This window comes from Miscanthus floridulus, chromosome 15 (genome assembly GCF_019320115.1).
Source record: "Miscanthus floridulus cultivar M001 chromosome 15, ASM1932011v1, whole genome shotgun sequence".
Lineage (NCBI taxonomy): Eukaryota > Viridiplantae > Streptophyta > Magnoliopsida > Poales > Poaceae > Miscanthus > Miscanthus floridulus.
In genome coordinates this window covers 78,003,833-78,064,850 of record NC_089594.1, presented here as the reverse complement: position 1 = coordinate 78,064,850, position 61,018 = coordinate 78,003,833, and the positions used below count along the sequence as shown (strand labels likewise).

The 61,018-nt window shown below is 45.4% G+C and overlaps 3 protein-coding genes and 2 non-coding genes across 6 annotated transcripts; 2 read left to right on the top strand and 3 right to left on the bottom strand.

Moving 5' to 3' along the window:
* Positions 1–15,335: 15,335 nt before the first annotated feature.
* On the bottom strand, positions 15,336–15,422 carry TRNAM-CAU (transfer RNA methionine (anticodon CAU)). Its single transcript is given in 2 exon segments — positions 15,336–15,371; positions 15,385–15,422. It is a non-coding gene; the product is annotated as a tRNA-Met (tRNA).
* A 478-nt stretch (positions 15,423–15,900) lies between these two features.
* LOC136509650 (CASP-like protein 1B1) lies at positions 15,901–18,482 on the top strand. The gene is made up of 3 exons (XM_066504394.1): positions 15,901–16,220; positions 16,350–16,464; positions 17,905–18,482. The coding sequence occupies exons 1-3, from the start codon at positions 15,934–15,936 to the stop codon at positions 18,130–18,132; spliced, it is 630 nt and encodes a 209-aa protein (XP_066360491.1). The 5' UTR covers positions 15,901–15,933; the 3' UTR covers positions 18,133–18,482.
* Positions 18,483–20,266: 1,784 nt separating this feature from the next.
* Positions 20,267–25,433, bottom strand: LOC136508836 (NAC domain-containing protein 21/22-like). The gene is made up of 3 exons (XM_066503618.1): positions 25,028–25,433; positions 21,971–22,245; positions 20,267–21,025 (listed from the first exon to the last, which is right to left on the bottom strand). The coding sequence occupies exons 1-3, from the start codon at positions 25,212–25,214 to the stop codon at positions 20,513–20,515; spliced, it is 975 nt and encodes a 324-aa protein (XP_066359715.1). The 5' UTR covers positions 25,215–25,433; the 3' UTR covers positions 20,267–20,512.
* TRNAV-AAC (transfer RNA valine (anticodon AAC)) lies at positions 23,241–23,314 on the top strand. The gene has a single exon. It is a non-coding gene; the product is annotated as a tRNA-Val (tRNA).
* Positions 25,434–35,871: 10,438 nt separating the features above from the next.
* Positions 35,872–41,229, bottom strand: LOC136508964 (uncharacterized). 2 transcript variants are annotated; one of them, XM_066503738.1, is made up of 11 exons: positions 41,042–41,229; positions 40,858–40,953; positions 40,696–40,779; positions 40,312–40,386; positions 40,110–40,190; positions 39,409–39,536; positions 39,088–39,321; positions 38,778–38,952; positions 38,140–38,223; positions 37,064–37,411; positions 35,872–36,243 (listed from the first exon to the last, which is right to left on the bottom strand). In XM_066503738.1, exons 1-11 carry the CDS (start codon positions 41,183–41,185, stop codon positions 36,040–36,042), a joined length of 1,653 nt encoding a protein of 550 aa, XP_066359835.1. In that variant the 5' UTR covers positions 41,186–41,229; the 3' UTR covers positions 35,872–36,039. The 2 variants fall into 2 exon arrangements, with proteins under 2 accessions (XP_066359835.1, XP_066359836.1); XM_066503739.1 differs by having other exon boundaries at positions 40,858–40,948; positions 41,042–41,169.
* Between the last annotated feature and the right edge of the window lie 19,789 nt (positions 41,230–61,018).

Below are 61,018 nucleotides of genomic sequence, written 5' to 3'. Positions count from 1 at the left end.
TCTCACTACATTGGCGTCGACCTCTCGGCCATCAGTGATGGCTATGTCTTGCCTAATGATGATGAGGAGGCTGACGCGGCGGTCACAAAGCTGATGGAGGCGGCGGAAGGCCCTGGCACGGCGCTGGCGACGCTCTTCAAAGAGGAGGTGGTCCCTCCCCTACCATCTGCCGATGCTGGAGGCCCTGAGCCTTGACCTGGGCCCAAGGGGCCATGTAAAAATAGAGTAGGAATTATCTTTGTACCATAACGCTTGTGGCTGTCAAGGCCTTTCTTTTTGAAGTATTTGTGTTTCTTAGTTGTTTTTCTCGTGTTTCTGAGCCTCTGCTCTCTATTGCTTCTGATCAGATTTCTTTTGCAAAACTCCTCCTTGGAGCCTAAGCCATCCCTTGGGCGAGAGGTAGTGAGGGAGTACCATAGCCCGGAGGCGTAGGTCGTCTCCCAACTCTACCGGCCTCTTGCTTAGGAAACAGACTTTGGTCTGAGGGGTTTTTTACAACCGATTCGTCAGAGCATGCTGGAGACTTGGCGTAGGAATTTTTTCAAAAAATGACTGAAGAATGGTGCGTGGGACTTAGGGGGAGTCCCCCATCTAGCCCCCGAGGGAGGCTTGGTTCTGCTGAGGTAGAGCCGAGTCTCCCTTACCGTGTTATCGTATTGTCGAGACCCACGACGGGCTCGGGGGGGGGGGGGCGTTTCTCGAAAGATTAGACCAACTAAAGAACGCTTTTTAATTGTATTCCGAGAAACAATATATACAATGCTTGAAAATTTAAGGATAAAAGCGACATAGTTGTTCTATGTTCCAAGCGTTGGTGAAGATTTTGCCCTTCTCGTTGGCCAGCTTGTAGGTCCCGGGCTTCAGTACTTGGGCGATGATGTACGGTCCTTCCCATGGCGGGGTCAGCTTTTGGTGGCCCTTGTTGCTCTGTGCTAGCCTCAACACTAGGTCGCCTACCTTCAAGTCTCGGCCTCGGACGCACCGAGCCTGATAGCGCCGTAGGGTCTACTGGTATTTAGCCGAGTGTAGTAACGCGACATCTTGAGCTTCCTCCAGTTGATCGATGGCGTTCTCTCGGGTGGTGCGGTTACTTTGTTCGTTATAGGCTTGTAGCCTTGGGGAACCATATTCTAGGTCAGTGGGGAGGATGGCCTCGGCCCCATAGACTAGGAAGAAAGGCGTGAACCCCATGGCTCGGCTTGGAGTGTTTCTCAGGCTCCATATGACTAATGGGAGTTCGGCGAGCCATTTCTTGCCAAACTTTTTCAACCGGTTGTAAATTCTTGGCTTGAGGCCTTGTAGGATCATGCCATTGGCACGTTCTACTTGGCCGTTGGTCCTTGGGTGTCCAACGGCTGACTAGGCCACACGAATGTGGTGGTCGTCGCAAAACATCAGGAACTTTTTGCCGGTGAACTGTGTCTCGTTGTCGGTGATGATGGTGTTGGGAACCCCAAACATGTGGATAATGTCAGTGAAGAACAGCACTGCCTGCTCGGATTTGATTTGATTGATCGGACGAGCCTCGATCCATTTGGAGAACTTGTCGATTAATACCAGTAGATGGGTGTAGCCTCCGGGGGCCTTTTGTAGAGGCCCGACCATGTCGAGCCCCCATACGCAAACGGCCACGTGATGGGGATGGTTTGGAGGGCTAGGGGCGGGAGATGTGTTTGTCGAGCATAGTACTGACATCCTTCGCAGGAGTGTACTAGCTTGGTGGCATCGGCGACCACCGTCGGCCAGTAAAACCCTTGGCGGAAAGCATTTCCTACGAGCGTCCGAGGCGCTGCATGGTGCCCGCAGGCGCCTGCGTGCAAGTCCCAAAGCAGGGCTCGGCCCGCCTCGGCAGTGATACATCGTTGGAGGACACCTAAGGGACTTCGCTTGTACAATTCATCATTGTAGAGGATGTAAGTCTTGGCTCGGCGCGCAAGCCATCGGGCTTTGGTCCTATCACTAGGAAGCTCTCCCTGATCAAGCCAATCGAGGAACGGGATTCGCCAATCCGCATCCTGGTAGGTCTGCGGAGGCTCGGTGTTGACTTCCATGACCTCAGGCTTGGTCGAGGGGGTCTCGGCAGTAGAGGGGGCGTCGAGCCTCGCCGTGGTTTCCACAGGTGGGTCCTCCTCTGTTTCCAAGGTGTAGTCAATGGAAGGTTTGTGGAGGTCTCTGGCAAAGACGTTCGGGGGGACCGGGGCCCATGCCGAGGCCATCTTTGCCAGTTCATCGGCGGCCTCGTTGTACTTCCACGCGACGTGGTTTAGTTCGAGACCATCAAACTTGTCTTCTAGGCGACGTACCAACTTGCAGTAAGCCTCCATTTTCGGGTCGAGGCAATTTGACTCCTTCATGACTTGATCGACGACGAGCCGCGAGTCGCCCTAGACGTTGAGACGCCGTGCCCCAAGTTCGATGGCGACTTGTAAGCCATTGACGAGGGCCTCGTACTCGGCCACGTTGTTGGAGGCAACGAAGTGGAGCCGCACCATGTAGCGCATGTGTACTCTGAGGGGCGAGATGAAGAACAGACCCGCACCTACCCCGGTCTTCATCAGGGATCCATCGAAGTACATGGTCTAGCACTCCGTCTGAATTTGAGCAGGTGGTAATTGGGTGTCGGTCCACTCAGCCACGAAATCGGCCAAGACCTGAGACTTGATCACTTTCCAAGGCGCAAAAGTCAAGGTTTCCCCCATAAGCTCGACGACCCACTTGGCTATCCTACCTGAGGCCTCCCGGTTATGAACTATCTCCCCCAAGGGGAAAGATGATACCACAGTCACTAGGTGAGACTCAAAGTAGTGACACAGTTTGCGCCGGGCCAGGACTACGGCGTAGACTAGCTTCTGGATATGGGGGTAGCGTGTCTTGGTCTCGGAGAGCACCTTGCTGATGAAGTAAATAGGCCATTGGGTGGGCAGAGCATGCCCCTCTTCCTGCCTCTCTACTACTACGGCAGCGCTGACCACTTGGGTCGTTGCGGCGATGTAGAGTAAGAGGGCCTCATCCCTGGCTGGGGGTACCAGGATGGGAGGATTCGTGAGCAGCACTTTGAGTCTGTCGAGGGCTTCTTCGGCCTTGGGGGTCCAAGAGAAACGCTCGGATTTTCTCAGGAGTCGATACAGAGGCAAGCCTTTTTCGCCGAGGCGCGAGATGAAGCGGCTCAGGGCCGCAAGGCATCCCATGACCCTCTGTACCCCTTGAGGTCTCTGATTGGTCCCATGCTGGTTATGGCCGAGACCTTCTCTGGGTTGGCTTCGATGCCGCGTTCCGAGACTATGAATCCCAAGAGCATGCCTCGGGGGACCCCGAACACACACTTCTTGGGATTGAGCTTGATGCCCTTCTCTCTAAGGCATTTGAAGGCTATCCTCAAGTCGTCGATGAGATCCCCAGTGAAGGGTCGAGATGGCGACTAGAGGGGGGTGAATAGTCTTTTCTAAAACTTAATCGCATCGGCTAACCGATACAAGTGCGGAATTAAAACTATCGGTCTAGACAAGACTATACCCCACTATATATGTTCACTAGCACCTTGCAAAGATAACAATTATGCAACAAAGGTGCTGGGCTAGCTAGAGCTCTCCTAAACAATTCTAGGAGCAAGGTTACACAAACCTATGCCACTAGTACTTTAAGCAATGAGGGAGCTCCTACACATGCTAGTAAGCAAAAGCACAAAGCTAACGATGCTTACTAGCAATGCTCAATAACAAGGCAACCAATGCCTAATTAGAGTGCGCAAATACTTAGCTACACAAACTAAGCAATGTGACTAACAAGGTTACTAAAACCAAATTAGCCACGCAAGGAAGCTACTTCTATGCTACACAAGCAAGAAGGTAATTAGCAAGCTACACAAGCTATCTAATTACAAGAGCAACTACACAAGCTTAATATGTATAAAAGTAATTGCAAGCTTGTGTAATGGGGATGCAAACCAATGGGAAGAACAAGGTTGACACGATGATTTTTCTCCCAAGGTTCACGTGTTTGCCAACACGCTAGTCCCCGTTGTGTCAACCGCTCACTTGGTGGTTTGGCGGCTAATTAGCATCACCCGCTAAGCCCGCACATCAGGCGCCGCAAGAACCTACCCCTTGAGTGAGGGTAGCTCAATGACACGCTTTACTAGAGTTGCTCTTCGTGGCTCCCACGGAGCGAGCACAATGCCCCTCACAAGCACTTCTCCAGAGCGCCGCACAAGCTTCTTGCGCGCTTCGACGGAGACCACCACCAAGCCGTCTAGGAGGTGGCAACCTCCAAGAGTAACAAGCACCACCGGCTTGCAACTCGATCACCTAGTGCCACTCGATGCAACCTCATGATGCAATCGCACTAGAATCGCTCACTCACACAATCGAATGATCACTATCAAGTATATGTGTGATGGAGGGCTCCCAAGCATTCACAAGCATGGACACTAAGTCCCTTGAGGTGCTCCACACTAGCCATGGCTGAAGGCCACTTCTATTTATAGCCCCAAGGGCTAAACTAGCTGTTACCCCTTCACTAGGCAACGGTCGGGCCGACCGGACGCTCCGGTCATGTTGACCAAACACTAGACCTCAGCGTCCGGTCGCCCACAGACGGCCACGTGTCCCGACTCCAACGATCACTTGACCTGACCGGATGTAGCAGCTTCAACTGACCAGACGCTGGACCCTCAGCGTCCGGTCGTTTCCAGTAAGCTCCCGAGCATGACTGGACGTGTCCGGTCGAACGCGATCGGACGCAGCCCCAGCGTTCGGTCACACTCCAGCTTCTACGTCACCGTATGTCAGCCTGACCGGACGTAGCCAGCCAGTGTCCGGTGCTTTCAGACCCAGCGTTCGGTCAGTTGACCGACGCCAGCGTCTTCGTGACCAACTCATTTTCACTTCTAACTTCTTCACCCTTGCTCCAATGTGCCAACCACAAGAATTTGCATCCGGCGCAATAGAAAATAGGCATTCCATTTTCCTGAAAGCGTCGACACCACCTCCTTTGTAAATGTGCCAACACCACCAAGTGTACACCACCATGTGTATGTGTGTTAGCATTTTCACAATCATTTCCCAAAGGATGTTAGCCACTCAACTTGCCACGCCACTTGATCCTAGCGACAATGCAAAGTTAGATCACTCGAGTGGCACTAGATGACCGATATGCAAACAAGTTTGCCCCTCTTGATAGTACGGCCATCTATCCTAAACCCGGTCATAAACTTCTCTACACACCTATGACCGGTAAAATGAAATGCCCTAGGTTATACCTTTGCCTTGCGCATTCCATTCCATCTCCTTCAATGTCGATGCAACACATGCACCAACACGATCAACAATGATATGATCCACTTGATATCATCACATGATCATATTGGTTCATCGATCTTGACTCTACTTGCTCTTCACCGTTGCCATCGTCCATCGGTGCCAAGTCTTGCTCAAGCTTCACCGCCACACGGTCCATCACTCCAAAGCCTTCGACTTACCCTTCACGCTTGCAACCGGTCCATCAAGCCAAGTCTTGTCTTGATCTTCTCCACCTTGATCACATGACTCAATGTCATGTCTCATGTGCATTTAAGCTCCTTCATCATCACATGTGTGAGCTTTGCAACATCTCCAAGCCATTTTCACCTTCATGGTATATGTTGCTCATACACATGTACCTGTGGACTAATCACTTGTGTATCTCACATAAACACAATTAGTCCACCTAAGTTGTCACTCAATTACCAAAACCAAACAAGGACCTTTCACCCGGCCTTTCTGGTCTTGACCACGATGTCGTCCACATAGGCCTCGACGGTCCGCCCAATGTGGTCACCAAAGACCTGGGTCATGCACCGCTGGTATGTGGCCCCTATGTTTCTGAGGCCGAAAGGCATAGTCATGTAGCAGTACATGCTGAATGGGGTGATGAAAGAAGTCACAAGCTGGTCAGACTCTTTCATCTTGATTTGATGGTAACCAGAATACGCATCAAGGAAAGACAGGGTCTCGCACCCCACAATGGAGTCAATGATCTGATCGATTCGGGGTAGTGGGAAGGGGACTTTTGGACAAGCTTTGTTCAAACCTATGTAGTCTACACACATCCTCCATTTCCCACTTTTCTTCTTAACCAACATGGGGTTAGCCAGCCACTCCAGGTGGGATACCTCCTTGATGAACCTAGCCACCAAGAGTTTCTGCACCTCCTCACCGATGGCCCTATGCTTTTCCTCATCGAAGCGGCGTAGTCGTTGCCTCACCGGTCTAGAGCCGGCTCAGATGTCCAAGGCGTGCTCGGCGACCTCCCTTGGTATGCCTGGCATGTCCGAGGGACTCCATGCGAATATGTCAGCATTCAGTCGATGAGCATGGCTTCCTATTTGATGTCGAGGGTGGCGCTGATCCTCAGTGCCTGGTCGTTGGGGCAGGCGGGGTTGACTGGGACGAGCTTGATGGCCTCCACGAGCTCGAACGCCCCTACGCGACGCTTGGAGTTAGGCGTCTCGCCACTGAGTTGGTCGAGGTGGGTGATAAGGGTCTCGGTCTCCGCAAGAGCCTCGGCGTACTCGATGCACTCGATGTTGCAGTCGTATGCATGTTCGTACATGGACTCAATCGTGATGATACCGCTGGGGCCTAGCATCTTGAGCTTGAGGTAGGTATAGTTGGGGATTGCCATGAACTTGGCGTAGCACGGCCGCCCCAGGATGGCGTGGTAGGTTCCCCCGAACCCGACCACCTCGAAGGTAAGGACTTCCTTACGGTAGTTGGAGGGGGTGCCGAAGCAGACGGGAAGGTCGATGCGCCCGAGGGGTCGCGTACGCTTCCCTGGCACGATGCCGTGGAAGGGTGCGACGTCGCCTCGGAGCCTTGACCGGTCGATCACCAAGAGCTCCAGGGTGTTGACGTATAGGATATTGAGGCCGCTACCTCCGTTCATCAACACCTTGGAGATTCGGGTGTTGTCGATGATCGGGTCGACAACCAGTGGGGACATGGTCGGGGTGGTCATCTCGATCAAAGGTGATCACCTCCTAAGACCAGTCGAGGTACCGGGGGGTGGCCACCTTGACCGAGAAGACCTCTCGGCGTTCCCTCTTCCGTTGCCGCACCGTAAGGCACGCCGAGGGTCCGCCGAAGATCATGAAGGCGTTGTGTACCTCGGGGAACCCGTCGTCCTTGTCATCATCCCAATCGTCGGCGCCCTTCTGCTTGGCGTCGTCATCGAGGAGCCCGAGCCTGGCGTAGTAACATCGCAGCATGGAGCAATCCTTAAGGGCATGCTTGACCGGGCCTTGGTGGTAAGGGCAGGGTTTCTTAAGCATGTTGTAACACCTCGGGTGTTTAAATGTTAAAATCTGACATGTCATCATATGCATTGCAAAGCATTTGGCATTTGGTGAAAACTTTGATGTGCATTTACTAAAACAAGTTTACATTTGTGTAATGAGTGTTGAATTGTATTGTTTGACTCAAGTTCAAAGTTTGACTGGGTTTTGAATTTTTCGAGAAAACCCCGCGTTTCAACATGTAAACCCTACCCTGAAAATCCATTTCAAAATCTAAGCATATTTTGGGGTTGGGCCCAAAAGCAAAAGTGTAGAGCTTGGCAAGTTATACAAAGTTTGTTTTTGGAGTTTTTCAAGTTGTTTAGAAAATTTTTGAGTAAATCAAAAAGGCGTAATTCGGTAAATTTCCCTATTCAAATTCAAAAGTTCATTTCAAAATCTAGACCGAATTAGGAGATGGTTATAAAAGCAAAGTTGTAGAACTTTTGATTTTGAACAACTTTTATTTTTGGAGATTTTTGAGTTGTTATGAAAATTTGAGAGTAATTTGTGAAATTTGGCGAATGGCAAACTTGTAATTTCTGTGAACAGTACTCACCGCTCAGGCTACACCGGCGGCGATCTTCGGCTTGCTTCCAGTCGCGCGCGTGGCCGTCTGGGCGTCGCGTTGGCACGCTGAAGGCTACGTCGTGGCTTCCTTGCACTTCCTTGGCTGCCCTATAAAGCTCTGGAGCCGCCGTCGTTCTTCTTTCTTCGCTCTCTGTTTTTCCCGTCGCCGCTGCTCCATCTCCGGCGAGCCCGTGCCGTCGTTGTCGTGCTCCACCGTCGCTGTTAAGCTAGTCCCAGCTCTGCCTGAACCTTGCGCGTCCATCTGACCCACCAATTTGGCTTGTCTTCACCGGGAACTCGAGTTTCATCGCCTTCTTCCTCGCGGCCGGTAACCTCACCGTCGCATGCGCATCTTCGTGGCCAGAGTCCATCGGTGAGCCGTTGCCCTTGCTTGATGTCCCTTTAGCTTCGTCTCGATGCCGTAGTGCTCATTTCACTATTGTTTGGCCGTTTTATCCACTGCAGTCGCCGGCACACCATCACCGACGATCCTTGCTCCGCCGCCGCTGCTGTTCACGTCGACCCGTGTCTACGTTACTTCTCCGGCCTTAATTCTTGCTTGAACGTGTTCGTGGTGAGCTACTGGACCTTCCCATGCCCTCTGTTTCCCCGTTTTCGGCTTCATTTCGCCAGCGTAACGTCGCCGAGCCACCGCATCCGCCACGGCCGACGCCAAGCTCGTAACTCGTAGTAATTCGTCTAGCTAGTGCCTTCAGTCGATGCGCCGTGATGATGTGGTCATTTTGGTACCTTGACCGTCGCCTTTGGGCTCACCGTCGGTGAGTTTGCGCCGGTAAGCGCCGTCGTCGTCGTAGTCAACACGCGGGAGGTAGAAGATGACAAGTGGGGTCCGATGTCAGTGACTCAGCGTTCAAATGGATTTTTCTATTTTCAGATTTGAATGAATAGTGTATGTTTTTGTTATTTTTGTGTAGATTTATTTAGAGCTCCAAAAATTATGAAAATTTTTGTGTGACTTCTCTGAGATGTATAGTATTTAAGAAAAATATGAAATAATGTTTTTCAGTAAGTTTTAAATGTGATAAAAATTGCTCAATTTATTCATAAATGGATTTCCAGGATTTTTCTAGGCTTATTTATTTATCCAAAAATTATGAAATTTGTTTTGCCACTTAGTTAACATGTAATGAACATGTACTAAAATTTTGGGCTCAATTAGAATAAGTTGATTTATTTCATAATTTTGAATTAAATAATTAATTCATAAAAGCAAATAGTAACCTTTAGTGATTTAGGTTTTGTTTGAAATTTTGGATTGAGTGATGACCTTGGGTCATTTGTTGTTAATGATCCTTGGCAGTTGATGTATGTGTTTACGAAAAAGAATTAGTTTGTTTGACTTGCAACTGTACCGCGAAGGAAAGTTGTATTCAAATTATTAATTTTTCATCCCTCATCGAGCATCATGTTTCGAATTCTGCATCATATTAAACATGGCATTGTTATTACGTATAGTGAACGAAGGTGAAAACGTGGTAGTTAATCAAGCTGTTGAAGAGGTTAATCCGTCTGTTGAGGTCGGGTCAAATACTTGTGTAACGTCGCAGGAATCGGACTTTTCCGTCAACGAAGGCAAGCCCCGGATGCATACAACCCTACCTTGTGTTTTATAAATTAATTTCGCTTTTGCTTTCCGTTACTGCATTAAGTGATTAGGAGTTAAGTAAAAGCCTAATTGTTGCATTACCACCCTTGTTATTCCATATTTACCATATTACCAGTTTTAAACTTGTATATGCCTAGTTTTGCTTAGCCATGCGTAGAACGATGAAGGTCAGGTAACTACCTGCCACCTGCAAGTTACAAATGGAACACTGGTTAACTATGTTAACATGTGATATGGGAATGTGGAGTAATAAATCTAGATCGGGCGGACTCGGTGAGTGTGAGCCACAAGACATGGAGGTCTTGTGAGCGGGTTCTTTCCGCCTGTGTCGATTAAGGCACGTCCGTTGTTGAATTGCATGAGGTGAGAATTTGTAGTACTAACCACATACTCCGGTAAGCCTGAACTTGGCAATTCTATTACGAGAATGGCTACTCGCGCACTGGGAGTGGAGAGATGGCGGGAATAGCGTGTACCCACGTGGCCATGGGCCGGAATGGTGGAGTACTGTGTTCTCGGGTGGCGCGGACCCGTTCTTGTTTTAGAGGATCCGAGGGTAGGTTGGTATATGTAGGTCGGGGACCTGCATATGTCGTGTGGTCTGGAATCCCCAGCTGGGTTTTAATCGGTTCGAATCGTCGTTGCTCCTCGGTTATGGAGACTCAACTCACTGTTCATCATCGTAGAATTAATAACCAGAACTTAAATAAGGCTTGTGAAGATGTTGGATATGAAGTTTCATGATCTCAGTGCGGATCGTGTTAGCTTTGTATATAATTCTAGAGAAGTTTTCTATATAAAGAATGTTGTTAAAAGAGCTTTTACGCAAAAGAACTTTGATCATTGTTAAAGCTATACCTTGAATTCTTGAGCCTGCATTACTGAGTTTATCAGTTAAGATTTCGGATAAGTCTTGTTGAGTACCTTTGTACTCAGGGTTCGTTGACCCCTTGTTGCAGGTGAGCCTCATGAGCAGATCTGTTTTGGATCGTGCTGCATGACTATCGTTCGTTCTGATGATGAGAATTAAATGTGTGATCCTTGGGCAGGATGTTTATTTTGTGTGTTAAGTATATGTTAGTTATGCCACTCTACTACTACTATGGTTTGTAATAATTATGGAACTTAGTTTGTAAGGTTTGAAACAACTGTTTGTAAACTATGTTATTGTAAGACTTCCGCTGTTTTTACTCTGGTTTTGATATTTGAATAAATGTTGTAATACTGCATTGACTCTGTAACGTGATCCTGCTCGGAAATCGTGGATGATTCGGGGTTCCCCGAGGACACCCGACAGTCTTTTTAAGTTATTGGAAACATATGCATAAATGTCAAAGGTCGTCGGACAGTGATAGGTGCATGTGGGCCCTATAACTTAAGAGGTTCTGCCACACATGTCGTCAAAAGGCCTAGGGCCTTTGAAGCCTCGGGGATTCTTGCGTTCTGCGGCCGCGACCAGATCAGCCTCTAGGACCTCCTGCTTCCCCAGGCGCCCCTTTTTCTTTCTCTTGGGGAGATGGGAGGCTAAGGCCTCGGGGGCCTCGTCCCTCCGCTTACCTTTTGGTGTCACTGTCGGGGAAGATGGCTCCAATAGCCTCTTCACCCGAGGTGAAGTTGGTGGCGATGTCGAGGAGCGCGGCAGCTGAGCACGGCATGTTCCGACCTTACTCTCGAACCAAGTCTCGATAGGTGGTGTCGGAGAGGAAAGCCTGGACGATCTCTGAGTCGCCAATGCTGGGCAACTCGGTGCACTGTTTGGAGAAGCGCCGGATGAAGTCTTGGAGAGACTTATTTAGTTTTTGGTGACAGCTCTTAAGATCCCAGGAGTTCCCAGGGCACACGTATGTGCCCTGGAAGTTCCCGACAAAGATCCTAACCAAGTCACGCCAGTCGTGGATTTGTGAGGCAGCCAGGCTCGTGCCGAGTCTAACAAGAGCAAGGGGAGGTTGCGGATGATAAGCAGGTCATCGTCCATGCCACCTAGCTGGTAGGCAAGGCGGTAACCGGCAAGCCAGAGCTCGGGGTTGGTCTCACCGCTGTACTTCACGAGATTGGCTGGTTGCCAAAACCGGGCCAGGAAAAGAGCAGCGCGGATGGCCCTGCTGAAGACCTAAGGGCCTAGCGGTTTAGGAGAAGGACTACGGTCCTCCTCGCTATCATAGCGGCCGCCTCGATGTGGGTGGTAGCCCCGGGCGAGCCCCTCGTTGTCGTGGCATCATCGCCTGCTGACTACCTCATGGTCTCCCTGCGCCTCGCGTCGATTACTGAGGCGGTCAAGCAGCAGGGGGACCCTGTGGGCTATCGGCGCTCGAGCAGGCTTGGGACGAACCGAGGCTTCCCTATCCTACCGAGGCGATGCTGCGGGCAAGTTTGAGGCGCCCCCGTGCCGTTGGGAGGCGGAACTTTTGGCCTGCTATACCATGGTGGTCTCTAGGAGATCTCGGAGCTCATCGCAGACCCGCCGCCCCTCCGTGGTAGAAGGCTCGGGCATTGCGCAGACTAGCATTGCCGCAGCCACGACGTTCTGGCTAGAGCGATTAAAGACTAGGGGTTGCTCACTCCCTTCGTCGTCGTGGATGCGGTGATGCACATCGCGGGCCCTCCGTCGGGCTCCTCCGCCTTCACCGCGACCTCGCTGCTCCTGTTCAAGAGAGTCTCGAAGCTGCTGTAGAAGAAGTCGGTCTTGTTCGACCTTGGCCTGGAGCTCACGGAGCTATTCCAAGTCCAGGCGTTGAGGTCGTGCAGGAGCGAGGTTCTCGTTCCGCGCTGCCGACAGGACAATGCACGGAGGTGTGGCGGCGCCTGTACCCGGGCGAAGCGAGGAACGGCTACCTACCCCCTCGTCCTCCTTGCCCGCCCTCGGCATCCCGAGCCCGACGTGGAAACACTCATGAGTGGGGTCATAGGTGCCCTCGTCGTCGGCGTTGGAGTAGCCGAAGCAGTAGTCGCTTGCGGCCAAGAAGCGACGCATGACTCTAGGGTTGTGTAGTCCAGTGAAATCCGCTCCGGCCCACACCTCGTCCTCCTCTAAGGAATCGGCGTAGGCGTGGGTCGACACGGTGGCGTTGAAGTCGAAGGCGAAGCGTTGGCGGCGTGCCGAGGGATCCGCGTGAGCAGCAGCATAAGCGTAAGCATAAGAGGCAGTGGCATTTCTCAACCCAAAGGGGTATGGGGATGGTGCCGTCGCCGGACTTTGCTCCGCCGGAATTGGCTCCTCAGGGAGTGGTGGGGCGGAGCTTGATGACTGGGCATCGCCGTGTGCCACCGGCGTTTTTCCTTTGTCCAAGCTCAGGCTAGACAGGTCCCCAGCCAGGGACCCTGCGCCAATAGCTGGTCGTAGGATATCGGTGGGGAGCGGCATGCTGCCCTGGATTCGCGTAGCGTCGGGGTGATCTTGCTCGTGTCGTGCCTAGCGAGCGCGGTGAGAGCGGCCGCCCGGGCATCACCTGCGCCTGGGCTGCCGGTGCATGACTTCGTCGTTGGTTGGTGGGGCTCGAGGAGTGAGGAGTACCATGTCGTACTCATGCCCTAGAGACATGAACTCTAGGCTCCCAAACCCAACCACCGTGCCGAGACGCAATGGTCGTACGGGGTCTGCCATCCGAAACTTGCTGGGATGACGAAACTGACACGCAGACCCCCCTACCTGGTGCGCCAACTGTCGGTGTTTCGGACCGGGGGGTCCTCAACCAACTAGTAAATTTATCCTGCGTGTTCCCAATTCTAGATGGTGATGCAAAGAGACACAAGGTTTATAGTGGTTCGGGCAATTTGGGCCCTACGTCCAGTCTGGGAGATCGATCTTGTATTCCTTGCACCGAAATGCTTGTTGTAGGGGGTTACAAGTTAGGTGAGAGAGGGAGTTAGTCCCAGGTCTCGATGAGGTGTGGGCTGCTTGAGACGTTGCTCTCAGGCGGCTGAGAAGTGTGTGCTACAGGGCATTCTTCTCTGTGAGTCTCTCTCTCTAAAATGGCCTAAGTCCTCTCCTTTTATAGCCTGAAGGGAGGACAAGGACGGTACATGTGCTAACTATACGGTGTCGTGTGAACAGAGGCGGCATGTTTGGGCCCTGTAGCCTGTTCCTGTGGTAGCACGGTCGTCGGAGTGGTCCATCCTTAGAGCGCTGGGGCGACGTGCTGGTCACATCCGACCCTATGCGTCATGGGAGCTCCTGGGCTGCCTCGGAGCAGGTGCGGCGGTCAGGGTGCGGATCATTGTGGATTGACTGTGCGCGAGGCTGAGGCTCGATCGGTGCCGAGGCCGAATCATGGTGGGGGGTCTCGGCAGACGTGAGTCCCGAGATGGTCGAGACTCTGGTGCAGAGTGCCGAGGCCTGAAGAGAGCGGTTGATCTGGTGTGCCGGTTCGGAGGCGATGATGACCCATGCGAGGCTGCCCATGTCGTGTTGTTTTCGATGCGGGAATCGCGGGGCACAGTGTAGTGCGGGCGCTGATCGCGGGCACAGCGTCGGGATACAGTGACCGGTAATCCCCACCGTGCCCTGTCTCAGCTGGTATGGCGCTGATGCGACCTCACGTCCCGTCGGCCATTCGGCGGTGTCAAGCCATCGTCCGGCTGAGATTGCGGGAGTGGTTGACGTATTAAAGGGACATGACGTGTTGTCGGGAAGATCGGTTGAGGCGGGGGTGACGGGCTATGGACAAGCCGGCCTCGAGCGATATGGAGAATGAGGCCTCGCGCGAGACGAAGATTGAACTCCTTGCCGAGGCCTTTCGTGAGAGGCCTCGCGCGAGGCGGAGATTGCGTCAGGATGCCGAGACCTCCTGTGCGGGGCTCGAGGCGAGGCGGAGAGCCTGGTGAGCTCGGACGTGGCCGGTGATGAGCCCATAGCTTACCTTCTAGCTTTGTTTTTTATGGGACTTAAGTGACCCTTTTGATGTACGCTCGGGGTACCCCGTTCTACGGTACCCGACATAATGTTTCATCTCGTTTTCAACACGTATGTTTGCAAAATGTTTTATTTGGATGTTGCATATGTTTTCACACATATGAAGTATTTTTTAGGTGTTTTTTGCAAGTATTTCATACGCATGTGTTCAAGTGTTTCAGCTGTTTTCATACGTATACGTTGCAAATGTTTTCATCTGAATGTTTTTTAAAAATAGATCTTGTGTTGCAGTTAGTCTTTCATATGCATGTTTCATGTGTTTCATCTGCCTTCGGACGTATGTTGCTAATGTTGCATCCGGATGTTTTAAAAGTAGATCGGATGTTACATCTCTGTCTTTGCTTTTCTGCTGCCTCACCTTCGCCTCGGTGTCTCCTCCTCCTGGCGCCGGCTGGGCAACAGCCGCCCCTCCCTGTTCTGGATGCTAGCGTAGCCACCTACTGTAGTCACCTGCGGCAGTTGCTGGCTACGTGCATGCGCGTGAGGAGCAGAGGGGGCGCGAGCGGGGACTCCCCACGTGCAGTCGGGCGGTGCGGGCCCCGCATAGGCGGGCACGGGATGCAGGTGCGCTAGGGGAGGAGTGCAGGCGCGGGCGTCCAGACGTCTGGCGTGTTTAAAAAAAAATATTTGAAGCCCATACGTTGTCCATTTCTGATGTAGATTTTCTCTATTTTCCATGCTGCTTGCAATATGTTGCTGTCATGTCATACGTTATTTACGTTTTTTTGGCAAATCATACGTTATTTACGTTAGTTTGAAGAAAAATGCCCAAAGAAAACTAAACTAAACTAAAACATGGATAGTAAGACAAACTCGAAGAACGGATAGTGGCGGTCTGTAAAGAACTCAGCATGAATCTGCATCCAAAAATAAAAACAAACAAAAAATTATTGCAAAGACGAAAAAGAGAACAAAAACATTGGGGTGAGAGAGGCTCGAACTCTCGACCTCAGGATCACTCGCTTTAGCTATGAGACCTACGCGCTAGCCAACTGCGCCACCACCCCTTTGATGTCCTACCCTCTATTACTTTTGTAACATTCTTGAGTTTGATAGAATTTGAAGTCCCACGACCACCAATTTTCCTTGGTAGTTGCATCTGCGTATGAATTTCATGTCCGTTTCTCTCCACTCTCCTGATCATTGCTTCTCTCTCACTCCTCTGCCAATCCACTTTGCAAAAACCTGAAGAAACAGCACCAGAAACATACGTTTCTTCTCAGGCACTTCATGTTCCTGACTCATACTGTCATACGTACCACATGCATGTCCCTCTTTTTGACTAATCAGCTGGACATAAACAATTTGAGACAGACTAAAGTAAACCCAAAACCAACGCTCTTCCAATCGAGCATCGATCACACAAGTCACCCAAACTTGCGGAAACTGATTGCCCGCCACTTTTTTCATCACATAATTTCCAGCCACCATTTAAATATCGCCTCAAATGTTTGTTGAATAATCCCACACGTCCAACAACTGAATGCTCGTCTACATTTCTTGGCCACCGATCGCGCCATGGATCTCGAGCGTGGCAGCAAGACGCCGCCGCCCTCTGCACCGGCTGTTGCTGCGGCAACGACGACGACGTCGACCTGCTGCGGTAATAAGCGGCCGCAGCTCAGGGACAGGCTCGTCGCGCTGCAACCGGTGGTGCTGCGCGCGGCCGCGGCCCTGGCCACGGCGGCGGCGGCCGCGGTGATGGCGCTCAATGCCCAGTCCTACACCGCCGTGGTCGCCATCGTCGGCACCAGGCCCCTCACGCAGACCTTCACCGCCAAGTTCAGGGACACGCCTGCGTTCGTGTAGGCCTCGCTCTGCCTCTGGGAATTCACTATTCAGGCTTGCCATCATGCCATGCCATGCGCCCATGCATGTTCCTGCCGAATTTCGTCGTGTGCTGTGCTGATGCATGGTCTGTTTGGTCTGTGCAGGTACTTCGTCATAGCCAACGCCATTGCTGCCGCGTATAACCTCGTGGTGCTGCTCGTCCGCCGCCTAATTCTACGGCGGAGGATGGTGGGTTTGGTTGTGCACATGCTTGACATGGTGAGGTTTTTCTCTGAATTCCTGTGTGCACCAAAGTAGAGATGAAAACGAAAATGATAATTTCCGATTTTTGGAAATCGTTTTCGAGTTTTTTTTTTCCAATTTTCAGGCCTAAATGAAAATGGAGGCGGTAATCGAAAAAATAAAAATGATAACGATAAAAATAATCGGAAATGAAAGCGAAAATGATTTTGCCCTCTTCCGACCGTTTTCGAAGATGACAGTATTTAGCCGATAATTTACCGTCAGTAGTTACCGATTCAAATGCCTTGAATCCTAATTTATTTATAGACTATGTAATGCATATACTTTAGGTCTAGTTGGCCCACATCTAAGCATCCCATCTGCAGAAGCAAACACATAAGGCAAATATTTTTGTGGAAAGGAACTATACGGTAAGTATTTCATCCATATAGGAACAAAAAGGCAATCAACCAATCACGTACTACACCATCCTAACTCTAGACAGTCACCATGAACATGAACGGAATATGGGGTTTAGCTTGTTTGAGACCTAAGATGGTGTGAACTATGGTTTTAGCTTGTGGTCTTGTCAATTGTGGCTTTATTTATTACTATTGTCATGTGAGATATGTTAGTTTTATGGCTCTTCTCATGTTCCACGGTTTGGCGTTTTTATCGTTTTTTTACGATATCATTTTTATAGGTTATGATCATTATCGATGTATTTTCTGATCGACTACTTTAGTTTTCGAAATTACCGGAATATTGGTGTCGTATTCGTTTTCGATAATATCGTATCGATTTTGTTTTTGAGAAAAAAAATGTTAAAATGAAAGTGATTTGTCCTCCTATCGATCGTTTTCATCCCTACACCAAAGTCATCATGGCATATTTGATATTTTTTTCACTAGGACTAAATGAATGGCATTGATTGTGCAGAATTACATTGGCAGGAAAATTTTCCTTTATTTTAATTGATTGATACTAACATTACTTCCCATATGCCCATACTTCACTTAAAGACAATACTTATATTATTTCAATATATAGTAGCTTCATCACAAATCAACTTTGAAACAGTCCTATCACATTGACAACCGATCATTTGAGTTCAAGAGAGACAAGGCAGTTTTCATGCATGTGCATTATATATTATTGCTTGCTAGAGATGATTGCTTGCGGAGAATGCGAGCGCCGTCACATACGCTGTATATCACATAACCCAGCCAAACCTGATGTGTTCAGAACTTTGGAGCCTTGTAATAATTGTGTTCTATAGACTTACAAAAGCTCCGCCTAATCAGGAATCTATTGGATTGCCACTGTCCAAAGCTAGTTGCTTGACTGAAACCTCTGTTGCTGTACTTGCATATGCCTGCACTGTAGCACGTCTGACAAATCTCAAATCATTGCATCATCAGTCAATTCATATGGATACATACACGGCATTATTGTCATCTCTTGTCATTGGTCCAGGTGATCATGGCTCTGTTGGCGACCGGTACGGCCACAGCGGCGGCGTTGGCGGAGCTAGGCAAGAACGGCAACGTGCACGCGCGGTGGAACCCGATATGCGACAGGTTTGGCTCCTTCTGCAGCCATGGAGGCGTCGCGCTGGCGTCGTCGTTCACCGGCGTCGCCCTCATGCTGGCACTGAACCTGCTTTCAGCTGCATCCAATGCTCAATGCTCCCCGGGCCAATGAGTAGTCCATGTCTCAGGACAGTTCATCCACAACAATGCGCTGTTTCGGCAGTTGGATCTCACTCACTCTGGTGATCAAGGCACACAACTGTGAATTAACCTCTCTATGATGCACATGTGAGGGAGCTGAATCACAGCATGGAGTGCATGCATGCTGCCAAATTTGATGTCAAACTGTTCCATGTTGCTTGGCCTGAAATGGGTGTGCCAAGAGTGCACAAGCAAATAACTGGAGTTGGTTATGGGATCTTTAGTTAGGCCAATTCTTACATAAATATTGCTTTGGTTTTGGAGTACAATTTTCGTTCTAAGTTGTAATAGCTAGTTCTCAATACCAATTATTTTGATTGCATATCCCAATAATATAATGCAAAATTGTTTTCAACATAATTGGTATATGTACAATGTGGATCATTTTTTGGATTCAGGTTTCCTATTTGCACGAGCTTGTTGCTCTAGAATTCTTCATCGAAGTTCTCATAAAACTGGATCAATTCCATAATCAAGGACTTGGCCATTAAAAGAAGTCAATGAGCCATCCTTGAATGGCATGGATTTCATGCTCCAGTTGCGTTCTGTTATCGGATTTCATGCTCCAATACCAATCTATGATCCAACTTTAAGCACTGCCATTAACCAATTTGAGTACAGTACCTCAATATCATTACCTTTAGCACAAGCATTAAGTTTTTCCCTAGACCCTGCTTCTTGCACTGGAAAAGAATAAGGCTTCTATGTGGAATGAGTCATGAAGTTAAAAAAGATATACATCTCATCCATACACACTACAAGTCAAACCCCAACGTGGAGATTAAATTTCTGGTAGAATGCCCTATAAAATTTACTCTTACGATATCATGCAAAAGCCCTGCAAATGAATTTGAATTGTAAATTTGCTTGTGGCACTTAGAAAAACAATGAATAGTAAATTTGCTTGTGGCACTAAGAAAAACAAGCTAAATGGCTTGTAAGCCTAGTGCTTACAAGAGCCTCATTAGCACCTGAGATCCTCGGTTCTACTTAGGATATAACGGCATTGTGTTTTCAGTGGTAGGCAACGTTCCTTATCAACAGCGAGATGCCTACAGTGACTTCGTCAATTTCGTCTCGAGGATTTGTCAGCCAATCTTCGAAGGTGCTCATAGGGATAGGGTTTGCATGCGTGCGTTCATAAGGGTGAGTATGGGTGCGTTGTGACTTGTGAGCGTCCACGTTATATCATGTAATCTAAAAAAAATATGTTTCTAAATGTGGGTTATCCATTTAGTTAGTTAAGTCTCAATGGATAGGATAGAAAAGGGTGAGGTATTACCTTACACGTATAAGAGTAAAATATGAATATAGCTATTATATTTCCTTTTATATATTTTAATTTTTAGAATGGTATAAATAGGAAAACATGATCAACCCATCAGACCTACAATAGTAAATTTGCGCTATCACCAATTCACCACCAGTTCCATTTTTGCTTCGGATGAGCTGTACCTCAGTAGTGTAACAATATGACAAATCACAGTCTAGATATATGTTCATGCGATGGACTGGCAGTCTGGCATGAAAAAGAATGGAGAAGACTGGGACGTTTCAGTATCTAGAAGCTGCCACCTGCCCACCTTGATGCAAGTACAGAGATGAGAGCTCTTTCTTTTTCTGCCATTTGCTCTTGCAAATCCTACCTACTGTTACAAGACGATTGAGAGAGGTGTACAGGACGTGTATTTATATGTGTACCAGTACCAGTATTTATGACATAAGGTACAGCAAGAGCATCAGTTAGGATGGAGGCCGCACAGGTGACAGGTCGTCAGTGGTCACTTGATTATGCAGTTGGCCAGCAGCATATCAGGAATAGTGCAGTGGAAAGCCAGGAACTCTCAACTTACTGCTTGATTAGTATGCTTGTCATCGCAACAATACATCAGAAAAAGAAAGATGATGGTAAAGAAGAGATGCTTAGATGTGAGTGTCATGCCTACTTTCCTGAATAAATAGCATGATTGGATTTGGACCGGTACTGCATCCGGATGGCAGCCTCTGCATTCTGAATTATTGTATGTATACACAGGCACTGTTCTGTTACTATGAATGTACAGAGACTCAGAGAGAGAGAGAGAGAGAGAGAGGTCATATGTGAATTATAGTAAAATGATCAATCTGAAATTCTCCTCATCACTCATGTCATACTTCTGCATCTGAATATACACACTTCAACAGCCATTACAGAGTTTTACTCCTAATATTTTCCTTGCCTCATCCGAATCGATAGGCAGAAAAAATGTTGCATCCTCTACTAGTCACACACAAATGTTTCACCACACAATATGTATATATATGTTTCATATATGCAATATATCACCAATCACATACTTAGGTTTGCTGAATTAAATTTCCTCGAAGTGATTCATCCAAGTGGAGGAAGTGGCAGTGGCAGCGGCCATCTCATGCTGCAGGCTTGGCACCACGTCACCGCCTAACTGGCTCAGCACTGCCTTGAGCAACTTCTTGTCGCTGTTGAGAGGATCAAAGCAGCCGCCCAGTTCAGGCAGCAGGCCATGGTCCAGGTAGCTCATGCCATGGCTGCCGCCTGTGGCCATGGGCAGGTAGCATGACTGAGCTGCTGCTGCAGCGCTGTTGCCATTGCCGTTGCTGTTGCTGGCAATGTTGTTGAAGCTGGAGAAGCAGGGCACCTGCTGGATTGCGCCGGCGCCGGTGGTGTTCATGGCGGCCTGGAGCTGTGCTAGGGTAGTGTCCATGAGGGGTGGCAGTGGTGGCGACGTGGTTGGCACGGTCTCGCGGCCGCCACTGCTGGTGAGGCTCCTTGATGCCATGGAGCTGCCGCAGCCTCCCGCTAGTTTCTTCTTGCAGATGACTCTGCACAGCACCCAATCTTCATCCTGTTGGTGACAGGAGGAGGATGAATGAAAGCATTGGTTAGTTCATTGAATGGAGTCTCGTTAATCACTTGGACTGACTAGTGACTAACATTAACGTTGATTTGAAGCCTTCATTTTGAATAAGCTATTGTTTCAGGCTTTAAGCTACTTATATATCTCTTACTTTGTTAATTTAGTCGAAGGCGATCAATGATGAAATATACATAAATTTGTATATTGATGATTGCTAAAGAAAAGTTACAAGAATTTAGGACTTCCATTGCTTGATGCAAATGGATGGACCGGTGCAAAAGGCCATTTATGTTCAAGAAATATAATGGGCAAGCATCCATCAAAAAATAAAATATAATGGCTAAGTATGAAACCCATATACATAAAGAACTCCATATAATTAAAAAAATGTAGAGAAAGAGACAAGTAGAGATGTCCATCTCATATGAACAGTGTAACAAAAGTCTTGACAAGGACTGTTCAGTAGGAAATATGCCCACACTACAAATCGTCTCTTTATAGAATTATTAAATGTGCAATCTAGCTAGCTCACATACAGTCTGTACCTATGTATACCCATGCAATCAATTTTATTCCTGATTGATTGGGGAGACATACCTAAAGCCAATTGGTTCACTACCTCCTTAAATGGCACATTTATTTTTATATATTTATTTATTTATAAACAAAGAAAGAGGTGACACATATATTTTGACAAACCGTCCTAAAAAGTTATAGAAGTTGTAGCACAAATTAAGGACGATCAAGCAAAACAACTTGGATACTCCTTAAAAGTACAAGTGGACAAGTGGACTATATGATAAGTAATATGATGAAGAGAGCCAATACATTGTCAAACAGAATGCTATATATATAAGATTATTGTATACTTAACTAAGTGTACTAGCTAGCAGTAATGAACATTACATTGTACAACAACTGAATTATATTTACCTTGGAGTTGGAGGAGAAGGATTGGTCAAGAGCAGGCTCCATCCTGTACTCATGCATCACCCACTCGGTCTTCCTGCCCTTGGGCGCCCTCCCCTGGTAGAACACCAGCGTCTTCCTCATCCCCACCAGCGCCCCTCGCCGCGCCACCACCCGGTCCTTCCCCGTCGCCTTCCAGTAGCCCGACACCGTAGCCCGGTTCGTCCGCTGCCCTGTCGCGTACTTCCGGTCCTTGAGGCTGAAGAAATACCACTCCCTAGGCCCCACGGATGCCGCAACTGGATGGCCACCAAGTCAGAGAGGAAATAAGCAAACAACACAAATTCAGTGATCAGTTGATCTATATGGCCGGGAGAATGTTTATATTGTATCGTATGTAGAGATGTTTTTATGTTTTTCTTGTAGACACACTCATCTTTCTGGCCACGTATTTAGGCTGTCCGGCCTGCAGAAACCAGCTTCACATATAGTATGGTTTCAAGTCTCTCAGACATATGAATACATATGGTGATCTAGTTTACAAATTGGTAGTCACTAGAATATGTCGATCTTTCTATTCATTTCTTTCGTTTGTGTTTGTTGATAGGCAGAGGCCACGCCTTGATGTAATACTCTTGAGAATTTAATAAAAGCTTCCTTCGTCGAAAAATAGGCGCATCTTTCGACGGTGACACGGACACATTTCGATCAGCCTCCTCCATTTCTTGCACCTCTCCTTCTTTTTCACTTCACAAAAGTCATTCTTGGTACTGGCCGGTAGGGAAATCTATTCATGGGCAGTGATTGTACAACATCAACATGCATGTTGGATTGTTGATGGATCAGATCGATCACCTTGTGCCGTTGTGGTCACAACTCACAATCACACACACTGTGAGTAGAACGTGGTTGGCCGGCTAGCTACTGGAATACATGCTCATGCTGGATGGTGAGGTTTGGAGCCACTGCTAGAAATAGCATGGGGGTGTTGCCTGCTGCCCATAGCTTTGGGACCTTCTGCTGCTAGTAGTGTACCATATATATATATGTGCTGCATCAATTTGACAAGAGGGAGGGAGGGACACGTACGTGTGCGGTCCATGCATACAGAGGGTGTGTCATGCATGTGTGTGCGATAGGAATCTGAGATCTCATGCGTAATACGTGATTTGCAGTTTGTTGCTTTCTGACGTGCACTAATAATTTGAAAGGCCAGCAGGAGCTGAGTACATCAATAACAATAAAATACTAATACTAATACAAATAATATGTTTTAACCCACGGCATAACAAAAGGTGTCGTGGTGTAGTTGGTTATCACGTCAGTCTAACACACTGAAGGTCTCCGGTTCGAACCCGGGCGACGCCAGCCAATTTTCTTTTGAGGGGATCTTCTTTTTTGCCCTTTTTGTGCATGATCAAATGAAATAAACCAACCACCATATATATTTTGAAAACGTGTGTGCTGAAACTTGTTAGCTTTTGACCACCACTTTTCTAATTACATAAGCTGATGATATGAACCCTAGCTACGTACTTACTACTAGCTGTAGATATAGCTACTCAGTACATGAATAAAGAACTACTCAAAAGCCATATACTAGTATATATTTATAAGGCAGACAAAGCAGTAACATCTATCATCATTCGAAAAATAATAAAGGAAAGGATATTATGGCATATGTTTCAGTGTTTCATAAGATCAAACTGATGCTAGCTGATGAGAGTATCTAGAACGAACGCACGCAAGGCCTTAACAGAAAAGCATTTTGGACACAAACTGAAAGAGGTTGGAGAGAAGATTCGTTGACCAGAAGTTAGAAAGTTGGCCGTAAAGTATGTAGTAAATGGAATATTATATATCGTTTTCTCGTTGCAGATAAGGGGGGAAAAATGCCAAAACGTACAACTAAGCGAGAACATTTTTCTACCCCGGCCCTCACCAAATGGAAATGAGAATATTTTTACTCTCCGTCATGTGATGTCGTCACAGTATCCGTCACATCGTCGTCCCCCCATGCTCATACTAATTGATAACTATACATATCTATTTCATGAAATTGCACAAATTTATTTTACAAAAAAATTGCCTAATTAATAATGCTAGTAGTGTATGCAGTCCTCTTGCATATAAAATAACATGAGCACATACATATCTAACACGCAAAATTAAAGCAGGCAGATGTATCTGTACTTCAATTATTCTTTAATTATTGGAAATGCCAAGAACTATGTGTACTATATAGTGCACTTAGACAGATCTATCATCTATGTGTACTTTCTTTTTTTGGAAAACGACTCGCTTAGCTTGTTATTGTAGTCTTCTTCTGTATATCGAGTACGCGTACTCTGATTGTGACGTTGATATTATACCACCGCAAGAAGGTTCAGAAACAAACATACAAACAAACAAGTAATTATATGCAAATTAAACAATTATAGTAGAGGAGCAAAAACAAATCCATAGTGTGTACGTATTTCAATTGTGTGTATACCTACTGCTTAATTTTGACCCTCAACTTAATGACAACTAGCAGTGATAATTATTGAAGGAGAGGCATCAACAAGTTCATCATAACAAAAAAAAAAAGTGGTATAGAAAAAATATCAACAAGAGGAAGAAAGGGAAATGATTATATGTATGAAAACGAGATCATCAATATATGTTTCTAAGGGTTTAGGTAGTAACGGCGATATTATCGCTGATGATGAAAAAAAACAGAAGGGTGCAATTTAGTGTATGAACAGCAGCACATTGGGGACTCATGGTGTTTCTTGACGCTGAAGCAACAGAGGATCCCAAATAGCTAATTCATTTTGGAAATCAATAAATTAAAAGGCAGAAAAATAAGAGGCTGTGGATTTTGATCATGGACAAGAATAAATAAATAAATAATTCAACGATCCCTGTTGTCCATGGGGAATAATAATTTCTCCATCTCTCTTTCTCTCTCTAGACATCAACTGGTGCAAAGCAAAGTCATCGAAGAAGAGAAAAGACAGAAAGGAGCTAGCAAACTTTTACACTTTTATTTAGAGAAGATGCATGCGTGTACCGATCGATGGACTTGTGGATACTCACCGGGGAGATCCCATGGCTCGACCTTGTTGAGGTCGACATCCACCATGGGCGGCCGGCGGCCGGAGAAGCCGACCTTGCCACCGAGCTTGGGCGCGAGGTAGTCGCAGATGAGCTCGTCGTCCCTCGGGTGGAACCGGAACCCCGGTGGCAGCTTCGCCTCCATCATGCTCAAGAAGCTCATCGACATGATCTCTCTTGCTCTCTCTCCCTCTGTCTGGTTTCTTTTCACAAGTCTCTCTCAAGTTGTGAGACCAGAGAAAACATCAATAGGAGATGAGAGAGAGATGAAAAGGGGGATCAGAGGAAGGAGGAACTAGTAGCTAGCCTAGTAGCCAGCAGAAAGAACTGAGTTGTGTGCTTGTGTCATGTGACTAGTTTGGAAGAGAGGGGTTTATAAGGTGGTTTAGGTGGTGGGTCTCCCTCAAGCTTCTCATCTATCCTTTTTATCCTTTTTTTCCCCTTTTCCCATTTAGCCTTTTCATTCCACAAATAAGGGCAGCACTTTCCAGGTCAGTACAAAGGGACTAGTAGATGCTACAATCACTACTGGAGGCGCATGCTTTGCCGAGGGCCTCTGGCCCTCGGCAAAGGACTAGAAACCCTCGGCAAAGGCTTTGCCGAGGGCTGCCCTCGGCAAAGACCCCTCGGGGAATTTTTAGACGGCGAAGGGGTCTTTGCCGAGGGCCCTTTATCGGGCACTCGGCAAAGCCTTTGCCGAGGGCCAGGATCGCCCTCGGCAAAGAAAAGACGCCGTCAGATGCCGGCGCCGTAGGCGGTTTCTTTGCCGAGGGCCGACCCTCGGCAAAGAAATGGATTTTTTTTTTGAATTTGTTTGCCGAGGGCCGACCCTCGGCAAATAAAAGTTTTTATTTTTTTTTAAATCTTTGCCGAGGGCCTCCTCTATGGCCCTCGGCAAAGAAATATTCAGGATTTTTTAAAAATTCTTTGCCGAGGGCCGGCCCTCGGCAAAGAAATGGTTTTTTTGAATTTTTAACCCTTTGCCGAGGGCCTACTCGCTGGCCCTCGGCAAAGAAATTTTCAGGATTTTTTTAAAAATTCTTTGCCGAGGGCCGGCCCTCGGCAAAGAAATGGTTTTTTGAATTTTTAACCCTTTGCCGAGGGCCTACTCCCTGGCCCTCAGCAAAGAAATTGGCAGGATTTTTTAAAAATTCTTTGCCGAGGGCCGGCCCTCGGCAAAGAAATGGTTTTTTGAATTTTTTTTAACCCTTTGCCGAGGGCCTACTCCCTGGCCCTCGGCAAAGAAATTGGCAGGATTTTTTCCAAAAAATGTTTGCCGAGAGCTATTGCTTGGGCCCTCGGCAAAGGGCACTTCTTTGCCGAGGGCCTTGGTCATTGCCCTCGGCAAAGAGGCAGAAATTTAAATTTTTGTTTTTTGTTTTTTGCATTCCATCGACACAAGCATTTCATATATATACATATATATATCACACAGAACCCATTTTCTCACAATATATGACAACCATAATTGTGAACCACAAATCACAATATATTACAACGACAAGTCACATGTTCATCATCATTCACATGTTTATTACGACAAGTTAATAAAATCCAAGCACAAGTCACAACCATAAATCACAAATCACGCTAAAGTCCAACCACATCACCTAGCACGAGTCTTCATCAAGCTAGCCTATGAGACGATGGTGAAGGAAAAGCAGGATCACCCGGTGACGCACTAGCGGGTTGATTGGAACCCGCGGACTGAAGCTGCACAAAGGAGCAGAGATTGCATGTGTGAGTAATCCGGGAAAACAGTTTTGAAACTTAGAGATTGCATCTAGTATTGTAGGAATACAAAAAGATTAGACTAAATTGAAAATTTCGGCAGCACCTCCCCTGCACGGGGAGGTTTCCAAAACCTGCAAGAAACGACGGCACGAACGCCGACATCCATAACGGCACGAACGCCGACATCCACAACGGCACGAACGCCGACATCCACAACGGCACGAAGGCCGACATACATGCAAAGCACAAGCGAAAAGTGAACTTTCATACTTATATGAGTAGCTGCAGGAGTAGGAGGTGGAGGAGCTGAAAACTGCACAGGTACACCCGATGCTTGCCCAGACTTTGCATGATCACCATCATCTCCGCCATCTGCTTCTGCGGGCAGCGGGCGCGCGACGCGAGGCACGGCAGCGGGCGCGCGGCGCGGTGGTGGAGGCGCGGGGCGACCCGCGTGCACGCGCGGCGGTGGGGCGCGCGGGGCTGCCGGGCTCGGGGCGGCCAGGCGCGCAGCGGCGGCCGCGCGGCGGCGGGGCTAGCGGCGGCGGTGCTGGAGGCGCGGGGCAGCCCGGGTGCGCGCGCGGGGCGGCCGGGCTCGGGGCAGACGGCGCGCGCAGCAGCGGGCGCGCGGCGGCGGGGTGCGCGGCGGCGGTGGTGGACGCGCGGGGGCCGGGCTCGAGCGGGCGCGTGGGGAGGGAGACGGTCGACGTTTTTTTTTTTTAAATTTTCGATCGGGAATTTGGGCTGCGTCCCGATTTAGGGTTCGGTCCTTTGCCGAGGGCCCAGATCCACGGCCCTCGGCAAAGATTTTTTATTTTTATTTTTAAAATTCTTTGCCGAGGGCCACAGGTCAGGCCCTCGGCAAAGAGCCCTCGGCAATTTTTTTTTGGTTTTTTTAGCCCAGTTTTTTTGTGGTGCTACAATACATTATTTTGAACTCAATTTTAAAATTCAGGCCAATTTTGATTTTGTTTTGTATATTTCCTTAATTTATTTCGATTCTTCGATTTTTTTTAATATGTCAAATTTGAACTGCAGGTGCATGGAATATTGCAATGTAGTGTTTCGAAAAATGTTATTCATGTTAATTGGTGCATGTTGAGTCCCTATCCACGAGCTCGCATCAAATTTTCACGCATCTTGTTCGCGTAACATGGCGACCGACTTGCCGGGAAAGTGTTTTAAAATTATATAAAATCCATACGAAGTCCGAAAATCACGAAACTTGGCGAGATGTCATGTTATCACATGTGGAGATGTCTGGGTTTCAGGCATCCGACGTCGCAACTCGCTCGAACCCTTCTCAATTTTTTACCACAGCCTACACATGCGATTTATAAAAAAAATTTGGCCGAAAACTGGTTTTTAAAAAATCTTTGCCGAGGGCCTGGTCTGGGGCCCTCGGCAAAGACTTAAAAAAAAATTTGCCGAACCTTTGCCGAGGGCCTAACGGGTGGCCCTCGGCAAAGTTTGACGGGAAATGGCCGCCGTGACCCAACGGGCCTACTTTGCCGAGGGTATCTTTGCCGAGGGCCGAGGCCCTCGGCAAAGATTTGATTTGCCGTGGGCCTGTCTTTGCCGAGGGTCGTACCCTCGGCAAAGGCCTCTTTGCCGAGGGCCGTTATTTGCCGAGGGCTCCTTTGTCTGGCCCTCGGCAAAGAGTCTCTTTGCCGAGTGCCCGATATTTGGCCCTTGGCAAAGCCTCAGGCCCTCGGCAAAGTACGCGTTTCCAGTAGTGAATATGTTCACAGCTAGCTCTCCATCTCCACATATATATGGCACCAAGGAAATTTCCCTGAAATATATGTATGTAAAAGAAAAAGGAGTGACCAAAAACGAAAGGAATATATGTGTAAAATACGAAGGCCGCCTTGGAACCAAACTGAAAAGGGCTGGATTGCTATCCACCAAGGATGTACAAGCAAATGCACCACTTGTCAGCTAGGGTGTGGCTGGCCTACTCCTTCAAGTCAAATGTTTAATACTTTTGAAGGAAACTGAAAGGTTGAAATCTGTCATGTTGTAGCTATTAGAGAGTCATAATAAACGTTATGAAATATTTTACCAAGAATATAGCCTGTGCCCCGGTATCTTATTGTCAGTAGGTGCTAGTACAAGGAAGTTTTTTTTTTTTTTTTTGAAATAAGGTATAAACAGAGACCATCATGTACACAAGCGCTCACCCCTACGAACACCTGCATACACAATCAACCCTCATGAGCACACATTCGAGAGACTAGGTTGACAAATTTTGAGATCCACAAACTCAACACATGCACCTCACCGGCAACTGGCATGTATCAACTACTATACTAGCTAGCCACTAAAAGAATAATTAGTTGTAAATGTGAGCACCCCTGCCGAGTTGAAGATCCGAATTCGGTTGATAAGTTTCACCACAAGAAACCTAGCTAGTTTCTGAAAATGACACCTTAGCTAGCTAAATATATGTGGGGTGATGAAATAAAATAAGGCCTACAATGCATAGTTTTATTCATGACTTTATAGGCTCAACATAGCATCTAAGTGTTGCATAGTGTTATAATAAGATGAAACCTTTTCAGTGGAGTTTCATTTAGTTTCCAACACATGTGGATAAAATGGAATGCTCTCAATGGAGTTCCACTTGGTTTCCAATGTGTTGAAAACCGTATACACAGAGTTTAATCTAGATGAAAATCGTATCATCCCTCACTTCATAAATTACATGTCATGTCACCAATTTTACAGATGTGATGCTTCATTAAATTAGATTGAAACTCTCATTATATTGGGACTTACCTAACAACAGTCAATTTGCAAACCTTCAAACCTTTATTACAATATAAACATCACATCTTATAAACATTATGAAATACTTTACAAATAAGCAATGGGACGAGGACCATCATAAACAAGTGGTTGGGGGTAGGAGGGATGTATCTTAACCACCTTGGTTCAAGTTAATTATACATAATCAAACGCCAAGTCGGGTTCAGGTTAGTCAAAAAATTAAAACTGATATTTTTTTTGTTTGGTCCAAGCCTGACTCGAGCCAAACATCAGGTCAAATTGATAGGAGATTAAATCAACTTAAATATGTTGCCAGTGTGTGTATCTGTTGTGCGTTTACAAAAAAAGTGGAAGGCAAACCATACGCCCACACAAGCACTGTGATGCAAAAGGGCTCGATCAGACGGCCAGGGCAGGGTGCGTTTCACTCTAAAAAGAATAAGAAAACATCAAGGTGATTTCGTTAGCCATGACAAAACTCCAACTCAGCATAATACCAATGGATGCTTGAACTCCTTTGGGTGTTACTGTTTTTTAAAACTCTACTATTATGAAACCACAATTTTAAAAACCGTAGGCATGTAATACCATAGTATTTAGAAACCGCAATATTTCTCTATTTAAGAAAAGCCACGACGTGTTTGGCTACACAGCAATACGTTGCTTTTAAGACTAGTTGGTTATGTCTATGCTGCTAAAAATAGTATGTATCTCTAAAATAGCAGTGAAAAAGAGACACGCCATCAGAGATGGACGCGCGTCACCAAGCTCTGTCAAAAATAAAGAGGGCTGGGACCAAGTTTTTTAGACTCCAAAAAAAACTGTGGTTTTATTAATACCGTAGTTTCTAAAACTCCAAATTAATTACATTCAAACACCTTCTTTCTTTTAGATACCTAGGTATTTTAAAAAACCATGGCATTGATCTAAAACTCTAAAAAAAACTTTATATCAAACAGGACCTAAACTCATTTTCATGCTCTCGGCATGCTAGCTGGCACTGCCGTCAGCTCATTCTTCAGCATGACCTAGGGTGAGAGAGTCTGCGAAGACCGTTCTCCTCTCGCCTACCTCGTGCTTAAAGCTGGCTATCGGATGAGGATCGCGGGCTACGTTCACACCTATACTTATATATATATATTTACGCACGAGTTTGGATCAGGATCGACTGCGGCTAAGGACGTTGATACTTGAAGGTGCAGTGCACGCACGGGCACAACATAGCACTCCACAGCCATGAAGCTCCTCGAGATCAGCGACGTGTAGCACTCCATAGGCATGAAACTCCTCGAGATCGGCGACGTGATCTTGGCCATCTAAGACGACAATATTCTCTGCGTTCCGAAAAGTACATGGTTTTGATTTTTGTAGATACACCACTTTTACAACATGTCCAGACATAATGGACATCTAGCTAACTATGTTTCGGCCTCTTAACATTCCCGATTGAATGATTATAGCCATTTGGCACAGATCCATGGCACTCGCATCATGTCCCACACGATGCAAACAAAGATATAAAAATGAGTATATTGCACGGCCGGTCCTTAAAGTATTGGACGGATTTCATCTCGGTCCCCTAAACTACAAAATCGCATGTTTGGCTCCCTAATGTATTTATGTGGTCTCATCTGGGTCTAAAATAGACACGAGGAGGGTTAGAAGCTGACATGATCGTCCACGTGGACATGATTTAAGCACAAAAACCTGAGGCGTGGTGTGCATGGCCAGGATCTTCCAGCCCCAGGGCGGCCCACGTGTCAACCCCATCTTCCAGCTCTAGCTGTCGCTGGCATGCGAGAGCGCGGGGGGCGATGGCCGCGCTATCGTGTCGGGGGCAGCTCTAGCTAGTAGTGATCTTGGCCACGCAAGGGCAAGCGTGCGGGCCGCGGGCCTTGCCGTTGCGTCGGGGCAGGCAACCACGGGAAAGCGGCGACGGCTCGGCTATGCGCCTATTGCTGCTGCACCGCTGCCTACCACTTGCCGCCTGCTGCTGCTGCGTCATGCCACCTCGCCCCTCCCTATGACCTCTCTCTCGCTCCAGCGCCCGAATCCGCCGCCGCCGCCGCCATTACCAAGCATGCAGCCGAGCTCCCGATCTCCCTCCCCAGCTCACCTCCAGACTCGATTCCTCCTCCGTTGGATTCGCAGATGCACGACGAGGCCTCTACACCACTCCACGGCGTCAATCCGAGCCAGCAACTCCATTCCCCGACCTCACCGGAACTCCCAGACCGCCACCGTTCGCCCTACCACCTCGATTCCCTTCCCCACTGCCTCCCCGCCGTCGAGATCGCCGCAGACGACTTCGCTATGGCCTCCTCTTCCCGCTCCGGCACTCGCCGGAGATCATCGGGCGCCGGAGCGTCGTCCTGCCTCGACTCCGGCGAGAACGTTGCCGGGGAGCACCCCTGCGCAGCTACAGGGGAGGACGACTCCTACACCGCCCGATCCAAAACCGACGATCCAGATTGCTTGTTGACCGATGGTCAACAAGGTCAAAGGACCAGCCGAGTCAGCACCCTTCCCTCCAATTAGGATACGCCACGTCACCGGTCAACCACCGCCTCGGCAAGGTCAATTTCCAGCCATCAAGATGGTGGTGACCGGGTGAAATCATGTTCACATGGACGACCACGTCAGCTTCAAACCCTCCTCGTGTCTATTTTGGACCTAGATGAGACCACTTAAATACACTAAAGAGCCAAACGTGCGATTTCATAGTTTGGTGATCCAGATGAAATCCGTCCAATACTTTAAGGATCGGCCATGTAATTTACTCATATAAAAATCATGATTCAATCCGATTTTAAAACATCGCCCAAACTTGTTTGAATTTTAAAACATCACCAGACACAGGAGAATTTCCCATAGAATCCCTCGAGATCCGCGTAAAACTCAAGCAAAATGACTGGGCTAGGACTATACGACCTTGCACGCTCTCACGCAGACACGTGGCGTAGCAGAGAAGGCGACACGCGCGCCCCAGCTCTGACGAGGGACGCGCAACGGCTGCCCGATCGGGCGACGCGCAAGTGGCCGCCATTTTCTTCTCGGCTTCTCGTCTCGGTGAGAAGCTAGCAAGCTCACGTAGCTGGCCGGCCGGTGCACGTAGTAGTGGCATGTGATGCATCAGGGCCTCAAGGGGCAGGCATGCGCGCGGTGCGGCCCGCCGTCACACCAACCACGCACGCGCCGCCGGGCGCGCGATCCCGTCGCCGCGGCGGCACCGGCCCGGCCGTTGCGCTGCGCAGCCGCATCACGTGACCGATCCAGCAAGCGGCTTGTCATCCCATCCTTCCTCTCTCCTCTCTCCTCTCTCCTCTCTCCAACGCAACGCCCAGGCTCACGTCGCGACAAAGCAGTCACAATCAGCCCTGTCGACAAAAAAACTACATATTTAGAAAAAGTTTTTTTTGATAACAATTATATAGAAAACACTGTTAAAAAGTAAAAAAAAAAACATAGGTAATATATACCACCTTGGAATTTTTGCAGCCACACAGGACCGGCCGGTCGTCTAAGATTGAAATTGACGAACCCATGGAATGGAAGGGAGTAGTACATCTCTACTCTCTCCGGTGTCCAGTCCAGTGCCAGATTCGGAGATTCCTCTGCCAGTCAAGTCACCAATACACGATCACGATCAAAGCCACTCACTACCAACCTAACCCACAACACTTCGCAAGTGAGTGCGGCTGTGGCTCCTCCGAAAGCTCCTCCACGGTTGGTCTTCTTGGACTAGTCAATCAAGCCCCCCAAACCAAAAGGCAGTGAAAATCCTTTTCGGCACATATTTCCTGTCGAAAAAAAAAACAAAAGGATGGCTGGTGGCGATAAGATGGATGGCGGCACACAAATGGAGAGATGCCATTCTGCAGATCTATCCAATCCAAAGAAGTAGACACCAACTGTTCTAGCAAGACCCTTGCGATAAAAACAGACAATAATGGGGGAATTTATGCCCGCCTGCTCTACCTCTACTACCCCTCTAACCAATCTGAGAGTGACCTGGAAATGGGCCTGATAGCAACAGCAGAAACCTCATCCACATCCACATACCGCCCCCCCTTCCCCTCTCTGCACTGCCTAACACCCCGTTTCCAGTAACTTTTAACCTAAACCAGCCAATCAGCTCGCGCCAAGCGCGCGCCGGGAGAACAGTCTTTCCTCGCATATTCCCGGTTAAAACGATGCTCGAGACCTCACCATGAGATATTGGCTGGCTACCATCAGTCCATCGCGCCACCGTGGCCCAGCACGAGGGTGGGAGCTTCCAGGTCAAGAGCTGTGTGCCATTCATTACCTCTCTCCGCCACTGCTGGCTGCATCGGTGAAAAGCAGCTGGAATTGACCGGTGGCTTCACCATGCACCTCCGGGTGTGCAAATCTGGATAAGGGTTTGAGGACGGAAGGGCTGCGACGGCTCTGAGTGTCCACGTTGATGCTGATCCGTCATCGGAAGTACAGGCACCGTCGTTCTCATGACAACGGCTGGAATTCTGCAAAACAAGGACGAAAGAAGAGGGTAGATTCCATAGCTCTCTCGCCTTCATGATCACGTACAATCCAGGTAAGGAAAGTTTCTTTCACGCATGCAAGTAAAAGCAGCCAATTATTGCATGGTGATACAGCCAAAAAGGATGGATGTAACAGGATTCATGGAAAGCCAATGCAAGGATATAGCTTCGGTCAGTAAAACTCCATTGTAAAATCTCATCCAACAAATGACAGCTTGTTGCTCATGAACTACCATGATGAGAGCACGCTCAGTACATATCTTATCCATCTACCAGTGGTCCAGGAATTATTTTGAATACACCTCTTTGCACCTAGTACCTCTGCTGATTGCATCACCTTCCTCTGAACTATCAAACCACAAGTGTTGAATAAGCCCGATTAAATGACTGGTCAACATGGAGAATTCTATCTGGAAGGAATTCCAGGGTAGCAATTAACCAAAAAAAATTTTAAGTTGTCAAGCCTGCAGCAGAAGAGTAGAAAAATCTCACAAATTGCTGGGTGGACTACAAACAATTCGAGCAGTTAATTAAAAAACCCATTAAATAAATGCTCATATGACAAGAACAGTAAGTCAAATCACCAAAAAGCACTAAAAAAATGTATACACGCCAGACACACGCACACATGACATGCATGGATAAGCAAAGCGATGACATACCTGAAACCACACACATACTGATGGAACCACGTGGGCAGCACATGTTCAATAAAATGCAAGTCAACCTCTTCTGCTAGTCGTCTTTCAGCCTACCCATATTGGTGTCACATCAGAGATCCTACAGGATTTGATTTTTTGTAGATTTGCAGGTAAATAGTCAATGTGGTTAGATTTGATTTCTATGACACGTCACAGTAGATTTGTAGGTAAATAGTCAATTTGGTTAGGCAACTTACATTGTTCAAACGATCACTTGTCCCTCTCTGCCAACACTGCTCAACTGACTCCAAATCACTGTTCTTGTGATCAGACATAACTTTACCAGTTGCACCAGGATACGCAAGGCAGGCAAAATCCTAGGAGTACCTGAATAAAAATCCTCTCTTGTTTCTATTGTCTGAATGTCATTTTTCTTTCAGGTGGATAATATGGAAGTAAAGATCATTCCACTCTACAGGTTAAACTTTTAAAACTCTGACTATCAATGACTTCTCAAATACTTAGTTTGAAGGCACTAAGACACATGTACAGATTAGTCTTAAAAGTACTTCAATGAAATTATATATATTTGTTGATCTTGTATCCAGTAATAGAAAATTATAGTCAAAGCTAAGTTTTGGAGACATTGTCGCTGCCCAAAATGACAAAGAATTATGGAACTGGAGGGAGTAACTAGCAAGCAGTAACAACAATGAGTGATAATATGTGACAAGTTTTTGCATGTATTACACATATTGCAGGAGAGATAATGTTCCATAGCAACTTGTTTCATGATCACTTCAGAAAAACAAGCAAGCACTAAAGGCCATGGAATCGATATAGATTGTTGACCTAGCATTTAGTGGATAAAGGCACACTCTTCGAGGGCAATATCTTGCACATTCCTGCAACTAGATTTGCAAGATCTTGTCTACTTGAGTTTTTCTTTCTTACCTGTGCAGAAATACTGAAAGTCTCAAGTAGGCTAGATAGCCTGCCACATTCTTGCAAGATCTGAACATCACACAAGCAGCAAAATACACTCTGGGAGAAGCTAGGTTGCAACAAAGAAGCGGATCAAGTGTATATAGACAGGCCCAGGGGGGAAAGAAGACATATGTACCAGGCGATTTGAAAGGGAAATGCATTGCCCTCACAATTTCAAAGATAAGACTATCTTCAGTGTTTTTTTTATATGGGAAGACAGCAAATACAATAACTGTATCTAAACCTAATGAACGGACAAGTTCTGCCATAAGACAATAGTCTGGCTTATAGTTTGGTACCAACACACCATCCCATCAACTGCATCAGAAGATTTACCATGTCATGCTTCTGAAGAATTTGCAGATAACTTCCAAGCAATTACAGCCATGTTCCTTGGGGAAATGGTAGGATCAAATAGGGGAAACAGCAATGCTTCAACTAGGTTGCTTCGCTCTTGAAGATACAATAACCGATCAAGTAAAATATATGTTTCAACCAGTGGACCCAAAGCAGCCCGAAGGCACCAAAAGGGACCTATATATTCCTGCAAGAATAAGAAAAACAGTCAGATTAGTTGATATGATAGAGTGTACCTTTAGGTATTATAATATCAGGGGGAAAGCAGTCATATTTAAACCACTATGCTTTTATTTTATGAATATAAAGCAGTTCGAAAAGCATGTGGAGGGACATGTTTTCTTATTAGCTGTTGTGCACATTTATATGGTTTGTATGAGCATAATATCATATATGATATCAGTTACGAATAAGGGAGATTGAATTTGATGATTATATTGAGACCTAATGGGGACTATATATAGAATACATGAGAGACATAGGAGGGAAACCCTAGACTAGAAGATTACACTAATACTCTTGACTATTATACCTTAACAATATCTCCACTACTGCAAGGCATAACATATTGTACTTATCTCGTTCTAGATTACTGTCATATAAGCAACATGCACTTTAATCTGCCTTACATTTCTCTTCTTCCAGTATTAAAACATTAAACTTTACTACGCTTTGCATAACTCTTTTGATACATGCTCCACCAACACACCTACCAGAAACACAGTGATGTAATTCCAATTTAAAGTACTATTGAAGAAACTGATAGGCATGATGGGCCTTTACAGGATTTCCACACTAGTGTATTAAAACTGAAATGACCTCAGCAAGCATACTTATCAATGTGTACCAAGGACTTGCTTACCTAACGCATCATACAAGACAAAGACAGAATAAATAACAAATAATTTTGCTTCTATTGACAACGAACAAATAACTGAAAATAATCAGTACATGGAACAGTACAATAACAAGATAGATAATAAAAAGGGTGTAATGATAAAACCTACAGAGAAGGGTTGCACGTCCTTCCATATTTCAAGAAGACGTGAGTCTTCCACTGAGCCACAGCCAAGGCGACCTAATCCAGATAATGTGAAATCTTTGAACAGGGTGAACTTTTGACATGCATTATGATGGATGTCATCTGGCCCGGTGTCAACTCCATATATGACTGAATCAACATCATTTGCATTCTTGTTTTGTTCCTTTAAAGTTGAACAGGAGAAATCATCACTTTTCTCTGTAGTCATTTGTGATTCCACAACTTTCCGAAGCCTCTGACGTCGAAGAGCTTTTCCTTGCCTTCCAATTGATGGACTCAACCTTGACACTTCTGGAAAATATTTCTCAAGTACCTAGAGCAAAAACATATAATCAAGTGAAGCCATAAATTTGAATGATACAAAAAACAAATTGCTATTTTACAAATCCAAAACCCGAAAGGTATCTTCATGTACTATCAACATAAAAAAACTTCTAACCAGAAATTATATTCAACATATTTATGGACCATCAACCCACTTCCATATGCACAAGGCCCAAGGCGCGACTATGTACTCTAAACAGGAAACCAAAAATAATACACCTAAACATTTGGCACTGACGTCATACAAGAACCAACAATTGGTATGCAGTGTGGCTAGCTTATCGGCATGTGTGGTGAATGTATAAACTATGTGGTCTTTCCTAGAAAGCTATGTCAGATTTCTAGGTAAGATCACGAAGTAAATTGGGAATGTCACAAAAGCTGCTGCTGGTGACCAGTCTATAAGCCAGCTTAAAGTGTCATGTTCTTCAAGGCTTCAAGCTAGCTGAATATTACATTCAAACTGTTGCTTAAGCACAGATAAGAATGCATAGCACGAAGTCTAAATTTAAATGAATGAACTGCTGATACAATGCAACTAGGTAAACAAGAACACATACTCATCAACAAGTCCACTATGTCCAGAACCTTTCTTCAGACAGCATTGAACATGAGGATAAATGAAGTGACTAAACATAAAGCATCGAGTGAAATAGCCAAAGAATTATATAAATGAAAAGGTTGACAAAACATTTGTTTAGAAATAACAATATTTACCATTTGAAATGCAGCTCGGAAGGCATGTACATCAAAATTTTGCACTGCAATGTCCATGGTGAGATTTCTCCATCTCTCTGCGCTCTAACACGATTTAAAATATATTAAATAAAGAGCTTTATAGAAAACTATCACTCGATTTGGATAATTTTAAAGGATGAATCCTTAATAGTATCGTAGACCAAAAATGTAAAAAAGAATCATGTTTGCAATTCATCAATTCAAACTAGAGATACAATCAAAGTACACTAATTACCTAACACACAAGTGATGTCACAAAATAATGCAATTAATTTTTACTTTTATTAGGACAAGTAACTATTAGCTCTATAATGCAATATTAAATGCATATACCTAACATAAAACAGATTAATAAAAAAAACTTGCAGAGGCAAAGATAAGTATCCTGTAATTTAGGACAATAATGTTTTAAGCCACAAAATTGCAGACCATACAAGTATCCACAGAGGAAACACAAAGCTTCGATAAGCTTGTGAGGATTTTTTATTTCTAACTCCACCAAACAGATAACTCCTTTAGTATCTTGTTTATGCTGAGTGCCTTCAAACATGAATTTCAACAATACGAGATGTTTCAAAAATCAGAAGGCAACACTAGATCATGAACTGCTATCATACCTGACAAGCAAGGTCACGGATGCTTTTCCCAAGCACCAATTCAGACAGTTTGGCAGCCTTGCTCATAGGAAAACCAGGGCAGGTGTCTGTGCCCTCATTAGAATCCTCAGAAAGCAAGTTGTAACAGCACCCAACACTTACCAATGCTTTTACTTGTTCGCAGGACACAAAAACTCTGTTTAAAAAGATAGTAACATTTTAAAGACTTTCATCAAGGTACAAACTGCTTTTATTCAAGATGCAACATTTAGCAAGCTTGGAGAAAGGACCACGCTCCATGGCCATGTTCTCATACTTCGCAAACACCAACCTTAGCATGTTAACTGAAAGATCACCACATGCATGAAGACCAGCTAGGATTAATGGAGGGCTGCCTTGAGTTGGTTCCTGGATTTGAGTGATTTTCTTAGTAGATGCCTTAGTTTCTCTCACATGTTCACCATGGTCATCCTTACATGCATCTAACGTGACTGCTGCCAATGTGTCACTAGAAAGAACATGACAGGTGACAGTCCTAGGTACCATGAGCAGTTGCTTCTCCACACTAAAAAAAATAATAGGCACAAATTTAAAGCATTAGATATGAATCCAAAGGTAGTAGAACTGAAACTAAACTTGATGAAGGTCAGACCATTTAGCAGCATAGTGCTTCTTTATTCTCTCTGCACGAGCAATTGTAACTGATGCATGGTGTGATGAAGCATCTATCGCTACAACAGGGAGTTGGTACTCAAAAGACAAAGACTGTGCGAGATAACCCTGATAATATCAAATAAGATGAGAAAAAAGATAAATACATGACATAACACATTACTGCAGAAACTAGGTTAAAGCCAATCATTTCTTTCATTTAACAGCAACAGAAAACACAAGGCATTGCCATACATGTCTACAACAAAAACCAAATGGCTTGACTTGTGCATTTGATTCCAATTTGCAAATAAAGTCAACAAAATAACAGACAAGCCCGTATAGGCCATGTTCTTTGTAGATTATGACTATTTGAAAATGAGTGAAACAGTCCATAGTTTGGCTTCTTAGCTCATGACTTCCAAAGTATCATGCAATAAAGGCATAGTTGAAATATGGACATATATAAAGCACAGCATATGGCCTTTCCTCGAGGACCAGTATATTTAGCTAGATCGATTGGGACATTCCTGCTCAGGATTGGTGATGAATATATAAGCATAATATTTAAGATGGCACAATCACAAGTTCACAACCAAAAGGAATCAAGAGGGATGGCAATTGTCCAAGTATTAGAAACACAATTATGTCCACTTGAAATCTGGTTACAATTGCACAGATGCTTGCATGCATATGACATACCTGCCCAGAACCTACATCAACCACTGTCTTGGCTCCACACTTCTTTGCAATTGCATGAACCACCGCAGCTAGATTTTCAATCTGAATAAAGCAATTTCTTCAAACATGAGAGTGCAAAAAACAAATGAAAATAACAACATATTTGCACATAAATAAGAGAACATTGCAAGTTAAACAATCAGTATGAAGCCGGATTACCTACTTCATGCTTCTTCTTTGAGTTCATGCCTTGAGCGAGAACAGTACCAATTGGGGCTACATGAATATCAGATACAAGCTGCAAATTTTCAAGGAAAAAAGCATATTAAGACTAAAGCAGATCGACAAAATTGACAATCTCTTAACCAAAATGATAGCAAGGTGATCCAAGTATGGAATGCAAACAGATATTAAGAAAAACTAATCTGATGTACTGAATTATTCTGTGCACTGAAACCAAGCAACATGACTGCAAGTGGAGCGCCTACAGAAAACTTGGCTATAAAGTGCACAAACTCAAATGTTGCTGAAACACAATATTCTCAGTGTTCAACCTGTACCGAGTTTAGTTGATAAATGATAATATAATTTTATTCAGGAAACCAACCGATTGCAGAGCCTTCTGCTCCCGTGGAATAACAAGCGACCTAGCAGTAAGCACAAACTCTCGCAGTGTAGCAGGCCAGTGCTCCTTCAAGCCAATAGAAAGTAAGATACATCAAAGTCAAACTGGCAAGGGCATAAACTAGCAACGATGGACTTGGACTACCTGGACGCATCCGGATGGCAGCTTGAGCAAGCTCTCGACGGGCTCCCGCCGGAGGCACTCCATCCACTCGGCGTCCACTAGCTCCCACAGCCTGCCCTGCGCGAGCCCAACCACAAACTCTCAGCAAACAAACCCTCCAATCGGCCGACGAGCCTCCGAAGAATTCACGGGGGGAAATGAGGACCTTGAAGAAGTTGACGACGTGGGCCTCGAGGAGCGGGCGGTGGCGGCGGAGGAAGTCGGCCAGGGCCTCCATCCACTCGCGGGTCCGCTCCGCCGTCTCGCACGAGTACGCGCCGCCGCCGCCGCTCGCCGGAGTCGCCGCCATCGCGCGCGGGGGAGACAGGCGGCGAGGGTAACTTCCAGAGCTATCCTGTTGGGCTACTTTCCAGAGCTATCCTGTTGGGCCGTGTTGGGCCAAAGGATGACCTGGGAAGAAAGCCCTGTTCGTTTACTGGGCTCGTTGTTTGTTTGTTTGTTTTTCTTTTTTTAAATTAAATTAACGAAAGAGATTGTGCCGAATTCACAGGCTTGCTGTGGAATTTTGATCTTAAATTTTTCCCAGATTCAAAGGCTTGTTCCCGAAATTGATCTTCATTTTTTAGATTGTTCATCGATTACACTCGTAGTTTTTGGAATTCGAAACGAGCTAATTTCGAATAGTTGATTAGAAGTTAAACGAGGGTGCTTGGTATAAATGAACCGACTATAAATGGATCTGTTCGACGGCGTATTGGAGTTATACATAAATTTAACTGTGCCAGATAAAATGACCCTTTTATATCTCTTTATAAACCAGTATTTGTATAAAACTTTCCACTTTTTTTTTTGCTCCGGGCCAATGAATAATAAATTACTTTATTACACTGATGAAATCCGGGCAAAACCTCATGAAACTTACACAGACCTCACAAAGTTTGGCATGGTTTTCACGACATATCTTAATTTTTCTTTTTTTGAAAATTACAGCTTGGTACATAGTGAAAGTGCATGTTAGCCTTGTCGCAAATTCAAACAATGAACACTAGATGCCAGGTGCAAACAAAATCACACCATTCTTCACTCAAAAACACAACCACGTACTACAAACAGAGGTGAGTTCATAATTTCTGCGACTCTTTGCAAACTGGGCATTGTACAACTATGTGTCCAACACGGGACTGGCTGCTAGGCATTTTTGTCCAATGCTCATGTTACGATCTCAGATGAATCTGGTATTTGGAGCGGCGTATTACAAAGTTTCAGGCGGAAGCAGGAACGGAGCAGAGAAAGGATAGCAGAGCACGGGCCGCCGGAAGTCAGAGGAAGTTTGCAGGAGGATGCAAGTGATTACAATTATCTTTCATAGCCCCTCTCGACTCACACCTATCCGTATATAAGACGCCGAAGTCACGCCTTGGCCCATTCACCACCCGAGACACGCCGGTTAGGAATTATGGGCCGACTGGACCTTCGTAGCTGTGGCCCATTCTCCCGCAGCGGCCTTTGCTCCTCTTCAGCTTCTGGTGCCGGATATACCATAGTAGAAGATGCAGTTGTAACATTCCCCCTTCCTTGCGCGCCGAGCCAGTCCCAGACGGCGGCGCGGGGAAATTGTTGCCGAAGAAACTCCAAGTCCTCCCAAGTAGCTAGAGACCGTGGCAGGTTAGACCACTGAATCAAACCCTGAGAAATAGATCACTTACCCTTGGTGATGGATCTTGTCTGAAGAATTCGGTCAGGGATGCTCCACAGGACCGCCTCAGAAGGTGGATGACTGGTGACAGAATGATGAGTTCCCACCGACTTCTTGAGCTGTGAAACATGAAATACCGGGTGCACTGAAGAAGAAACCAGAAGCTCCAGTTTGTATGCCACCTCTCCCACGCGAGCCAAGATACGGAATGGTCCAAAGAATTTGAAGGCCAGCTTCTAATTGCTGCGCGGAGCCAAGGAAGATTGCACATAGGGCTGAATTTTAACGAACACCAGATCACCAATCTGAAACTGTCGCTCGGACCGATGCTCATCAGCTTGCTTCTTCATGCGTTGCTTAGCGTGATTCAGATGCTGGCGGATGACCTCCGACATCAAGGCTCGGTCAGACAGCCAAGTATCCAAGTCAGGAATGTCGGTGACTGAAGAACTGGCAATGCCAAAGTGGCGCGGTGCATGACCATACAACACCTCAAAAGGAGAACGCCCCAAAGCTGAGTGCCAATTGGTGTTGTACCAGAACTCAGCTTGATCCAACCACTGTCGCCACTGATGTGGGCAAGCATGCACGAAGCAACGCAGGAACGTCTCCAGACATTGATTGACCCGTTCGGTTTGTCCATCCGATTGCGGATGATAAGCAGTACTCATCCGCAGCTCAACTCCAGCCAACTGAAACAGCTCCTACCAAAAATGACTTGTGAAGACCTTATCTCGATCTGAGACAATGGCTTGTGGCATACCGTGCAACTTATACACGTAAGATAGAAACGACTGAGCCATGGAACGTGCAGTGAAAGGATGCTTAAGAGGCAGGAAATGGGCATATTTGGAAAAAAGATCGACAATCACCAGGATGCAATTAGAACCTTGTGATGATGGCAGTCCTTCAATAAAATCCATGGATACCATGGACCAGGCGTTGTCAGGCATCGGTAACGGCTGTAACAAGCCGGGTAGCTTGGAACGGTCTAGTTTAGCTTGTTGGCAGACAACACAAGCTGCTACAAAAGACTGAACAGCTGACTTCATACCTGTCCATGCAAAGATTTGCTTCAATCGGCGATAGGTGATGGAAACGCCAGAGTGCCCACCAACAGCAGTAGAGTGCATCGCTGCAATCAGACGAGTCTGCAACTCAGGATCAGCACCCACCCAAATACGGCATTTGTAGCACAGCAGTCCATCACGAAGAGCAAAGTAAGGGACTGAATCCGGTGCCACGGCCAACTTGGCAAGCAATTCTTGGGCCCGCGCATCATGAGAGTATGATTCCACCACGGCCTCCAACCACTGAGGCTGACAAACTGAGATTGCGGCTAAGTGTGCGGAAGGACAACGGGAGAGGGCATCAGCCGCCCCATTATCTGTGCCCTTGCGGTAGATAATCCGGTACTGCAACCCAATGAGTTTAGTGAAGACTTTTTGCTGCCAGGGTGTGTGAAGCCTTTGATTAGTCAACTGTACCAGACTGCGATGATCGGTGATGATCTGAAACTCGGCATGCTGTAGATAACTGCGCCAGTGTTCTAGTGCCAACAAGATAGCCATATATTCCTTCTCATATGTGGATAACCCTTGCAAGCGGGGTCCCAAGACTTTGCTAAGGAATGCCAAGGGATGACCCCCTTGCATCAGGACAGCTCCAATTCCAGTACCGCTGGCATCAGTCTCCACTACAAAAGGCCGATGGAAATCAGGCAGAGCCAACACCGAAGCGGTGGTCAGAGCATGCTTAAGAGCTGAGAAGGCCTTGTCCTGGCTATCTGTCCAAACATATATAGCCCCTTTGCGAAGAAGATCTATCAATGGTTTGGATAGGATGCCAAAGTGCTTAACAAAACGTCTGTAGTAACCGGCAAGGCCCAAGAAACTACGCAATTCTTTAACTGACCGTGGAACAGGCCATTGCAAGACCACCTGCACCTTATCAGGGTCAGTGGCCACACCTTTCTCAGAAATCACATGCCCCAAGTAACGAAGCTGGCGTTGGGCAAAGTGACATTTGGACATCTTGATGTGCCAGTGATCCTGCTGAAGCAACTAAAAGACCAACCGCAAATGCTCAACATGTTCTTCATAGGAATGACTGTAAATGAGAATGTTGTCAAAGAAAACCAATACACATTTGCGCAACAGAGGAGATAGAGTAGTGTACATGGCCTTGAGAAAGGTGGCTGGAGCTCCTGTGAGACCAAAAGCCATGACACGAAACTCGTAGTGGCCGGTGTGAGTTTGAAAAGCAATCTTGAATTCCTCCCCACTCTTCAATCTAATCTGATGGTATCCTACTGTCAGATCAAGACAAGAAAACCAAGATGCATTAGTAAGTTCATCGAGAAGCTCCGCTCAATGATCCTCGCTGCTCCAAGCCATCTAGGTGGTAGCAACCACCAAGAGTAACAAGCGAAATCCACAGTAAAACACGAACACCAAGTGCCTCTAGATGCAATCACTCAAGCAATGCACTTGGATCACTTCCAATCTCACTATGATGATGAATCAATGATGGAGATGAGTGGGAGGGCTTTGGCTAAGCTCACAAGGTTGCTATGTCAATGCAAATGGCCAAGAGAGTGAGCTTGAACCGGCCATGGGGCTTAAATAGAAACCTCCACGAAATAGAGCCGTTGTACCCCTTTACTGGGTACTGATCGGGCTGACCGGACGCTTCGGTCGCCCGATGGTGGCCACATGTCTCCTACGTTCAACGGTGAACGTTTGATCTCAATGGTCGACATGTTGACCGGACGCTCCGACAAAGTTGACCGGACGCTGAACCCTCAGCGTCCGGTCGTTTACAGTAAGGGTCAAAAATGAGTTTTTGCCGATCGGACACGTCCGGTCATGCCTGACCGGACACAGCCCAGCGTCTGGTGCTAAACCCTACACACTATGCCGACCGACAACATGACCGGACGCACCCCTTCAGCGTCCGATCGCAGAGTGACAAAGCGTCCGGTTAGTAGACCGACGCCAGTATCATTGCGACCAACTCCATTTCACTTTTAACTTCTTCACCCTTGCTCAAATGTGCCAACCACCAAGTGTATCACCTTATGCACATGTGTTAGCATATTTTCACAAACAATATTCAAGGGTGTTAGCACTCCACTAGATCCTAAATGCATATGCAATGAGTTAGAGCATCTAGTGGCACTTTGATAACCGTATTCCGATATAAGTTTCACCCCTCTTAATAGTACGGCTATCAAACCTAAATGTGATCACACTCTCTAAGTGTCTTGATCACCAAAACAAAATAGCTCCTATAATTTTACCTTTGCCTTGAGCCTTTTGTTTTTCTCTTTCTTCTTTTCAAGTCCAAGCACTTGATCATCACCATGGCATCACCGTCATCATGTCATGATCTTCATTTGCTTCTCCACTTGGAATGTGCTGCCTATCTCATGATCACTTGATAAACTAGGTTAGTACTTAGGGTTTCATCAATTCACCAAAACCAAACTAGAGCTTTCAATCTCCCCTTTTTGGTAATTGATGACAACCCTTTCACAAAGATATGAATTGAAATTCAATTGAATCCATGTTGCTTGCCCAAGCATATTTACCATTTGTAAAAGGATATAGACAAGTTTCATGAACCCTAAATGGTAGCAATTGCTCCCCCTACATATGTGCTAAGAGTTTGGATTGTAGCTTGCACATATGATTAGATAGAAAGTATAGGAGATAATGTCTACCAAATGATGCTAAGTTATAAAAGATGGACCTTTGAAGCGTGATACCAATCAGAGTGCACCATTATACCATCCTTAGCACCATAGTTAGCTTAATACTACTTGGAAACAACACTTTGGAAATGAAATCATTAGATGCCTTATGCATGCTAGTTTTTTATTTCATCATTCAAACCTACAACTAGCATACACCACACAAGCATGGATATTGAAATATAAAACTTGTGTTATGCAAACAAATATATGAAATTCACATTCAAATGTACCATACAAGTTCATGAGCTTGCTCCTCCTACTTGTGTGCTCAAAAAATTAATTGATTCCTTTCCTTTATCATATCTCTCTCCCTATGTCAAGTTCTCCCCCTTCGTTGTCTTTTCACAATCTTAGTACACTAATATCACTAATATCTTTTGTTTCTCTCCCATGTACTTGTTTCTTTGTTATTTCTCCCCTATCACTTATATCTTTGCTTCTCTCCCCCTTTGTCATCAATGACCACAAAGGTTCAAAAAATAGATAGGTTGAGATTATCAATGTCAATCAATGGGGTGAGGATTATTTTCCTAAATTTGGTTCAAACTAGAATATTTGCCAAAGATATTTAACTCGGTTTGATCCAAGGATAAGCTTCTTCACACCTCCTAATAAGGGTTATCTTGTACCATGTTGAGTTAAACACTTAGAGCTTATTTTCTAGATTAAACACTAGGTTTACAAGCCCACAAACATGTCATATGCTATCACTAGATCAAGTCAAGCATAGAAGCAATAGTGATACCATATAAACATCAAATTCATTTGATTTTTATGAATGAGCCTAATAAAATAGAACCACTTGAAAGGTCCTAATAAAATTGAAAAAGTGACTAGATGCACTAATCATGTCCTTATCAAAGATGTATGTCATGCCAATCAACTTTTACCTTTGATAGCTCGAAGGAGAGGCATGTCATGTAAGTGGGAGGTGCATCAACACATATTTGAGAAATCTAATATGTTCAACTCATTCCTTAGCTTGCAAAACCTTTTCTCATCCAATGGCTTGGTGAATATATCGGCAAGTTGATCTTTGGTGCCTACACTCTCAATGCAAATGTCCCCTTTTTATTGGTGATCTCTTATGAAATGGTGGTGGACATCAATGTGCTTTGTTCTTGCATGTTGAACTGGATTGTTGGTTAACTTGATTGCACTCTCATTATCACATAGCAATGGCACTTTCTTGAACTTGATTCCAAAGTCACTCAAAGTGGCCTTCATCCAAAGTACTTATGCACAACAACTACCGGCGGATATGTATTCGGCTTCAGCGGTTGATAATGCAACACTATTTTGCTTCTTTGATGACCATGAAACAAGTGATCTTCCCAACAATTGACATGTGCCCGAGGTGCTCTTCCTTTCAACCTTGCATCCCGCATAATCCGAGTCGGAGTAACCAACTAGCTCAAACTTTGCTCCTTTGGGATACCATAAACCAACATTTGGTGTATGCTTCAAGTACCTTAATATCCTCTTTGTAGCCTTCAAATGACTTATCTTGGTAAGGCTTGAAATCTTGCACACATGCATACACTAAACATGACATCCAGCCTTGATGCGGTCACATAGAGTAGGCTTCCAATCATATACCAATACAACTTTTGATCCACCATATTGCCACTTGCATCACTATCCAAGTTGCCATTTGTTCCCATTGGTGTGCTAATGACTTTGCTATCACTCATGCCAAACTTCTTGATCATGTCCTTGATGTACTTGCCTTGACTCACAAATGTACCATTCTTTAATTGCTTGATTTGAAGACCAAGGAAGTAACTCAACTCTCCAATCATGGACATCTCAAACTCATTAGCCATCATCTTTCCAAACTCATCACAAAAATCTTGATTGGTTGACCCAAATATGATATCATCAACATAGATTTGCAAAACAAATAGATCTTTTCCAATCTTCTTGATGAAGAGAGTGGTGTCAACCTTGCCCATTGTGAACCCTTTAGAGAGTAGAAAATCCCTCAATCTCTCATACCATGCTCTAGGTGCTTGCTTTAAGCCATACAATGCCTTCTTCAACTTGTACACATGGTTGGGCTTCTTGTCATCTTTAAAACCCGGAGGTTGCTCAACATATACTTCTTCATTGATGTAGCCATTGAGAAATGCACTCTTAACATCCATTTGATAGAGCTTGATGTTGTGGGCACAAGCATAGGCTAGTAAGATTCTTATTGCTTCCAATCTAGCAACCGGGGCATATATTTCTCCAAAGTCAAGACCTTCAACTTGAGTATAGCCTTGTGCTACTAATCCTGCTTTGTTCCTTACTACTATCCCATCTTGATCTTGCTTGTTTCTAAAGACCCATTTGGTTCCAATCATATTGTATCCCTTTAGTCTCTCTACTAATTCCTATACTTAATTTCTTGTGAAGTTATTCAATTCTTCATGCATAGCATTCACCCAATCAACATCCTTCAAAGCTTCATCTATCTTCTTTGGTTCAATGGATGACACAAATGAGAAATGCTCACAAAATGATGCCAATCTTGATCTAGTTTGTACACCTCTAGAAATATCACCAATGATAGTGTCCAATAGATGATCTCTTGCAATATTTGTTGGTTGAAGGATTGGAACTTGATTGCTTGCACTTGCTTGATCATTGGGTTGAGATGATGTACTAGCCACTTGATCTTGTTCATTGTCATGAGAGCCACTTGCACTAGCTTGATTTGTATCATCTTGCACATTTTAGTTGGAGAGCACTTGCACTTGATCATCTTCATCATCATTCACTTGCCTAGGCCTCAATTCACCAATATCCATGTTCTTCATGGCATTTGAAAGTTGAATGCCTCTAACATCTTTCAAGTTCTTATTCTCTACTTGTGAACCATTGGTTTCATCAAATTCAACATCATGAACTTCCTCAAGAGTACCACTATCCAAATTCCAAACTCTATATGCTTTGCTTGTAGTGGAATAACCAAGTAGGAATCCTTCATCATATTTCTTGTCAAACTTGCCCAATCTTGTGTCTTTCTTCAAGATATAGAATTTGCAACCAAAGACCCAAAAATATGCAATGTTGGGCTTCCTACCATTCAAGAGCTCATATGGTGTCTTCTCTTTCAGTTGGTGACAATAGAGGCGGTTGTTACAATAGCAAGCCGTGTTGATAGCTTCGGCCCAAAAAGATTGACTCACATTGTACTCACTAAGCATAGACCTTGCCATATCAATGAGTGTTCTATTCTTTCTCTCAACAAGGCCATTTGATTGTAGAGTGTACTTGGCCGAGAATTAATGTCTAATTCCAAATTCATCACATAACTCATCAATTCTAGTGTTCTTGAACTCACTACCATTGTCACTTTTAACTCTCTTTATGGTTGTTTCAAACTCATTGTGAATGCCTTTGACAAATGATTTGAATGTTGCAAACACATCACTTTTGTCCACTAGAAAGAATACCCATGTATATCTAGTGTAGTCATCCACTATCACAAAACCATATTTGTTACCACCGATGCTAGTATATTGTGTTGGCCCAAACAAATCCATATGCAATAACTCAAATGATTTACTAGTGCTCATCATACTTTTCTTAGGATGGGTGTTTCCAACTTGTTTGCTGGCTTGACAAGAGCTACAAAGCTTATCCTTTTCAAACACAATATCTTTCAAGCCTTTAACTAAGTTATGCTTAACCAATCTATTCAATTGTTTCATTCCAACATGACTATGCCTTCTATGCCATAACCAACCCATGCTAGACTTAGTAAATAAGCATGTAGATAATCTAGCTTCACTAGCATTGAAAACAACCAAGTATAGATTCTCATATCTAAAACCTTTGAAGATCAAATTAGAGCCATCTACACTTATGATCTCTACATCATCTATCCCAAATATGCATTTGAATCCAAGATCACACAATTGAGCCACGGATAGCAAATTGAAGTTCAAGCTCTCTACTAGCAACATATTGGATATGCTCATGTCATTTGATATTGCAATCTTACCAAGCCCTTTGACCTTGCCTTTGCCATTATCACCAAATGTGATACTATCATAACCATCATTGTCATTGGTGTTGATTGAGTTGAACATTCTTGCATCAATGGTCATGTGTTGAGTGCACCCACTATTAAGAACCCAATGCTTTCCTCCGGCTTTGTAATTAACCTACAAAAGAAGATTAATTCTTTTTAGGTACCCAAACTTGCTTGGGTCCTTGAAGGTTAGTCACTAGGCTCTTTGGCACCCAAATGGCTTTCTTCTTCGAGCTCATCCATGATTTGCCAATGAACTTAGCCTTTACACCATTTGTACCCTTAATAAGCATATAGGAAGAATTAAGCTTAATGGAGGATACATTAGCATTTTTGCTTTTGTTGGTGCATTCTTACTCTTTATGACCAACTTGCTTGCAACTAATGCAAAACCGACCATTGTTCTTCACAAAACTAGTCTTATAAGGAGCAAATGCCGTCTTGCCTTTCTTGGGGGTATAGCTCAATCCCTCTTTGTAGAGAGAAGCTCTTTGGCTACCCAAGGCCATAAGCAAGCGGTCCTCACCACCATAAGCCTTAGCTAAGGTGTGAATGAGCTTAGTTACCTCCTTCTTGAGATTCTCATTCTCAACCATTAGTGAGGGGTCACAGGTGAGACCATCACTACTAGATGAGGTGGAAGTAGAGGTGCTACAAGAAGGGTTAGTGGGAGGAACAATGATAGGCATAGATAGTAATGTATCAATTAAATCACAAGTTAAACCTACATTGCAAGTTTCAACATGCTTTTTTTAGTTTGCTCATCAAGCAAAGAGGAATGAGCTTTTTCAAGCTTCTTGTGAGCCTTGCCAAGCTTCTCATGGACATCCTCTAGCCTCTCATGAGATGCATTGAGCTCATCAAAGGCTTGCTTAAGGGCTTTTATCTCTTTACGCAAGCTTTTGCATTCCCTTCTCTTGATATCAAAGTGTTCTTTAGCATCTTCTAGCATGTTAAATAATTCATCCTTAGTAGGTTCATCATTATCACTATCACTATCATTTTCATGATCACTTTCGTTATCATGTTCCTCATCACTTCCATCATCACAAGATTGTACCTTTGTGGCCTTAGCCATGAAGCATGATGGAGAGTTGAAGAGAGAAGGCTTCTCATTGATTGCAATGCTTACAAACACCTTCTTCTTGGTGGTCTTGTCATCATCACTATCATCATCATCACTTGAGGATGCATCACTATCCCAAGTAACTACATATGAACCACCTTTCTTCTTCTTGAAGATTGTTTTGTCCCTCTTCTCCTTCTTGTCCTTCTTGTCCTTCTTATTGTCATAATCATTGTCACTATTGTATGGACATTGGGCAACAAGATGATCTTTGCTTCCACACTTGAAGCACCTTCTTGACTTATCTTTGTTCTTGGATGAAGACTTCTTTCTTCTTGCACGGTAGCCCTTCTTCACCATGAACTTGCCAAATTTCTTAACAAATAGAGCTATCTTCTCATCATCATCATCATCCCATGATTCATCATCTTCACTTGATGTTTCTTGCTTGGCTTTGCCCTTGGATGAAGTGGCCTTGAATGTCATGCTCTTCTTCTTCTCATCCTTCTTCTCTTCTTTCTTCTCTCTCTTTTCTTCCTTCTCATCATCATCTCTATAAGCATCATCGGTCATGATATCTCCCAAGATTTGATTTGGTGTCATTGTATCCAAACTGGACCTCACTAGAATAGTGACCAATGTACCAAATCTTGAGGGTAAGCATCTCAAGAACTTATTTGAGAACTCCTTGTCCTCTATCTTCTCCCCAAGTGCCTTAAGATCATTTACAATCACTTCCATCCGATGGAACATGTCCGGCACACTCTCATCTTCCTTCATCTTGAAACTAGCAAATTTATCCTTGAGAATGTATACCTTTGCACCTTTGATTGCCTTGGTGCCCTCAAATGATTCTTCTAATTTCTTCCATGCCTCATGAGCTCTCTCAATGTTCTTAATTTGCTCAAATGTTCTCTCATCCAAAGCATCATGGATAGCACTAAGAGCAATGTCATTGTTTTGGAGTAGCAATTCTTCGGTGGTGGTGGGAGCCTCTTCATCTTCTATCTCAATTTTTGTTTCTACCACCTTCCAAATCTTCCAATTGATTGACTTGATATATGTTGTCATCTTAGACTTCCAATAGGGATAATTTGAGCCATCAAATTGGGGTGGCTTCTTGGTGTTGTTGATTTGAGCCATTTTAACACCGAAGGTTGTTAAGCCTCAACTAACGGTGATCTCAGCTCTGATACCACTTGAAAGGTCCTAATGGCTAGAGGGGAGGTGAATAGCCTAATAAAATTTCTATAACAACACTTAACAAAACAGTTAGACAATTATGAGGTGAAGCGAGTGTTGCACTAGCCTACTCAAAATGCAAGCCACCTACCACAATTCTAGTTTAGATACTGTCTATCCACACAATAGCAAAGACACTACCCTATGTTAGTGTGCTCTCAAAGACTAACTAAAGAGCTACACCAACCAAGTAAATAAGCTCTCACAACTAGTCACATTAAAGAGCTTGATAACTAGTTTACGGTAATGTAAGGAGAGTGATCAAGAAGGTTATACCGTCGTATAGAGGAAGGAGCCAATCAATCACAAGAGAGAATTACAATGTAGACCAATCACCCCGGAATCAAATGATGAACACAATGATTTTTTACCGAGGTTCACTTGCTTGCTGGCAAGCTACTCCTCGTTGTGGCGATTCACTCACTTGGAGGTTCACGCGCTAATTGGTATCACACGCCAAACCCTCAATAGGGTGCCGTACAACCAACACAAGATGAGGATCACACAAGCCACGAGTAATCCATTAGAGTACCTTTTGGCGCTCCGCCGAGGAAAGGTCAAGAACCCCTCACAATCACCACGATCAGAGCCGGAGACAATCACCACCTCCGCTCAACGATCCTCGCTGCTCCAAGCCGTCTAGGTGGCAGCAACCACCAAGAGTAACAAGCAAAATCCACAGCAAAACACGAACACCAAGTGCCTCTAGATGCAATCACTCAAGCAATGCACTTGGATCACTCCCAATCTCACTATGATGATGAATTAATGATGGAGATGAGTAGGAGGGCTTTGGCTAAGCTCACAAGGTTGCTATGTGAAAGGATCTAACAATGCCTAGAGGAGGATGAATAGGCATATCTAAAAATTTACTACAAATGCTAAGTTCAAATCTGTCAGCCACTATCGGAAGTCCTGATGTTTGGGTCAGAACTCCTGACGTTGTTAGAAGTTCCGACGCCTACGTGAACTACAAAAGTAGTGCCAAATTTAACTTTGTGGATAAATAATCTTACAACCTCACTTCCTAGTGGTTTGGTGAAGATGTTGGGTCACTCCCTTGACGTCATAATGCCTCCAAACCGTAGATCGAGTCCAAACCCTAAAATGGAGATTTTGGAGACAAAGAGACAAACACATACAAGTAATCTCAAGCAATCACAACAACAACAAGCACGCGGGACACAAGGATTTATCCCGAGGTTTGGCAACCCCACAAAGGAGCTCCTACGTACTTGTTGTTGAGGTGACCACCAAGGTCGAAGTCTTTTCCACCTTCTTGCCTCTCTCAAAGCGACCACAAAGGTCACTTGAGCTTTCCACTAAGAAATCGAAGGGTGATACAAACTTCCCAAGGCTCTTCCACAAGATGGAAGCTCTTGGGCAATGCCTAGCCAGCTAGGGGCAAAGCCCCAAGAGTAATAGACACAAAATCAACTAGCTTGACGAAGAAATCAAGTGCTCAAGCTTTCCAAAGTGATGCTCTCACTTAATCCACTCTCCTTTCACTCAAACCCTAAGGGAATCGAAGATTAGAGCAAAGGAGGAAGGAGAGGGGTGCTTTTGTTGCTTGGGAGCTATTCAGCACGAAGTGAGTCAACTGTGAAATGAGTCCGTCATGGTTAGAAGTGAAGAGAGGAGTATTTATACTCTAAGTGAAAATCCAACCATTCAGATCTACATCAGAAGTCTCGACGCAGATCCCAGGACTTCCGACGTTAGCAGAAATATTGTTCACAATGGGTTAGAAGTCCACGGGTGAAAGTCAGTGTCGAAACTCCTGGCAAACGTCAGGACTTCCAATGGTCGGAACTCCCAATGATCGTCGGGACTTTCGACGTGCACAGTTAAACAACCAACCAGCACCGCTGATGCTGGGACTCCCGGCTAGGGATAGGTCAGTGTCAGAACTCCCGGCGAATGTCGGGACTTCCGACGTGCACAAATAGCGAGCAGTCAGAAGCATAGGTGCCGGGACTCATGGCTTAGGTTGGGACTTCCAACTGTCGGGAGTTCCGACTTACGTCGGGACTTCCGACACCGAAAGTCACAGAAAATTAATCTATGTGCTTGTGAAGTGCTAGAGTGACTCTCTTTTGATTTTATTTAATTGCTTGAGCACTCTATCTTCCTCAGACCAACTAAACTTGCATCCCTCTTTATAGTGCGGCGGATCCTAAACTCAAAAACAAAAATAAAACCTTTGGAAATCGTTTTGAGTTCATCCGCTTTACAACTTCAAGAATTGAGGGATACCATTTCATCTTTATCAACTCTTTGAATCTTTCATGGGACTAATAGCTGCAACATATCTCATTAAGATCACATTAGTCCCTAATTTGGATGTCATCAATACACCAAAACCCACTTAGGGGGCAAATGCACTTTCAATCTCCCCCTTTTTGGTAATTGATGACAACCAACTTAGGCTTTTATAAGAATGAAAGAATTTAAAGCTTTTGAACCCCAAAATTTATGAAGAGCTCCCCCTTGATGTATGCATGAATTTGAATATCAACTAGAATCACTTATACATGATTTGCATACACCAAGATAAAAGCTCCCCCTAAATTTTGCAATCCGTGGGGTGCAACAAGTGTGTGAACAAATAAGTATCGGTAAAAAGAGATGTAATATGATATGTTATTTCACACAACAAGTAAAAAGAAGTATGATGGCCACGATTTCAAAGTAGAAACTTGAAGGAACACATGGCCATACAAAAAAAACATTCATCATGACAAGTAGAGATAAGCACAAGCAAATAAGATAGATTAAAACATTACTTATCCTACAATCATCCATCACACACATATAAATAGATAGTTGTCCATCACACGGTTGCCACCACACGACATAGTTCACACACGCTAAAGGTTTTAAAGTTCCGAAACCATAAAGACCAACTAACTTATTATAATAAATCAAAGCCTAACACTCCCCCTTTGTCAACAAGGGGTAGGCCGCATGAGAAACCAACTACTCATCGTCGTAGTCATCATCTTTGCCTTGGTCACCTTCATCAACATCGTCGTCATCTTCATCATCTTCTTCCCCTTGATATTCCTCATCCTCTTCAGTTGCTTTCCCCTTGCCATGCGGGCGAGAAGAAGCATCATCTTCGTACGCCGCACAAGCCTCATCATATAAAGCCAACGGATCACGAGGAGGCACAAATGGCGGCGGAGGAGAAGATACAATGCCTGCTTGCTATTCCAACCGATATAGCCTCTCTTGCATGTCATGCTCACGCTGAGCACTAGCACAACACTGTCTAAACATGTAAGTCATTAGAAACTTGAACTTGCTGGGCTTCTTTCCAGAGGAGGACGAAGAAAGGGGCTCATCACTGGATGAGCGAGCAGCAGCAGCAGTAGTGGTGGCAGCACCACGATGAGAGCGAGAACCCGAAGGACCTTTCCCTCTAGCTTGGGCTACCTCAGCTTGTTCTTTTAGTTCTCTAGCGGCAATGATAGAGGTCCTGTTGGATATCTTGAGGAGCTTATGCTCAGAGTCATAGGGAAAACGGATGCCGGATACATGCTCTATGATATGCATGATGTACGGTGCATAAGGAAGATGCTTTACCGGATCCTTAGTAGCATCATGGATCTTGTTCCAAATGTATCTGCTGATGGAAAATTTCTGGAACTCATCTCCAAATCACTGAAGCACCTTCTGTGAATCATCTCGAAGGTAGGTGGAGTCACTGACCTTGGGATACAAGATCTGTCTCAAGATGTTGTTCAAAACATAATAGTATGGCTTCAGAAATGCGGTTTGTCCATCAGCTCTGTGGCCCTCAAGATACATGTGTTGATATTCCTCCAAAGCAAGATCCTCATACTCAGTCAACTCATTGGCATTCCAGTCACTGTGACCCAAACCTAGAAGGCGAGAGAAATTAATGAAGTCCACCTTATAGTGCTTGCCTTCAGTGGTCCAGTGAATAATGTCCACAGCACCGGTCTGGTCTCTCTCATGATAATAAGAAGCATAAAACTGACAAATCAGCTCGTTGTTCCAATTCTTCTGAAACTCTAGCAGGTAGGATAGCCCCATTGATTGTATATCCCAAACCATCTGCTCTAGTTTGGGTTCCTTGTACTTGCTAAGAGAATATGCATCAATGCACTTCATCTGAAGGACCGGTGGCTCCTTCTTCTTCAAAAACTTCTGATAAAGAATGGAATCATAGAAATCATAATGGAAGGGGTGCCAAAAACAATACTCAAGGTAGAGATCTTTCTCATCCTCTGCATACAGGTTCCTTCCTCTGTTGTACCGGATGTCCTTGACTCGGTGACGATAATCCACTGGAAGGGGAGGAGTCCATCCACCAGCCGGTTTCGGAGCCATGGTGGGCTCCCTCATGATCGGCGACACACTGGTGAATGGAACAAGCTAAAATGTCCTCGGCGGACCTCGAGGCGGGGTGCGAAGCGGTGGAACAGCAAGGGTGCGTCCAGCACGGTCCAACACTTCCTCTTCTTCATCAACCATTGGCTCAGCCCCAACAGGAGTAGGAGCAGGAGGAGGGGCAGGAGTAGGAGGAGCGGTAGCCGATGACCCCTAGTCGCCATGGCCATGGCCACGGGAACCACCAGCACCACCACGTGAGTAAGATGCCTTGGTGTGGCTAGGCAGCTTGGGAACAGCGGCATGATCTTGAGTCTTCTTGGAGCGCTTTTCCCGATGGCGCGAGGGACTGCTACCACCTTCCATGACTGCGTAGAACACAAAATGGAACTAAGAAACAATACAAGGAGAGGTGAACGAACATCGAGAAGTGAAAGAACAGGAATGGAGTGGTCACCATAGGGTCAGTAGTCCTGGCCAAAGTCAGGACTTCCGATAGCTGGGAGTTCTGGCGTACGTCGGGACTTTCGACGGTCGGAACTCCCGACTGTCACTGGGACTTCCGGCGCACACGGTGACCATCCCATTCATGGGGCTTCAAATCACAACACACATCCAAACAAGGGAGATAGAGGAGTAGAGAGGAAGAAAGAATAGAGGCAAAACATAAGGTACATTGGATTTAGGGTTAGAACACCATGGTAGTACCTTGAAACGAGAACAGAAGATATGAAGAGAAACGAATCGCAGTCGTCGACGAACAAATCCACGGGCACAATCTCCACCACCAATTGGTTCTGCACCACACCAATCACAAGGACACCATGATCCGAAGAAGAACGAGGGCACGGGCGATGGAAGGGGGTAGGGCGGTCGGCACTACCGGCAAGGCCTCCGACGGTGCAAGGAAGGAGAATGGAGGCCGGAGCACGAGGTAGGGCGGTGGTGGGGGGGAGGGCATGAGGAGGAGCCAAGGCGGCATCGACGACGGGAGGAGAGGAGGGAGGAAGAGAACCGCAGTAAAAAAAATGATGGGGCTGGTTATAAAGGAGTCGGCTAATGGATGCGGCGCAGTCAGATCTATGTCAGAACTCCTGGCGTACGCCGAGACTTCCGACGGTCAGGAGTTCCGGCGCGAGCTGGGACTTTCGGCTGTTGGGACTTCTGATGAATGTTGGGACTTCCGATGCAGGGAAACAGAAAAAATCTTAACCTACACTCACTCTACCATGTGGGGCAAAAATATGATGGACACTAATATTTTCACAGGTGACTAGATTTCATTCATCCAATACAAAACAATAGTCACTCATGAAAAATACAAAATAGATTTTGAAAGTGGCACACGATGTTTTCACAATTCTTTTCTCCTCACTAGATCAAACAAAATGTGTGTGCAAGGGATCAAGCCACGTTACGAGAATCAATGATATTTAGTTCACTCCTCAAAGTACAAAATCTTGACTCATCTAGGGGCTTTGTGAAGATATTGGCTAATTGTTTTTTGGTGCTCACATGATGAATGGCGATATCTCCTTTTGCTTCGTGGTCTCTCAAAAAATGATGTCGGATGTCTATGTGCTTTGTTTGAGAGTGGTTTACGGGGTTGTTTGCTAACTTAATGGCACTCTCGTTGTCACACAAAAGTGGAATCTTGGATAACTCACATCCAAAGTCCTTTAGTGTTTGCTTCATCCAAAGTAGTTGGGCACAACAAGCACCGGCCGCCACATACTCGGCTTTGGCGGTGGACAAAGCAACGGAATTTTGCTTCTTAGAGCTCCAAGACACCAAGGAATGACCAATAAATTGGCAAGTTCCGGTAGTACTCTTTCGGGTTACTTTGCAACCGGCATAATCCGAATCGGAATAGCCAAGTAACTCAAAAGTGGAGCCCTTAGGATACCATAAGCCAAGATTAGGAGTGTGCACTAAATACCGAAAAATTCTCTTAACGGCCATCAAATGACATTCTTTCGGATTAGCTTGAAATCTTGCACACATGCACACGCTAAGCATAATATCGGGCCTAGATGCACAAAGGTAAAGGAGTGATCCAATCATGGAGCGATATACCTTTTGATTGACGTCCTTTCCTCCTTGATCAAGATCAAGATGTCCATTGGTTGGCATGAGTGTCTTGATGGGCTTGGCCTTGTCCAAGTTAAACTTGTTCAACATGTCATTGGTGTACTTGGTTTGACTTATGAACGTGCCATCCTTGAGTTGCTTGATTTGAAATCCAAGAAAGAACTTCAACTCTCCCATCATGGACATCTCGAACCTATTTGTCATAATCCTACTAAATTCCTCACAAAAAGCCACATTAGTACTACCAAATATTATGTCATCGACATATATTTGGCAAACAAAGATATCATTATTGACTTTGTGAGTAAACAAAGTAGTATCGGCCTTTCCTATTTCAAAACCTTGTTTGAGTAGGAAACCCTTTAAACAATCATACCAAGCTCTAGGGGCTTGTTTGAGCCCATAGAGCGCCTTGTCGAGCTTGTAGACGTGGTTTAGGTACTTGGGGTCTTCAAAGCCTGGTGGTTGCTCTACATACACCAACTCGAATAGGGGGCCATTAAGAAATGCACTCTTCACGTCCATTTGATATAACTTGAAATCATGATGGGCGGCATAGGCAAGTAGAATGTGAATTGATTCTAGCCTAGCCACCGGTGATAGGTCTCCCCAAAATCCAAGCCTTCAATTTGAGTGAATCCTTGAGCCACCAACCTTGCCTTGTTCCTTGTTACCACGCCATGCTCATCTTGCTTGTTGCGGAAAACCCACTTGGTTCCAATCACATTTTGCTTGGGTCTTTCCACCAAGGACCAGACTTCATTCCGAGTGAAGTTATTCAACTCCTCTTGCATGGCTATCATCCAATCTAGATCATTAAGTGCCTCTTCCACCCTATGAGGTTCCAAAGGAGAAACAAACAAGTAATATTCACAAAAACTTGCTAAACAGGAACATGTAGTTACCCCTCGTCGAATGCTCCCCAATATGTTATCAACGGGATGATCCCGTTGAATGGATTGATGCACTCTAGGATGCAGCACTTGAGTTGATCTTTGGATAGGGCCATCATCATCATCATCATCATCATGGTCATGATCGATTGGAAGATCACAATCATGAGCTTGTGGAGAGTTGACCTCACTACTTTCTCCATTGTTGAGTTGTGGTTGAGCTCGCTCATTGTTGACACCATCTTCATGAGAATGACCTTGTGCTTCTTTTGATCTCCCATCTTGACTATCTCTTATTGCGGAAGCTTCACCATGTTCATTTGATGAAACATGATGAATGGTTGGATCAAGATCATCATGCACAACATGGTCTTCATCTTTGTCTTCAACGGGCTTTACTTCACCAATAGCAAGCTTCTTGATTGCTTCATGTGGGGCTTCCTCATTACCTACATTCTAAACATTGACTTGCTCTTTTTGAGAGCCGTCGGTTTCATCAAAAGTCACGTCTACCGCGATTTCAATCAAACCGGTGGTTTTATTGAAAACACGATATCCATGTTCGTTAGTACCATAACCAAGCATGAAACCTTCATCAACCTTTGGTGCAAACTTAGAACTTTTGGATTTCTTGTTAAGTATGAAACACTTGGATCCAAAAACTCTAAAGTAGTGCACCTTAGGCTTTTTACCGGTTAGAAGTTCGTAGGCGGTCTTTTCTCTTATCTTGTGAAGATATAAGCGGTTGATGGCATGACATGCCGTGTTGACCGCTTCCGCCCAATAGTTGGTTGGAGTCTTGTACTCATCCAACATTGCTCTTGCGTCTTCTATGAGCGTTCGGTTCTTCCTCTCTATAACACCATTTTGTTGTGGAGTGTATGGAACCAAAAACTCATGCTTGATTCCTTCTTCATCAAGAAACTCTTCAATGTTGGTGTTCTTGAACTCCGTCCCGTTGTCACTTCTAACTCTCTTGATTTTGACATCAAACTCATTTTGGGCTCTTTTTGCAAACTTCTTGAAGATTCCTTGGACTTCACTCTTTTCACGC

Excerpts from the sequence above, each read along its gene's own strand:
- LOC136509650 (XM_066504394.1), top strand. The coding sequence starts at position 15,934 with ATGGATCTCGAGCGTGGCAGCAAGACGCCGCCGCCCTCTGCACCGGCT. Across the intron at positions 16,221-16,349 it reads AGGGACACGCCTGCGTTCGT|GTACTTCGTCATAGCCAACG; the intron begins GTAGGCCTCGCT and ends TGGTCTGTGCAG. Across the intron at positions 16,465-17,904 it reads TTGTGCACATGCTTGACATG|GTGATCATGGCTCTGTTGGC; the intron begins GTGAGGTTTTTC and ends TCATTGGTCCAG.
- LOC136508836 (XM_066503618.1), bottom strand. The coding sequence starts at position 25,214 with ATGTCGATGAGCTTCTTGAGCATGATGGAGGCGAAGCTGCCACCGGGG. Across the intron at positions 22,246-25,027 it reads CGAGCCATGGGATCTCCCCG|TTGCGGCATCCGTGGGGCCT; the intron begins GTGAGTATCCAC and ends GTGGCCATCCAG. Across the intron at positions 21,026-21,970 it reads CCTTCTCCTCCAACTCCAAG|GATGAAGATTGGGTGCTGTG; the intron begins GTAAATATAATT and ends TGTCACCAACAG.
- LOC136508964 (XM_066503738.1), bottom strand. The coding sequence starts at position 41,185 with ATGGCGGCGACTCCGGCGAGCGGCGGCGGCGGCGCGTACTCGTGCGAG. Across the intron at positions 37,412-38,139 it reads TCCGAGCTGCATTTCAAATG|GTACTTGAGAAATATTTTCC; the intron begins GTAAATATTGTT and ends TTTTTGCTCTAG. Across the intron at positions 36,244-37,063 it reads AGGACGTGCAACCCTTCTCT|GAATATATAGGTCCCTTTTG; the intron begins GTAGGTTTTATC and ends TTATTCTTGCAG.